We start from the raw sequence: 72,089 nt of genomic DNA, 5'->3' as shown, positions 1-72,089 counted from the left end.
CTCTGACCGCTGGGTCAGAGCGATATCAGCAGCGTGATCAGGTCATGTGATCACGCTGCTGACGTCACTCCCGGCGCCCAGAGCGAACGCTGGTGGTAAGTGTGCTCCTCTGTGGAGCTGAAGAACCACCGAAGATGGGAGATGGGGGGGTGCTCATGAGTGGAGATGGGGGTTAATGAGCGGAGATGGGGCTTAATGTGGGAATGGGGGTTAATGAGTGGAGATGGGGGTTAATGTGGGGATGGGGGTTAATGAGTGGAGATGGGGGTTAATGAGTCGAGATGGGGGTTAATGTGGGGATGGGGGGTTAATGTGTGGGGGTTAATGAGTGGAGATGGGCGTTAATGTGTGGGAGTTAATGTGTGGGGGTTAATGTGCGGGGGTTAATGAGTGGAGATGGGATTAATGTGGGGATGGGGGTTAATGAGTGGGGGGTTAATGTGTGGGGGTTAATGAGTGGAGATGGGGGTTAATGAGTGGAGATGGGATTAATGTGGGGATGGGGGTTAATGAGTGGGGGGTTAATGTGTGGAGATGGGGGTTAATGAGTGGGGGGTTAATGTGTGGAGATGGGGGTTAATGTGTGGGGGTTAATGAGTGGAGATGGGATTAATGTGGGGGGTTAATGTGGGGATTGGGGTTAATGAGTGTGGGGGTTAATGAGTGGAGATGGGGGATTAATGAGTGGAGATGGGGGATTAATGAGTGGAGATGGGGGATTAATGAGTGGAAATGGGGGTTAATGTGTGGAGGGGTTAATGAGTGGGGATGGGGGTTAATGTGTGGGGGGATTTGGAGTTGGGGTACATAATGTGTGGGGGGATTTGGGAGTAGGGACGAGGGGTTATTGAGTGGGGATGGGTGTACTTAATGTGTGTGGGGGATTGGGGATGGGGGGATTTGGAGTGGGGGGTACATAATGTGTGGGGGGATTTGGAGTGGGGGTACATAATGTGTGGGGGGATTTGGGAGTAGGGACGAGGGGTTATTGAGTGGGGATGGGGGGTACTTAATGTGTGTGGGGGATTGGGGATGGGGGGGATTTGGAGTGGGGATGGTATTTAATGTATGTGGGGAGATTTGCGGACACAAAATGAAGAGTATGTATGAGGAAACAGTATGGGGGATGGGTGCAGACAGTAAGGGGTGCGAACGGGTGAATGCATGTGGACACAGTATGGGGAGTCGGGCATATGTGTGAGCAGACAGTATAGAGAGTGAGGGGGTAAATATATGAGGAGACAGTATGGTGAACAGGAGGGATGTTAGAGGAGACAGTATGAGGAGGGAGGGGAATAGTGTGAGGTGACAGTATATTGCAGATATTTGTATTTAGGGGCATTATAATGACACTTCTATCTTTAAGGGCATCGTGTGGGGATTTGCTGCAGAAGACCGGAGAAGATGGAAGTCTGCAGAGACGGCTGTGGATGAGAAAACTCATCATGGGGTCTGGACAAGAAGAAGAAAAGGAGACCGACTGCAGAGACGACGTCATCTATAAGGTACCTGGATGTAAATATTTGTGATACTGACTAATTCTCATGTTTTTATTTGTTAGGAACATTAAAGAGTTTGTCCAGGTTTGTGCTGAGTCTACAGACATTCTATGTGACTGCAGACTTCTGAATTCTCACAGTGCTCACTGAATGCTGTCAGGATTCTCTCGTGCCGGTAATTTACATACATACGGTCACATGCTGACTAGACATGTGTGGCCTCACTCAATGAAAGTGAACGGAGCGAGACCGGGCACGTCTAGTTGGAATGTGGCCAGAAGTATACAAATCACATACTTGTGCTGACATGACTGTACATCGGCAAGGGAGAATCCTAAAAGTGTGCAGTGCATTCGTTGTGAGATTCAGAAGCTGCAATGTCAGGATTCAGCTCTGCAGGTTCCAGTACTCATCACATGGACACTTCACTCATATGCGATTTTCATAGTTATGGTCCTGTGACAACGAGCATCTCATCCTGCTTTCAGTTTTTTACTGAACATTGAGAGCATTAGGGAGGGCAGCTCGTGGGTACATGACTAACTGTGCAAGTCGCATATGTACTTGGGGGGGGCGCCGAACCAAATTCTTGCCCCGGGTGCCAGAAAGCCTAGATACGCCTCTGATTGAAAGTATCTGTTATAGGAGGCTGAGAGTGCGGTTTGTACGATATATAGGAGGCTGAGAGTGTGGTCTGTACAATATATAGGAGGCTGAGAGTGTGGTCTGTACGATATATAGGAGGCTGAGAGCATTCTCTTTTGCACACTGTACAGCTTGCTAAAAGGCACATGTTTTAGTGGGAGAGGCAAAAAAATGAACACGTAATAAAACCGTTTATGGTAACCATAGGGTGGGCCCCTAGAGACAATTCCCCTGGTGGGTCCTATGCACCCCAGTCCGACCCTGCTTGCCCTGTATAAACAGCCGGTCTTGGTCGCACCTGACTTCAATAAGGAGTTTGACTCTTGAAACTACACGGTAACGCAGATGTCCTGTCTAGACTTTTCTGTTTAGTGACTGAAGAGGCCAAAACCCCTGGCTTTAAGCAGAGTGGGGGATATGTGAGAAAGTCACTGGTAAAATACAGGAGGGGAGATATGTGTCACTCAGGATTTTAGCCTCAGTGCTATTGGGTCGCCCTCGCACACCCAGGGCAGCGGGGTACTCGGTACCAGGCCAGTGTCGAGGCGGGAATGTGTCACAGCAGCGGTGACCTGGTTCGTGGCCCTGGGCGCCCAATATCAATGGCGGTGATGTAGTTAATGGTAGAATAGTTCGTGACGCCACCCGTGGTGTTTGGCAAGTAAGGTGTTGAGCCAACGCTGCATGCAGATCTGCTGGGACTGATGGTGTGGTGCAGCAGAGATGGTATAGCTCCCCACAGGTGGAGCTGTAGTCCCAGGGCAGTGTAGGTGCAATGCATGAGGAGAGGCGCAGAATGGTATGGATGCTGGTACTCAGGTGTAACGGTGCGGGAATAACTGGAGGACACCAGAGTATGCGGTTCCAAAGCTTTACTCACTGTCTGCAGCTCACACAACCGCCTGCCTCCGCACCGTGTTCTCCTGGTCAGGGCTCCAGCCAACCTCCAGGCCGGATAGGATTCTCCCTTCCACACTCCGCCAACATGTACCTTACTGAACGACTCCTCCAATGCGCCTTTAGGTGCGAAGCACTCCAGTACTTTGTTACCCTGGAATGCCTCTCTCTAGGTGTTCCTAGTCTTTACTTGTATGACAGACAGCTGTAGCCTGCTTCGGGGACTCCACTCTGCGTCCCGGCTCTCTATTCGGTTGCTGTTGTGTTTCAAGTCTATGATGGGAGCAAGGCGTTAGCGGCTCACTACTCCTCCGGTGTCTTTTACCGGACATAAAGATCCAATCAACCTCGGGGACCGGGCCCTGGCCTTTGCGCTATCTGGACTGGAAGGGTTCTCTATCTTTCTTCAACCAGCTTCCCACCGTCCTTCTATTCTCCTTCGTTCCGATCTGTTCTATCTCTCTTATGGAAGGTGAGGTTATCAATCTTATCAGTCTCTTTCTCTGGTCTTTCTCACGCCAGCAGCCCAGATCACTGGGACCTGCTGCAGCATGTCCCTCAGACACCATCTTCTCTTTTCTCTCTCATCTAACCAACTGACTACTAACTTTCACTCTTCCCACTCTTTTGTATCATCTCACTCCACACGCCTCCCAGCACATCTCGTGTTACGAAGCAGGGTTCCACGAGGGGTGCTCTGCTAACCCCCAGCCTGAAGCTGTTAGGTGGCCCCACTGAACTATCCTGTGTGTGGAATGCAGGTATGGAGTGTGGTCAGGAGTTCCCACCTTACCTGGATGGTGGGGCACTACACCTTAGGAGAAGGTGCAGTACCTCTGTGGCGACTGAAGCCTCAGGGGTGCCACACTATGAACCTGGAAAACATTCTCCAGCATTCTAAGTGCTGAGAGTGGTTAATTGCCATATTAAGGGCTGGGTTTTTGTAAAAAAATCTACAGCGTGGGTGGGAGGCTGTTCGCCATATTTCCACCCCAAAGTGTGGTCCAGAAGGTAAATGTGAAGCTGTTGGACTCATTGAATGTTCGGTATGTCTGGAAATGAGATCTCCAGAGCTGTAATAGTGTTAAGTGTTAAAGAGAGCTGAATCTTGTTTATGCTTCCCTGAGCGGGTGGATCCCCACAGTCATACTTACTGTACTGTATGCTATTTTGTTTTTTGCCTTTTTGCCAGAAGGGCCGTGTTTGTTTATCTAGTTTTGGACTAGTTTATGCAGTACATTTTTAATAAGCCAGTTGAAAACTTAAACAGAAAGTGTTATTGTGACTACCTCTTTAAGCAGCCGAGTGAGTCAATCTACCATACTGGTTAACAGCCGTGGGTGGATCTGAGATCCACCCACGACTGTTAGAGGCACAGGACAGCTGATCAGATCAGCCATAATTGGCAGGGAGAGATGTGGGCTCAGAGCCGGAGCCCGCATCAAAGACAGGGGCATGACCTTCGACATATCTATACATCCAAGGTTGTTAAGAGGTTAATAAACTGTAGTATAAAAAGGCTATGTGCACACGATGCGTTTTTTATGCATTGTTGCTGTGTCTTTTTTCCGCGCAGAAATGGTCCAAAAACGCAATGGCATTGTAAGTATTCTGGACTTTCTTTTATGCCTGTCTTGCCCTGATCCAAGATGGAGTCTTGTATTTCACTCTGTCATGGAATTTCCTCTGTCCTGATTATTTAAATTTGGGTCATGTGCTCCTCTTTGCCTGAGTATTTTGTTGTTGTTGGCTCCTGAGCTTCTCCCTGGCTGCTGGTGGACTCCTTGCTGATGCTCATCACTCAGTGGTCTGCCTCTCCACGTTCTGCTGCCTACAGTCCTCTGTGCGTCTTCCTGATGCTGTCTGTGCTTAACTACTGTCTGGACTGCTAGTTGGAGCTATTTGCCCCTGGAACTGCTGTGGCCAGTAAGGAATCCTGACATCATCATCTCTTCTAGGTCTGTGTTAGTCTGGGCTGCGGTGCTGGACTTGTGCGGGACTTTCAGTCCAAAAGGTACACACAGTGACCTTTTCTGCTTGACTTCTGACCTGCCCATCCATCTTCAGTTCCTGTATTGGATTGTTCTGCTCTGACCTTTGGCGTGTTTATGGATGTGCTTTCCTCTCATCTTCTTGTTACCGCGCTCCCTACTGGCTTTTTGACCTCTTGCTTGCTTCAGACCTTGCTCCTGAGTTCTCCACTGACATTGCATTCATGGTTGTTGCTGACTTGGCTTTTACGACCTCTCTACTGCCCCCTAGCAGTGTTTGCTCAGCTCTACATGTCTTCGCTTGAGGTGAGCTCCTGTTACCTCTCTTCCTCGCCCTCTAGTGGTTGTCTTTGTATTGAACGACAATTTCAATATTTGCTGTGTTTTCGTTACAATTTCAGGAAGTGCTCTGTTAGTTTTGCTTTACTTGCATCATTCTATATTGTGCTGTGTTTTCGTTACTATTGCAGGAAGTGCTCTGTTAGCTTTGTCACACTTGTTAAATATACTTATTTGCACCAACTTTGGTCTCAGTTTCATGTTATCCCACGCAATCAGATTCCATAGTACCCATATAATTGTTACAGGATACTCAGGCCAATTAAAGAATCTGCTGGGATAATGTTAACTGAGACAAAGTTGGATCAGTTATTCTCTCTGATCCACTCTTTACAGGGAAAAATAGAGGCTCTGCAAAACAAGGTTCCTAACTGGGAGGCCCATTTTGGACAGACGCTTCAGAATTTAAGTTATCAGATAACAGCACGGGCACTTACTCCCCCGGGGCAGCTACTGCCAGTTAGTCCTCCCAAGTTACCACCATTTAGGTTCAGTGGAGACCACTACAAGTTTTGTGGATTTGTGAATCAATGCCTTTTGTATTTTGATATGCATGCCGCCCACTTCCTTACTGATCGAGCCAAGGTTTTATGTATAATCATGTTACTTACTTCCCGAGCTCTCGCATGGGCAAATCCGCTTATGGAGACTATTGACCCTCGTTTGAATAACCTTGATGATTTTCTTGCTGCAATCTCTATGATATTTGATGACCCTAATCGTCGCACTACAGCTGAAGCCGCCTTGTTATCTTTATGTCAGGGTAAGCGTTCTGTCATTGAATATGCTACTGAGTTTAGACAGCTGGCAGTGGATACGGTTTGGGACTGTTACGCCCAATTACCCATTTTTAAGAGGGGATTGTCTAGTGTGATGAAAGACGAGTAAGCTCATGCAGATGCCCTGCAAGAGTTAGATGCTTTTATACAGCATTGTGTACGCATTGTCATATGAATTACTGAGCGTGGACAGGAGAGATTTGCAGCCTCTAATCGTGTCTCTAACTCTTCCTTTTTTCCTAAAGAAACTACAGGCAGATCCTCTTGGCAAGCTGAACCAGTTCCCATGCAGGTGGATGCTTTACAGTGGCGTGAGAGTAACGAGCTCAGGAAGCATCGTTTTCGGGAAAGTCTGTGTTTTTACTGCGGTCAGTCAGATCACTTACTATCCCAAGCTGCCTCGCAAGGTACTGGCCACGGTAGGGGAATTTGAGAATCAGGATGCTGAATCTGTTACGGTGGAGTCTAGTTTTTCTGTGAATGTCATCTTTCAATCTCTGTCTGTGACTGCCTCTCCTAAAATACAGAGGGATAAAGAGACATATTGCTACCTTCCCATTAAGATCCGGTTGTCGGGACAATAGATTCTCTGTGCAGCTATGGTGGATTCAGGAGCAGGAAGTAATTTTATGGACTTAACCTTTGCCAAGGAACATGACATACAGACTCAGCAGAGAGCCACCCCGGTAACTTTGGAAAAGGTGGATGGTTCTCCTCTAGTTTCTGGACCAGTAGATCAGGAAACTACCTCTGGAAGTTTCCATGGAACCAGTTAATCAGGAAATACTATCCTTTATGTTTATCTCCTCACCACATTTCCCTTTAATTTTAGGAATTCCATGGCTACAGTTGCAAAATCCTATCATCAACTGGGAGAACAAGGAGATCACTTTCCCATCAAGAGAAACACCAGTAAGAAGCCAGGCAAGTCTTCGGGATGCAGAAAGTACCACTGAGGTATCTTTACTACCATCTATTTATAATGAATTTTGGAATATTTGTGAGAAGAAAATGGCAGACCAGCTTCCTCCTCACAGACCTTATGATTGTCCCATTGAACTGCTTCGGGGGGCAGCTATTGCAATCAAGAATGTCTATCCATTAGCAGCTCCGGAGCTGCAGGCTTTGAAGGAATACATTGATGAGAATTTGGCTACGGCCGGGATCACACTACCGTGTGTGATGCGAGAAACTCACACGAGTCTCTCGCATCAACACCCGACACTGCCACTGGCACTCAGGACTGGAGCTGCGGCTGCATGTATTTTCTATGCAACTCCGGGCCTGAGTGCCGGGTGTTGATGCAAGAGACTCGTGTGAGTTTCTCGCATCACATACGGCAGTGTGATCCCGGCCTTAGGGTTTCATTCGCCCCTCATTATCACCGGCAGGAGCACCCATCTTTTTTGTTAAAAAGAAGGATGGAACTCTTAGATCTTGTATTGATTATCGGGAGCTTAATAAGGTAACTATCCAGAATCGCTACCCTTTACCGCTGATTCCTGAACTGCTGGAAAGAGTACGACATGCTAAAATCTTCTCTAAATTAGATCTTTGAGGAGCGTATAATTTGATTCCGATCCACTCTGGAGATGAATGGAAGACTGCACTTAGATGTTGGTATGGGCATTTTTAATATCTGGTGATGCATTTCGGTCTCTGCAATGCTCCGGCAACCTTCCAACATCTGGCTAATGATATTTTTAGAGATCTCTTAGATCACGACAAAATTGTCTATCTGGATGATATTTTGATTTTTTTTCTGATTCATTGCAGGAACATCAGGAGCATGTTAAAACTGTTCTGAGACGTCTGAAAGAAAATCATCTCTACATGAAGCCTGAGAAATGCGAATTCCATCGCACAGAGATTCAATTTCTGGGTTATATCATCTCGCCACAGGGGCTTAACATGGAGGCAAGTCAGATCCAGGCTATTCTTGATTGGCCCGCACCTAAAAATGTCAAGGAGGTACAGCATTTCATCGGATTTGCAAACTTTTATAGGTGATTTATTTGTAATTTCTCTGAAATTATTTGACCCATTACGCAGCTAACCATGAAGGAAAAGACTTTCTTGTGGTCCTCACAGGCTTAGGAAGCTTTTGATTGTCTTAAGTCCTGGTTTACTTCTGCACCTGTACTGATTCACTCTCACCCAGCAAATCCTTTCATCGCGGAAGTGGATGCTTCAGACTGTGCTATGGGGGCATGGACGAGAATGGTCTGTTACATCCATGTGTTTTTTTTACTCGCAGACTTTCCGCTGCAGAGAAGAACTATGATGTGGGAGATAAAGAGCTTCTAGCCATTATCGCTGCATTTAAGGAATGGAGACACCATCTGCAGGGGGCAGCACAACAAGTTATTGTGCTCACGGATCATAGCAATCTGGAATTTCTTAGATCTGCTAGATGTCTTTCTAAACCGCAGGCTCGTTGGAGTCTATTTTTGAACCAATTTAATTTTTTCATTTCGTACCGCGAAGTGTCACATAATGGGAAAGCAGATGCTTTGTCCCAAATCCATGCCACGGATTCTGTACTTGGGACCCCGTCCAAGACTATCTTGTCTGATGCCAACTTTGTCAGAGTCATTCAGAATAAGCACTTATGGCACACCATTAAGGAGGCCTATGACGCAGACCCATTTCCTGCCAAATGGTATGTGGGTCCGGGATCAACGTTTATATGTTCCGGAGGCCGTAAAGCTGCAGGTCCACAAGTGTGTCCATGACTCCAAGATGGCTGGTCATTGGGGGGTACAGAAGATACAGGAGTTCCTCGGACATAGTTTTTATGGCCTACCTGTTTGAAAGACATGAAGAGCCACGTTCTCTCTTGTGAGTTATGTAAACGCTTTAAGATTCCTCGTGTATCACCTACTGGATTGCTACAATCACTACCTGTCCCCTCTTGCACTTGGGGGTCTAATTCGATGGATATTATAGTAGAATTGCCCACCTCTGGGGGAAAGAATTCTATTCTGGTGGTTATAGATCGCCTTACTAAAGCTGTCCACTTCATCCCTTGTACTGGTCTTCCCTCAGCCAAGGATACGGTAGATCTGGTCATCCAGAATGTGTTCCGGATGTATGGAGTTCCGGACGAAGTAATCTCTGATTGGGGAGTGCAGTTTACGTGCATGTTCTGGAAGGGATTCTGTTCTGCGCTTGGGGTTAATATTTGTCTATCTTCTGGGTATCAACCTCAAACTAATGGGCAGAAGGAGCGGACTAATCAGACTCTGGAACAATATCTTCAATGCTATATCAGCCATTTGCAGGATGACTGGTTGGAGTTGCTTCCGCTAGCAGAATTTTGTTACAACTCTCAGAGTTCCTCTACTCAGGTAACACCTTTTTTTCCAACTTGGGTTATCATCCCAGTATTCTTCCCAGATCCCGGGTTGAAGCACCGGTGCCTGCAGTTCATGAGAAGTTGGTGGCAATGAGACAGAATCTGGAAACTCTGAAGGAATCGCTATCTACTGCACAAGAGAGATATAAAAGATCTGCTGATAGGTTTCGGAAGCCTGCACCTATGTTCCGTCACAGAATCTGGGACAAAAATTCATAGGCCCATTCAAGATCTCTGGGATCTTGAGTTCCGTTGCCTGTCGTCTGAAGTTACCAAGGACCTTAAAGGTACATCCTGTGTTTCATGTCTCCCTATTAAAACCATTATCTCCAAATACTTCTCAGGGTCGTATCAGGCCTCCTCCTCAGCCTGTGTTGGTGGACAGACAAGAACAGTTTGTTATGGAGAAGATTCTGGACTCTAGGATCCGCAGGAATCAGCTGCAGTACCTCATCAAGTGGCAAGGATATCTGTCTGAGAACTCTTGGGAGTCGGAGAGCAATATTTATGATCCTCAAAAGATTACACTATTCCATCAGAAATATCCTGAAAAGACTGGTCCTGGATCGTCCTGAGGCCGCTTCTGAGGTGGGAGTAATGTAAGGATTGCAGATTTTCCTTTGTGCCTGCTTTGCCCTAATCCAAGAATTAGCCTTGTATCTCGCCCTGTCATGGAACTTCCTGTCTGTCCTGATTATTTAAGTACGGTTTGTGCGCTCCTCTTTGCCTGAGTATTTTGTTGCTGTTGGCTCCTGAGCTCCTCCCTGTCTGCTGGTGGACTCCTTGCTGGTGCTGATGCTCATTACTCGGTGCTTTGCCTTTCCACGTTCTGCTGCCTACAGTCCTCTGTGCATCTCCCTGATGCTGTCGGTGCTTAACTACTGTCTGGACTGCTAGTTGGAGCTACTCACCCCTGGAACTGCTGTGGCCAATTCTGACATCATCTCCTCTAGGTCTGTGTTAGTCTGGGCTGCGGTGCTGGACTTGTGTGGGACTTTCAGCCCAAAAGGTACACACAGTGACTTTCTCTGGTTAATGCTACTTCTATATAATGCTGGGCTTCTACGTTTAAGTGCCATGTGCATTTCCACCCTTATGATTGCTGGACTTCTACACTTTAGTGCTGTGTGTGTGCTCATTCTTATATATCGCTGGACTTCCTCATTAAATGTGGTGTGCTTACTCACATACTTTCTGCTGGACTTCTACAGTATGTTTAGTGCCTTGTACACACCTGCGTTATATTACTGTTGGACTTGTTATATCAGCGGTCGCGCCCCACTCTTCAGTTATTCTGACATTTCTGTATTGAGCTGTGCATTTGTTACTATTGCAGGAAGTGCTCTATTAGTTTTACTTTACTTGCATCATTCTATATTGTGCTGTGTTTTCATTACAATTGCAGGAAGTGCTCTTTTAGTTTTGTCACATTTGTTAAGTATACTTATTTGCACCAACTTTGGTCTTAGTTTCATATTATCCCACACAATCAGATTCCGTAGTACCCATATAATTGTTACAGGCATCTTTGTGCAAAATAATTCAATGACAATCCTGAACTGTTGTGCACATGATGAGTAAATTTCAATCCATATTTGCAGTGCGTTTTTTTCTGCAGCATGTCAATTCTTTGTGTTTTTGCAGTGTTTCAGCACCCATTGACTTCAATTGAGTCAGTGAAATCGGCAGCAAAAACGCAGGTTTAAAAATGTTTGCGGTTTTGCTGAGTTTTTGTTTTGCATTTTACCGGATTGCTATGATGTTTCCCACGCTGTCATCTGTGTGACAGCGTGGGAAACACCGGCGCCGTAGTTCTTGGCAGTGAGATTGTTGGTCACAGTGCTGTGGGATCATGCTGACAGATGTCAGCGTGACTGCGCAGCTGTGACTGCGACCTGTGGTAACGCTACCGCAGACTTCGGTCAGAGTTCTACGGGATCATGCTGTCAGATGTCTACTTGACCCCGCAGCTGTTACTGTGACCCGCAGGCATGGGCTGATGAGACTAATGCTCCCTTCGGGCTATGTGTGCTGTTACTGATAACAAGGACAGCAGGTGCCACTGATAGGAGACGTAGTCTCCTATTCCAGAGCCTGTGCTCACAGAAAAAAAAGTAAAATTACATACCTATTCACATAAAAAAACCCTTTATACTCACCTAACACCAAGTCCCTGATACCCTCGTCTCCTAGAAATAATGTAAAATAATAAACCAAAATATGCTCACCTGTCCACCGTAGTCCAGGTAATCCAGAGTGTCCCACGGCGATCTCACGTATAGAACAGTCACATCTCCGGCCGCTGGCAATACACTGACAGGAGGTAATCGCTCCGCAGTGTATCACTGAGTTTCCATGAGAGTTCACCGGAGTTCATCAACTCCGGTGCTCTCACTTATGGCACCGCTGCATGAGAACTTTCCCACGCAGCAATGGTGCCATAAGGGAGATCACTAGAGCTGATTAGCTGATGAACTCCGGTGAACTCTCACGGCAGCACAGTGATACACTGCAGGAGCGATTACCTCCTGTCAGTGTATCGCTGGCTGTCTTTGAGAGCAGTCACATCACTGATGTGACTGCTCTCAAAGTGATCAGTATCGTCGTGGGACATTATGGATTATCTTCTCGGCAGACATGTGAGGAATATTGTGGTTTATTATTTTATTTTTGTTGCAGGAGACAGTGTCGGTGGATTTGGTGTTTGGTGAGATATTAAAAGAGTCTGTGTCATTATTTCAAATAAAGGACTTTATTCTGGGTGTCTGTGTTTTTATACAATAGCAATGTGGGGTTATTAATGGATATGTGGCACCCCCAGGAGTATGGTCACCACAGTGGCATTGCCTTCCTCCAGGGAGGGTGATGTCAGGCTTGGAGGCAATGAAGGGTCTCTCTAACAGTTAACCATGTCATGCAACACAGTTCCCACTCCAGGCCAGCAGAGGGAGCTCTGAACCAGAACTGAGGGGAGGAGCTGTCTCTGGGGGCCAGGAAGGAGTGAGTCAGTGTGAGGAGGGCAACGTATGTAGACATGTGGAGAGAAGCTGGAGGTTGAGCTGAGGATAGAGAGCTCCCTCCCAGGGATAGAGCATGATCTGGAGCCTGGTCTCCACGGTTCTATGGATACTGAAGGTCCTGCAACAAAAACCAGAGGAATAGGAAGCTGTAAATGCTCAATTCCCAACTAAGACTCGGAGGCACAACAGCGACGGGTGAGCCAAGAGAGATAGAAGGCTACAGCTGTCTGCCATACGAGGTAGTTCTAAGAGAAGATAAGAAGGAGGAACTTCAGTGTAACACTGTACTGCATGTACCTCAAGCCAGCGCTAGGAAGGAGACTACACAACCCATCTGATAGAGAGATCGCTGAGTTGCTTCCAGGCTAGCCTGCTCCTGTGCCATCTGTAATCAGGACCCTGGACTGCGTTTGCCAAGTAAAGGTAAAGAAACTGCACCCTGTTGAGTCCTTGCCTCCTTCCTGTAACATCCTCAGCACTGCTACATCTCTGAGCCAAACACTGCACCCTCTTCCTAAACATTCCGCTACATTGCCCTGGGACCAACAGCCCTACCTGTGGAGGGCTACAACATCATTGCTGCACTACACCATCAGTCCCAGAGGATCTGTCTGCAGCGCCGGCTTACATCTACATTGCCGAACACCACAGGTGGCGTCACGAATCATTTATAATCTTTACTCCCAACTCAACCCCTTTTACATGGGCGCCCAGGGCCACGGACTGGGTCACCGATGCTGTGACAATCCCCTCTGAGAGGCCAGCCCGGTACCGAGTACCCCACAGCCCTGGGAGGGCGACCCATTTTGGCGTCACAAACAGGATTTACGGAGCCCGGTGTCCCCGAGTCCTGTGTGCCAGAGACTGTGTTGTGTGCTATAGACTGTGTGTGAAATTGGCGCCATTGCCGCCATTATCCCGCTGATTGGCGCACGCGGGAAGAAAAGGGGGCAGGCCTTCGTGGGCGGAGCCAGCCGAGAAGCGCGAAAGGAGAAGAGCGCGCGGGAATTGAGAAGCTGAGGCCTGCAGTTCCGGCGTCCACCGATCCCGTCGAGGAGCAGCATCCGGTAAGCCAGCGCAACCCCGCGGCCTGACCCACGTTAACTAGGGGAGAAGAGAAAATGTCTGAGGACAATGCCAATGTAGCAGCGGATGCTCCCACTAACCTCCCAGCGCTGCCAGATGCAGGGTCCAGCGCAGCTGCGGCTCCAACAGCGCCACTGAATCCGGCAGCCAGCGCTGCCTCCAGGGCACCGCAAGAATCAGTGCCCACCGCAGCGGTCCCCATAACCCCGCTGTCTATGCCCTATATACCGGGAGCGGCCTGGCTACCGCAGTACTCGGGTGAGTCACATACCGTGAGTGAATTCAAAGAGAGACTGTGCAGTTTGTTTGAAGTGTATCCTCTATTTGAATGTCAGAAAGTGAACATTCTTATTGGGCAGCTAACAGGTGCAGCACACAGAGAAGTAAAAGCCTGGCAGAACACTGACAAAGAGACTGTTAAAAAGATCCTGGCTAAGCTCAGAAGCACCTTTGACACCCGCACTGCAGATGAAATAAAGATGAGATTCTTTGGATGTAAGCAGAGAGTGCAGGACAGTATACGGGACTATGCTCTTAACCTGCAGGAGGCACTGCGAGCCATAAAGCAGATGGATCCAGACAGTGTGCAGGACAGTGACAGACTGTTAAAGGAGCAGTTTATTGAAGGACTCCGATCCATTACCCACAGAGCACAGCTGCGCATTATAGCCCTGCAGAACCCTGACCTGGACTTTGCATACTTCAAGGACAGGGCTATCCGGGTGCTGCATGAACCAACTGTCAGCCATCCAGTGCCCCCTAGGCGCCCAGCGATCACCTACCACCAATAAACAATATCCTTCCCCCTCAGCCCTGTGGAGGCTGATGCACAAACTCTGGACAATGACCCATCTTCAGAACTGCGTCTTCAGGTCCAGGAGTTGACCAAAGGTATGGCTACACTTGCCAAAACCATGCAGTCCCTGCAGGAGTCCTCCAAGGAGAAGATCCAGTTGGCCTCCAGTCCAGATGTCCCGTGGATGCGGAGGAAGAGGATCCCGCCACTCCGAGGGAGGAACAGCGATCGCTATGACCAGAACGGACGTCCCATCTATCGACACTGCCACAAAGCAGGCCACCTTGCAAGATTCTGTCCTTTAAACGAGTAACCCCTGGGGCAGAGGGCCAACCCTCAGGAGTAGGACCACAAGGCCCAAGGAACTGGCGAGCCAAGTATGTTGGAGGGCGACCGATCCTTCCAGTGGTGATTGACGGAATCCCCATGAACGCTTTGCTGGACACTGGCTCCCAGGTGACCACTATGCCCTATATCCTCTACAAGCGGTATTGGGCTGACTCTGAACTTACCCGTTGCCCAACTGATGAACTGACAGTAGTTGCTAGTAATGGTCAGTCTTTACCGCAGATAGGATGTAAAGAAATTACTGTTAAAGTGGGGAGGGTAGACTAAAAATCTCAAGGTCTGATAGTTGTGGATATTGATCGACGAGAATGTAATCCCATGATGACTCTTTGTACAAATGTAATTGAAAATTGTCTTTCCGAGGTTATTGTCTTGTTGCAACAGGTGGCTGAGACTGCTGGTTCCAGTGAACAATGAGTCCTGCAGAAGGAGATCAAGGCCCTAATGCAAAGACAGCAGGTAGAACTCTCTGGTGGAGAAATTGGCAGTGTCAGAGTGAGTGATGCTTTCCCCATTGCAATACCCCCCAGGTGTGAAATGTTGATTTGGTGTCGGGCAGCCATAGGCCTCAGAGGAAAAGATTACCAGGCAATGGTACAGTAGAACCAGTGTACTCTGATAGCAGGCCCACTGTCCTGACAGCCAGAGGGGTAGTTGATGTACGGAAAGGGAGAGTACCTTTTGAATTGTGGGGAGGAGGAGGCCACAATACCTCGGTATGCCACAGTTGCTAAGCTGTTCACTGTCAGTAACAATGCAATGCAGGCAGCAGAGCCCTTGGTCTCATCCGACCAGGTGGAGGACAATGGCTCTGTCAAGCAGCTGGAGGAGTGGAGTCAGCAACTGCAGGTGGGGACTGACTCTACACCTTCATACCAGAAAAATGGGGTTTACAGGGTGACCCAGGAATATGAGCGGGTATTCAGAAAACACCCCCTATATTTTGGGAAGGCAAAAGGGGTTCAACACCATATCCCCACTGGAGATCATCCACCCTTTAAAGAAAGGTACCGGCCTATACCCCCAACACAATATCAATGTGCTAAGAGTATGTTGAGAGAGATGAAGGAAGCAGGGGTTATCAGAGACAGTTGTAGCCCCTGGGCAGCTCCAATAGTTTTTGTAAAGAAAAAGGATGGTACCATGAGAATGTGTGTTGATTACAGGAAAATTAACAGAATTACACATAAGTATGCCTGCCCATTACCCAGAATTGAGGAGTCATTAGCTGCACATAAAAATGCTAACTACTGTATTTTTCCACCTTAGATCTCACTAGTGGGTATTGGCAGGTTCCCGTGGCAGAGGCAGACAAGGAGAAAACAGCTTTTACCACCCCAATGGGTCTCTGTGAGTTAGACTTTATGCCATTCGGGCTCTGCACCGGCCCAGAAACATTTAAACGGCTGATGGAGTGCTGCCTGGGACACAAGAACTTTGAGACAGTCCTGTTGTACCTTGATGATGTCATTGTTTTCTGCAAGACTTATGAAGAACATCTGAAGCACCTGGCTGAAGTGTTTGAAGCCTTGTCCAACTTTGGCCTGAAGGTGAAGCCTTCCAAATGCCACCTCCTGAAGCCCAAGGTTCAGTACCTTGGTCATGTAGTGAGTGCAGAAGGTGTGGCACCAGACCCTGACAAAGTCACAGTCATCCGGGACTGGCCGAAACCCAGCAACCTCCATGAACTAAGCCAATTCCTCTGGTTGGTAGGCTACTACCGAAGGTTCATCAAAGGCTTCACTGAAATAGCCACTCCTATGCAAAATCTTCTGGTTGGACAGTCCAAGAAAGCCAAACAGAAGAATTCCACATTTGAATGGACTGACGAGTTGGAGAGGTCCTTCACCCTACTGAAGATGGCTCTCACAGGAGATGAAGTTCTGGCCTACCCAGATTATGACCAACCCTTTGTGTTGTATACTGATGTCAGCAATGTGGGACTTGGAGCAGTACTGTCACAGGTACAGAATGGCAAAGGAAAGATGATCTCCTACGCCAGCAGGAAGCTTCGTCCCACTGAAAGGAACCCTGACAACTACAGTTCCTTCAAGCTGGAGTTCCAGGCCATAGTCTGGGCTGTGACTGAAAGATTCAAGCATTACCTAGCTTCAGCCAAGTTTACCATCTTCACGGACAACAACCCGTTGACTCACTTGGAAACTGCAAAACTAGGCGCACTGGAGCAGCGATGGATGGCTCGGCTGTCTAACTATGAGTTTACCATCAAGTACTGGGCAGAGCATAAGAATGCCAATGCTGATGCGCTGTTCAGAATGCCTAATCTGCCAGATGCAGGAGAAGACCCTGAGGCTCTTGAAGGAATAGAGTTACCTCCCTTCCACCGGCTAATTGCAGCCCAACGTGCTCAAGGAGTGAGAAACAGGCGGTCTGGCTTGAAAGAGGTCACCCTAAATCCATTGCCCTATCATGACTGGGCAGAAATGCAGGATAGCGACCTCGCAGTCTGCCTGGTGAAGGAGCTACTGTCACAAGCTGACTCACGCCCAGAGTCGGATGCTCCAGAAGAAACCCAGCAGTTGTGGAAGGAGAGAGGCCGGCTGTTCATCTATGAAGGAAAGCTGTGTCGGAGGAGTATCAATGTCCGCACTCATGAGTTGGTCTGGCAGGTAGTAGTCCCAATGAGAGAGGCATCAACGGTCCTGGAAGCATACCACAATGGAGCTGGCCACTTCGGATGGAAGAAGTTGGAAGCCTTGCTCCGGGAGAGTTTCTACTGGGCTGGTATGAGGAAAGCCATTGAAAAGTGGTGCCGAGAGTGTGGACAATGTAACCTGCGCAGAAAGGATCGAAACAGCCAGAGAGCCACTCTCCAGCCAATAATAACCAAACAGCCACTTGAGTTGGTTGCCCTAGACCATGTAAAGTTGGTCCCAACCGCTCAGGCTACATCTATGCTCTTACCATCGTGGACCACTACTCAAGATTCCTGGTAGTTGTGCCTGTAAAAGATCAAACAGCCAGGACAGCAGCCAGAGCCTTTCAACAACACTTCTGTAGGCCACACGGTTACCCTGAGAGAGTGCTTACAGATCAAGGTCCAGCTTTCGAGGCAGAAGTGTTCCAGGAATTCTGTAACTTGTACGGTTGCAAGAAGATCAGGACAACCCCGTACCATCCACAGACCAATGGCATGTGTGAAAAGATGAACCAGGTAGTGATTGACCTACTGAAGACCTTGCCTTTGGAGGAGAGGAATCTGTGGCCAGAAAAGTTGCCAGATCTTGTAGACCTCTATAACCACATTTCTGTGAATTCCACCAATTGCACTCCAGCCTACCTAATGAGAGCGAGGCCTGGTAAACTGCCTATTTATCTGTACATGGGAGTCCTTACCCCTGAAGTGACATCACCAGATGCTGATTGGGATACAGAGAGGCAGCAACAGTACAGAAGAGTACAAGAGTGTGTGGAAAAGAGTCTAGCTCAGGCAAGACAAAAACAAGAGAGGAACTACAATCAGCATGCACCTGCAGTCCCCTTGTCACCAGGTGAACAAGTCCTCAAGAGGAAAAGAAGACTGCATAAATTGGATGACCAAGGGGAAACTGAACCCTACACCATTCTACCCTCAAATTTTGACAATACCAAGGTGTGCCTTATTAGTGAAGATGGAGGAGAAACCTCAACAGCAGTATCAAGGGATCATTTGAAATTATGCCCTGACCAGTTAAGAGAAAGAATGGAGTAACAAAATAACATCCTCCCTATAGAAGAAGAAAAGGTCAGCACTATGCTTGGAGAATTCCCTGCAAATTGGACTAAAGTAAATGATGCCATAGTGGTGCCAGTGTTGACATTTCCCCAACTGGTAGTACAAGAAGAAGTGACTCATAAGCACTCTGAAAATTGGGAAGTTCAGGTAGCAGATGCCACACTAGCAGTGGAGCTAGAGAACCCTCGCCCTGCCAGTGGTGAATCTGTCATACCCAGGGTGAGACTAAGAGTCGGTAGGAGAATACTACCCAGTTTACCCACTCTAGAGTTACACAGGTCTACCCGTACTACACAAGGTATACCGCCCATCAGATATCGTGTATAGATAAGTTTATGTGAATGTTGAAATTGTGTATATATGTAACTGTTCTCAAGCTTTGTGCCTACAGATAACCTGTAAGAAGCCTTTTTGAAGTTCTTGTTTCATGTTTTGATGGACATTGGACCACAGGACTTGTGTGGTCAAAACCAACTTGTAAATAGTTCACCATTTGCCCAGGAATGGACCATGGACATTGATGCTTGGACTTATCATAGGACTATTTTTGGAGCATGTGGTTTTTGTAAATTTTTCATTTTCTTAAATCTTTTAACCTTCATATTGTTTACATGTTTATATGTTTTTCATGTTTTTCTCTTATCAGTCCAGGAGTACTGACTTTCACTAGGGGGGAATATGGTGCCCCCAGGAGTATGGTTGCCACAGTGGCATTGCCATCCTCCAGGGAGGGTGATGTCAGGCTTGGAGGCAATGAAGGGTCTCTCTAACGGTTAACCATGTCATGCAACACAGTTCCCACTCCAGGCCAGCAGAGGGAGCTCTGAACCAGAACTGAGGGGAGGAGTTGTCTCTGGGGGCCAGGAAGGAGTGAGTCAGTTAGTGTGAGGAGGGCAACGTGTGTAGACATGTGGAGAGAAGCTGGAGGTTGAGCTGAGGATAGAGAGCTCCCTCCCAGGGAAAGCGCATGATCTGGAGCCTGGTCTCCACGGTTGTATGGATATTGAAGGTCCTGCAACGGAAACCAGAGGAATAGGAAGCTGTAAATGCTTGATTACCAACTAAGATTCGGAGGCACAACAGCGACGGGTGAGCCAAGAGAGATAGAAGGCTACAGCTGTCTGCCATACGAGGTAGTGCTAAGAGAAGATAAGAAGGAGGAACTTCAGTGTAACACTGTACTGCATGTACCTCAAGCCAGCGCTAGGAAGGAGACTACACAACCCATCTGATAGAGAGATCCCCGAGTTGCTTCCAGGCTAGCCTGCTCCTGTGCCATCTGTAATCAGGACCCTGGACTGCGTTTGCCAAGTAAAGGTAAAGATACTGCACCCTGTTGTGTCCTTGCCTCTTTCCTGTAACATCCTCAGCACTTCTACATCTCTGTGCCAAACACTGCACCCTCTTCCTAAACATTCCGCTACACTGCCCTGGGACCAACAGCCCTACCTATGGAGGACTACAACATCATTGCTGCACTACACCTTCTGTCCCAGAGGATCTATCTGAAGCTTACATCTACATTGCCGAACACCACAGGTGGTGTCACGAATCATTTATAAACTTTATTCCCAACTCTACCCCTTTTACATGGGTGCCCAGGGCCATGGACCGGGTCACCGCTGCTGTGACAATGCCCTCTGAGAGGCCGGCCCAGTACCGAACACCCCACAGCCCTGGGAGGGCTACCCAGATATGTGTCTTATAGATGCCTCTCCATTACTAACTTGTGGGCTTGATGTCACCTGACAATACAAAGGTGACATCAACCCCACAAATATGAGTCCCACTTGCCACAGCTACAAGGCAAGTGGGAAGAGTGAGGCTAAGTGCCATATTTGGCGCTTCTTATACAGTAGATGCGCCATTTCTGGGGCGGCTGAGAGCTGATGATTTTAGTCTAGAAGGGGTCAATATCCATGGCCCCTTCCTAGTCTATTAATATCAGCCCGCAGCTGTCTGCTTAGCCTTTGCTGGTTAGATTTTATAGGGGGACTGTTGTGAACTCATTTTCTGCTCCACCAGTTGAGAGTTTTCCTTCCGTTCTCCCTTTGGTGGTGACAGGAGGTAGTGAGGTTGGTTTAATTGGTAGTGATCTGCCACCTGATGAGGAGGATAACGATTGGATCTCTGGAGTATCAGACTGGATATAAGACAGCCGACGCCCTATCCTGGTGCTGGTGATTCAGTCTGCTTCTCAGGTCTTGGACTTCAGCTCTGTTCCAGTCTTCTCAAGTTAAGTTTGTTTTTGCTATTGTTCACACTTGCTCTTGTTGGTCAATTCATTTTTTTGTGGTCAGCCAGCCCCTGCTGGGGTTGTGCTGAATTTCCACTCCTATTTATCTGTATTTGCCTTTTGGTCCCTTATTAGATTGGCCTCTTTTTGATCTGTCTCAGAATATTTCAGAGTGCTGATATAGTGGGAGAAGTCTAGTGACTTCAGGGTTAATTTTGCTATCAGAAGTGTTGGACATTATATTGGTAGGGTTTTTGGCAGATTGCAGACAGTGTCTTTCCTTTCCTGTCCTTTCTAGTTAGTCGGGCCCCATCGTTTGCTCAGCCTATTTTTCTGCCTTTGTTTGTGTTTTCATCTTGTTTCACCATCAATCTATGTGGCGGGCTGCCTTTCCTTTGTAGTCTGCTCTGGAGCAGTTAGTTTTCCTCTTTTCCTGCTTTAGGCTTATGTAGCTCTCCGGTTGTAGCGAGGCGTCTAGGATCATCGCATGTATGCTCCACGACTGCTGCTAGTTGTGTGGTAAGATCAGGGATCCGCAATCTGCATAGTTACCAACCTCTCTGGTTTTCTGAGACTTGGCTTGTGTTGTTTTTTCCTCCTCGGTGACCCATTCATAACAGGGGTGTCATGATCCAGTGTTGGATCTGGCGGGTTTAAAAGCACAGAGTGAACTTTTTTTTACTTTGGTTAAGTTCAAAGGTGTTTTGACTGTCCCCGGTGGTGGTTAATGGTATCGCACCTTAGGTTTAGGTTAATGTTCACTTAATTATGGATCAGGTGTGACACCCTATAAAGGTGTGCTAAGGGTGTTTACTCACTGCCTGTGATATTGTGAGTTTGTGTTCACTCTGTTTTTGGAGAGCCTGGATGAAGGATGGAGCTGGTGAGGAGTCCTGCGCAGCTTAGCCAGGGGGGATGTGTTTCAGCTATGGTGTCTGGACGAAGGGCTGGCATGGCGTGGTGGAGTCGCAGTGATGGTGTCAGCGGGAAGTGTCTGCATGGGCTGGTGGAGTGGCGACTATGGAGAGTGGCACTCACCATGTGGGACTTGGCCGCTGAGCTGGACTCAAGCATGCTCGACTTCGTGTCAGCAGCTGAACTCATCCTTGGGACTCTGGTTCTAAGCAGCTGCAACTGGTGGTGGACTCTGCTCCAAGACTGCACTAAGGTGAAGGATCCTGTTATGGTGATGGATCCGGGTGGAGGAGAAGATGCACTCAGGTGGAGGGCTCTGTTGCTGGGAGCGCACGCAACAGAGAAAAGCTAAGTGGTGTTTCCCCTGTATTGTCTCTTTCCTCATGTGTGTTATTAGTGCAGTGGTGGGATTAGTCTCCGCACCGACCCATTCCCTAGTGAGGGTTTAGGGTCAGGGTGAGCAAGGGCGTTAAGGTACACGTGCGGCGACAGGTGCGGAGCCTGTTTAGGGAATGTAAGGAGTGCAGGGACACTGGCTCAGGGGAGCTTAGGAGGTCTCCATTTCCCCATTCCCTATCACAGGGCCCACCATTGTTATAGTTTCCCAGGTTCCCCCTTTATTATTTGATTATTGTATGTATAACGTGTAATACCCAAATTCGCCAGGTGGAGGCGGCGTATCCACCTGCACGTTTTATTATTTAAATTCGCCCCACTGGAGGCGGTGTATCCAGGGTCACGTGTGTCACATGGGTTCGCCTTGCGGAAACATCTGCGTCCTGACACACGTGACCATGACAAGGGGACCCTATGTCAACTTTTTCTGGGGTGCCCCTGTAAACTAGCCAGTAAAGGCTAAGCAAATCACTTTGAGCTGATATTAATAGCCTGGGAACCTTTATGGCTATTGGCTCCTTCCCAGAATATTAACAACAGCCCTCAACTGTTGGCTTTCCCTCTGCTGGCTATTAAAATTACGCAGAAGCCCACGCAATTTTTTGGGTTTTCTTTTTTTTTCTTTAAAATGAACAGTTGCTGTCTGGTTACAGCCTAAGTACGTTCGTTCTGCTAACACTCCTTCATAGGCTGGTGACAATGTTTGTGTTTACTTATCGGCTTAGTAATGAGGGTGTCGGGCTGACACCTATTTATAAAGCCCCTGTCACACACAGCTATCTCGCTAATGAGATCGCTGCTGCGTCACAAGTTTTGTGACGCAACAGCGATCTCACCAGCGAGATCGCTGTGTGTGACACTTATCAGCGACCGCCCCCCCTGCCGGGTATCGCTGATCGTGCTCGAATGGCCTGGACATTTGTTTGATCGTTGGTCTCCCGCTGGCCAGCACGCATCGCTGCGTGTGGCAGGCGGGAGACCAGCGATCAGCGAGCTGGAACTGGTAACCAAGGTAAACATCGGGTTTCTAAATGCCGCGCGGCGCTTAGAAACCCGATGTTTACCTTGGTTACCGGCTCCCTGCACCAGCGCGCTGGTATCTTAACATACACTGCGGGCAACTAAGCGACGTGCGTCGCTTGTTACCCGCGTGTCGCTGTCCTGATCGCTGCTGAGATCTGCCTGTTTGGCAGCTCACCAGCGATCATGTAGTGACACATCCGCGATCCTGACAAGTTCATATCGTTGTCGGGATCGCTGGTGAGTCGCTATGTGTGACAGGGCCCTAAGCCTACAGCTAGGTGTCAATGACAACTGCTGACACCAAGTCCTAGTCTCATTTTTCTAATGCTACTGCATCAGCATGAAAAAGGTGGTGCTGAACCAATAAATTACATCACAAAATGTTTTTTTTTAAATATATTTATGTAACTCAACAAAGCATTCATTGCTGTACAAAAGCACATACAAAAAATGTGGCAAAAATGCAAGTTTTTTCCGCAATGTTTTTCCTGCCAAGAGATGCAGAAATCTTGCAGAAATTTCTTCCAGCAAACACTCAACGTGCGCAGATTGCTCTAATAGTCAATAGGGGGTAGTCACTAAAGCTATTGCTGTTTTCAAAGTTAATGTCGTGTACATAGTATAAGTATACTGTACATACTTTAGAAATCTTTTGCTTCATTAAAATAAAAAAACCCTTTGTACTAATAGTTTCAAGTTTTAACATAGTTAATAGACACATCGTTTATAGATTTGTCAGTGGTAGGAGGAAAATGACGGTAATCCATTCTCTCCTCTTGATCTATCTCAGCTTGTAATGTTTATTCTTTCATAATATTACACCACCATCTGCATGCAAGATGCTCTTGTGTTTCTTTCATGTAGAAATATTTCCTAGTTCTAATCGTCAGTTACAGTCAAGACTAAACCGACTGTTAACGCTGGAATACACAGCAGTTATGTATGGGAAAATGGTTCCACAGTCACAACAACACATCATTCTTCCCTCTCCATTATATATGCATAACTGGAAGCGCTTGCAATTGTAGCACAATAGATGCAGGACTGTCAAGTCACCCTTTTTTCAGACCCAGTGCTGTCTGTAAAAAAATGACTTCATGTGAACATTATTATAATCAATATTATTGAATTCAGTTTTTCAACTGAGCGTTTTTGTTTCATTAATCGAATCTGTACATGAAAAAAATCACAGCATGCACTAGTTTCTTCCATTTGTTGATGAGATTCGCCTAATCAAGTCAAATGGGTACATGCAAAAAATTTAATCCCATACAGATCAAAAGTATAGCATCTGATTTTTACAAATAGATTGCAATTATTTAGCATAAAAAACTTTACTTTTTCTTGTACTTTTTAATAACTGCTGATATATTAATTGAGATGAAAACCGCCTGTATTTTCTGGATTAAGCTAAGGCAATTTTTTATACGCTCGTGTAAATTTAGCATTGCTGTGATACCCAGGTGGGAGATACAATTCTGAAAAAATGTATATTTAAATTCTGATTCTAAAGTTACTACTATGCCTTTTTATGAATTTGGCACATTTTAGTTGTGGTAACTCTTTATCAAGAACGGCATACAAAATGAATTGAGGCAAGTGTTTTTGCATAAGAGGTTGTCCACAGCTTTAACATGGATGGCCTATTCTAAGCATAGGTCATCAACGTCTGATCAGTGGGGGTACTGCACAACACATCTCCATCTGCTATATGGTGGCTGCGGCCAGGTACTGCACATCTACTCCTTATTGATTTGAATAGGGGGCAGATGTACACTGTACAGTAGACAGAGTTATGCTGTGCAGCACCATAACTGATCTGTTCCGGCCATCACCAACAACGAGACGAGCTGATCGGTGGGGGTGTCACACTCCCACCGATTAGACATTGATGACCTATTCTAAGGGTAGGACATCAATGCTAAAGTAGTGGATTACTTTTTAATTTGCTCTAAAAGTCCATTTACAGTAGCTGACTTGGGTTAACAAACTTGCTTGTTGGCCAGTAAGCGGTCTTTCAGTTTATAAAGACTGACCCAGTTTCAAATGCACTCTGGATGATCTATATGTTCAGTGCACATAGGCTGCTATTGTTATCACCAGGTTCAGGACAAAAAATTCTATCATCCAATGGAAAATCTTTTTGCTCATTTGTAAGGTTATCGGCAGCCTGTTTACACTGCTAGATTATCATGAAAAAAGCATTCCCACATTCACAATAAATTTAGCATTTTATCTAGTTATTTAACTTTGCAGAATAAATCGAATACAAGACAGAAAAGTAATGTAATCTTCTTACTCAGGTATCTGTTTCTTTCACAGCACTACACCAACATTGATTTTTTTTTTAAACTTTGATTTTATTGAGTGCAAATTTTTTTTTTTTCATACATACATATATCAATGAAGGTAATGTTTGAGGCATATATAGCAAAACATCGTCATTGGAGATTGCATTGGTACACAGAACAATAGATCAAGACAAACACGAAAAACTGGGGAGAGGAAGTAAAAGGTAGGGGGAAGAGGGCGGGACGGAAACATATCAGAAACAAGTATAGTATTTATCCATTAGACACTCAGCAAATATGTCCAACTTTAAGTTCAGGACCCACCGACACCAAAGTACACCCCAAACACCCAGAAATGTCGCTCCGCAGCGGTTCGCCCAGAGACATCATTGTACAGGTGTCTCCCCCCCCAGCAGTAGCTGCTCCTGGTACCAGATTGTCGGCTGAAAACAGGTCTTAATGTCGCTCTGGATGCGTTGTGGAAGCAGAGAGATGAAGCTTATCCAAGTTTCGAAAAAGGCCTGGAACCCTCCTTCTTTATGTAAAGATGTAAAGAGGCCTCAACCCTATCCATCTGAAGCAGAAACGACAGTTTTGCTAGAAAGATTTTGTAAGGAGGGGCATGGTCGTGGATTCATGTCAGTAAAACGGCCTTAGTAGAATTATTTGAAAATCTTATCTCGTTGGTTCTATACACCTGTCAGATTAAAGAAGATTTTTGAGGACGGATCGGACTTATGCTGGAGGAACTGTACTCAAAAAGCTAACATATTACATATTTTCTGGTCATGTCCTAAAATAATCGATCTGTGGAAAGATGTAGCTAATTTATTGAGCAATATTAACAACTCTGTAGTTGAATTGTCTCCTCAATTGGTTTTGTTCTCGCTTGATTCAAATCGACTTCCCCCCCAAATTAAATATCTCGCAATTCATCTATAGTATCTAAGTGGAAATCAATAGATGTTCCCTACATTTCAGAAATAATGAAAAGAATGTCTACCCATAATTCTTTTGAACATTCTTATGCTCTAAGAAACAATTCTTTAAAAAAATACTATTCTTCATGGTCATCTTGGAACCTATTTCTTTCCTCAAGTCGGAATGCCTCCTTTTAGGTTAAAAGCTTTATTATATGCCAAGAAGTACAGGTACAATTACATATTTAATGAAGCAAATTGAAAATTGTTTTATTATAAATATTGTTTTAATAAGGATGATCTTTTAGCCTGTCTCTACTCTCCACGTTTATCTGATTCAACCTTCTCCTATGCCCTTTTCTTTCCTTCCCCTTCCCCTCTACCTTTCCTAAGTTTCCTTCCACATTCTTTTAATCTTGCATTAAACTTTTTTTTCTCTGTTGATTCTTCTTTGAATATATCTCCTTACTTACTTGTTTAACAGAACAAGTTTTAGATCACTCTGTTATGTTTTATTACTCACTTTATTGGCTATGTCACGTGGACCCGTCCTGTGTGACGCGACCAGCAGGCCGGTAACTAGAACAACAAGACGCGGCACGTAATACTGTCCTGTGTGACGGCTTGCAGGCCGGTAGCTAAAACGACAAGACAAGGGGTAGGGAAACAGTTACAACGGTGGGCCCTGCGACTAATGTCATGGTCACACGCGACTGGAAACACCGCCTCCAGCAGGGCGAATTTATATGACACGTGTGACCCTGAATACACCGCCTCCAGCAGGGCGAATTTAAATAATAGCACATGCAGCCGGATACACCGCCTCCAGCAGGTGAATTTCAGTGGTACACGTATGTCTGGATACACCGCCTCCTGGAGGGCGAATTTCAGAATAAAGGGGAAAACCAGGGAAACAATTACAATGGTGGCCCTGCGATAGGGAACGGGGATGTGGAGACCTCCTGCACTGAGTCAGTGTCTCTACACTCCTAACGATCCCTAGGCCGGTTCCGCACCAGGCGCCGATCAGGATACCTAATATCCCTATCTCGCCCTGCACCTAGCCCTTTCTAGTGAAGTGGACGGTGCAGACACTAATCCCACCACTGCACTGAAACACACATAAGGGAAAGTGACAAACAGGGAAAACCACTTAGCTTTGCTCTGTTGCTAATGCTCCCAGCAACAGAGTCCAACACCTGAGTGCATCTTCCTCCGACCGTGTCCAACACCTCAGTGCAGCTTTACAGCAACAGCATCCAGCACCCGAGTGCCGCCTTGGAGCAACAGAGTCTAGCACCTGAGTGCAGCTGTCCAGCAACAGAGTCCAGCACCTGAGTGCAGCTTTCCAGCAACAGAGTCCAGCAACTGAGTGCAGCTCTACACCATAGCTGCCACTCCACCAAGCTTTGCAGGAACTCCTCACTGACACCATAGCTGCCACTCCACCAAGCTATGCAAGACCTCCTCTCTGACACCATAGCTGCCACTCCAGGACTCTGACTGAGCTGCCCGGGACTCTCCTCCAGCTCCCTCCTTCTCCAAGGATGGTTGGTGATATTATTGGTCTTTTTCCCCGCATGCCTCATGTTATCTGCCTGTCCTTTATTGTGTGACCTTTAATGGTTGAATAAAGAAACACTGCACTGCAAATCTGGGTTAGTGCCGCATCTTTTTCCTTCTTTTATAAATTTAGCATGTTTTTTCTGATGCTTAGCTCCGTTATTCCCAGCAGTGTTTTACACACTGTGTGCCTATGATTGATCCTCGACTTGTTGCTAGTGGATTAGAGCCTTGGTGCCTTTCATCTGGGCTTTCTTTGAATTAAAACATTTTTAAGTTGTGTACAGGCCCATTCTATGACCCTTTTGCGGAGTTAGGTAGCAGCCATGACAGATGTTCAGTTTCATTTCTAGGAAACTGGCTGAGGGGAGGAATTTATAGACTACCAACATTGATTTACTCACACTATATCACACCATTGTAAAAAAAATGACTTCTAAATCTTCAATTTATTAATCCTCATCCTTAATTTAGAAGCTGTCTTCCACATATGCTCTGTCAAAAGTTACTGACCAGTAGGCAGTTTCACCCGGGACAGTCGGGTAAAAGTTCAAGCCCGATCCACATTCACTCACACAGACTGTAAGGTAGCCTATCTCACATTGAATCTCAATGACTGTTACTATGTAACCTCTCACACTGTCTTCCAGCCAAGTTTAGTTCAGGACTGTGGACAATACCTGTAGCTGTCCTCCAGTTCATGGGATCTTCCTCAATTTCCATCAATACCACTCCAACCATTATTGCTTTCTTCAACTGGCTAACTTTCGCCACATTCCCACAACCCCAGCATTCTTCACAGCTACCCACTCTGGCTGGCGGTAAACAGTTAATTTAGTTAATCCCATTTCATCAGTATACCACACTGTTCACCTGTAGACTAACCCTTCCATGGCTAGACTCTATCAGGTTAAAAACCATTAGTGGTCATCATCCTTGTCGTAAAACGCTCCAAGACTTACTCACTTTATGGCTGGTGACTCTTATTCTCAGCTGTACACAGGGCCTCACAGTCATAATCTTTTGTCCTTCCTGCCTTTCAAAAGCACAGGCTTTCAACATACATGACTGTATGTGAGAAGTCTTTACTCTCTAACTCCAAACCTCCATCTTTTATAGTCATTTCTCTGTGCTTACCTGATAGTGCCCTGATGCAACATATCACTGTCATCTCACCCAGTCCTTGACCAGCTTTGATGCCTTCACAGTACATAAACTGCAAATGGTGTGGAGGGTGACACAGTACACCATTCTTGCAGCAGTATCTTATCATAATAGTGTAAAAATCTGGTTTTATTTCCAGGCCAACTAAAACAAAGTAGTAAGGCCAGTTACACACTAGCGTTTGTGTCTGCAGCGTAGGGCTGCATACTTCTTCCTTTAAGATTCGCATACTTCCGCCTAACATGTTGCATTTGGAGGGCACGTCAAAATGACGCACGGGAACGCATCCACATACAACGCATGTCTCTATGTACACAATGTTAAATATAGGTACGCAGGACATATGCGGAAGTAGGCGGATCTTCAGGGAGGAAGTACGCAGCCCTATGCTGCGGACACAAAGGCTAGTGTGTAACCGGTCTAACATCACGAAGCTTATGAATGCTGCACAAGAAAAGATAACTACCAATAAGGTTGTCATTTAGGCGTGGAGAGAAGACCATTTTTGACTTGCAAAAGACATAGAGTGGTAGTTAGTCCTTGTAATAACATCCAGTTTTAGAACAAAATTTTGATTTGCAGTATTTGCAAAAGAAAAAAACCCTCCATTTTGCAAACACTAGCAATATGTATTTCAACGTTTGCTTTTTTCATGCTACATTTATATCCTAAAGTTCACTTAAACCCAGTCTAATTTATGAAAATCTGTCTTATTATGACAATGTGTGATTCAAATGTGTAGGGTACTGACAATGAATGATGTTATTGTATAAAATATTTAATTTTGTGTTGTCGTCGGTTTGCCAGTGCATGAAAGAACACCCACCGCTCTTGTATGCTGTCAAATAATCTTTTTGTTTCTATATAATTAGGATTGAGTATGTATTTGTTCACAATCATTTTGCCGGAGCTAGAGACTCACTTGACAAGTGTTTAATGTTCTCTTTTACAGTACAAATACTTGTTTTCAAACTGCTCTTGTGATGAGGGGGTGTTTGATAATGTCACTACAGTACATTTTTATTGCTTTTATGCATACATCATTTACTTATGCATGATACACACTGTTCCTTTAGTAAATTAATATTCAATATACCAAACAAAACATCAATTTTTAAATACCTGTGTTTAGTTGAAGGAGGCAAAGGAGATGCGGAATTAAAGTAGTGTTCTACTACTTTCCTGTGTGTTACAAATGGCCCAAATATTCTATACTCATAATAGAAAGGACATAATCATCTATCAATCCCCTGCCACTTCTCTGTACCATTGGCCGGGTCCCCTGAGGGTTTCCTCTACTACTCTTTAGCTATTTTTCACTCATGATCGTTTCAACCAATCTGTTTTTTAGCACACGTGGCATTTATGTTAAATATATGAGAAGGCTAGGATCCGCATTAATGTTGTTAACATGGAAAACTCCCATAGCAATAATCAAAAGAGTCTTTCCTTCATCTTGCTGGTTTATGACATTACAGCCATCTATTTTGGTATTTTACAGGGTTATACTCATTATTAAAATTTACATTGCTACATAGAAACAGTATGTAAACTGTTTGTAGACCATATAAGTATAGTCATGGCCAAAAGTATTGTCACCCTTGAAATTCTTCCAAAAAAATGAAATATTTCTCCCAGAAAATAACTGCAATTACACGTTTTCTTATATATCTTTATTTCCTTTGTGTGTATTGGAACAACACAAAAAAAAGAGATAAAAAGGCAAATTGAACATAATTTCACACAAAACCCCTAAAAGGGGCCGGATAAAATTGTTGGCATCCTCAACTTAATATTTGGTTGGATACCTTTTGTAATAAATAACTGCAATCAATCGCTTTCTGTAACCATCAACAAGCTTCTTACACTTCTCAACTGTAATTTTGGACTCTTCCTTTGAAAGCTGCTTCGGTTCTCTCATATTTGAAGGGTACCTTCTTCCAATAGCAATCATAAGATATCTCCACAGGTGTTCAGTGGGATTTAGATCTGGGCTCATTGCTGGCCACTTCAGAACTCTCCAACACTTTGTTTATATCTATTTCTGGGTGTTTAATGTAGTATTTTTGGGGTCATTCTCCTGCTTAAAGTCCAATGACTTAGGATGCAAACCCAGCTTTCTGACACTGGGCACTACATTGTGACTCAAAATCCTTTTGTAATCTTCAGATTTCATGATACTTTGCACACAGTGAAGGCACCCAGTGCTAGAGGCAGCAAAACAACCCCAAAACGTCTTTGAACCTCCAATAGTTCAATCAAAATACGAAAAAAACATTCTTTACCCTGAACAAATTCCAAGAAAGCGTTTTATTGTTTTTTTTGGTAGTATTACATGTAGGAAAAAACATACTAAAAGTTTACCAAGATAGGGTTACCACAAAGGGTCCAAATGTGACGTCAAAGAACATGGCCGCCTAAGCTGTAAAATGTTAAATGCGACTCGCCTTTCAGTATCTATCATATTTCTTTTACAATTACTACTATTATTATATTTATTATTTAACGATTTATTTATCTTCTTTTACAGAGCTGAGAATGATGGAAAGTCAAGAAACTTGCCCCTTATGCAGCCATGAAGTAGAAGACGATGGAGAAAGAGTGGTGATTGGTGCGAAAGGAGCTGAAGGGATCAATAAAGCCAGTACTGAGAGGGGCGTTAGCACTGTGGTAGCTGCTGGAGCAGTGGTGCACAAGAGATGTCGTATGAACTACATAAACAAGAAGCAAATAGACTTGCAGACTCAGTCTGCCTTAGATTATCTCCCCCTGAGTTTGCTTTGCTTGCTTGAAACCCTCTTCGTTGGAAAGGACTTTCACAGGAAGGTCGCAAGCATTGGACAATCAGTTGTTCAGGCTGTACATCCCAGGGCTGTAGTAGCTCCATTGCAGCTTGGGTTAGCAGTCCAGCTCCATCATCATTTCAGGTCTCGATTTCTTGTAGACAGTCTCTCAGCCATGGGATATTGTTCATCATATTCGGAAGTTCAGCGATTCGAGGAAAACGCTGCCGCTTCTGTTGGCCAGGATGTACTCGGTGGTACCATAGACAGACTGGATGTGGCACTGCTGTTCACTGCGGACAACATCGATCATAATATCATCACGTTAGATGGGAAGGGGACTTTCCAAGGCATGGGGATGGTAACTACTGTGACTCTAGGAAGGAAGATCAATCGCACTGTTTTCAGATGGAAGACTGCGGACTTGGCGATAGTTGAACAAAGCAGAGTTGATGTAAGGGAATACCATTTCGCAAAACACTCTCGCCAAAACATAAAATTCAAGCCCTTGCCATTTCTCGACGCCATTGACCATCGTGTTGATGTATTGTGGGAGATGTCTTTACGCTTCAAACAGCCTGCACCGAGCTGGAATGGAATGATGCACATGCTACATAAAGACTGTGATCATCCGGGGTCGTCTTCGGTAATCTTCCTGCCCATCATTGACATGTATTCCGGAGACAAGTCAAGTCATGTATCTTCTCTACTCTTGAGTATCTGTGCAACCTTGCTGATAAACACCGATCCGCTGCAGTTGTTACATTCGATCAGCCACTCTACTGGAAAGCGTCAGAAATCAAACACGAGGTGCCTGAAGACAGCCCGGTTCCAGATGTTGTCCTGATGCTTGGGAGCTTCCACACATTGATGAATCTTATGGGTGCTATAGGAACGTTGATGGATGGGAGTGGAATCAAAGAGATCTTGGGAACAATTTACGGTGACAATGCTGTGCAACACATCATGACTGGAAAGGCAGTTCAGCGTGCAGTTCGTGGCCATCTCCTCCTTGATCAGTGTCTTACTCAGCAATTTGCAGACAAAGTACTTTGCGACCATCCCGGTTTTGCAGACTTGTTGCAAGAACTTGAGCAGTTGTATGCTCAGACACTGCTGACAGGGGAGAGTGACTTGATTTCGGTCATCACTTCTACGTGCCTTAGTGAAATTGTCCACCTCAAGAAACGGATTATTCGCTCACTCTCGCACCAGTAAACTATGACTGAATTGCCAACAGATGGTTGGAATTGCAAGGGAGCTTATCGAGGCCGATCGTACAGGATCCTGGCTGATGCACCTTCATGCTGTAGTCGAATGTTTGCCCATTCTTACAGCTGCGGGGCATGGGAACTATGTGAAGGCTGCCTACCTTTACCTCCAGTCTATGACCACTCTGAAAGATGATATGCCATCAGTCTTCCATAGATTTATGAATGGCTTGCATGTTGTAAGGCGGACTAATCAGTACTGAGCAAGCTCTGATGTGCTCCTTAAAAACTGCAGGAGGACTCACCAGAGGAAGTGGAATGTCCGAACATCAGAGGGCCTTGTGGAGGACTCTGTCTGTGCCAATGTCCTCTTCCTACAGTGATGCAATGCAGGGTTTCACTCGCCAGAGCTTTGTCACCAGTGAACAACACAGGGAGGCAAGAACGTCAAGGACGAGAAGAGATCGTGAAGACCTGGAGAAAATTGCAGATAAACTCGAGACCTTTTCACCTTTCTCTGATGAAGTGTCTCTTCGCAACATTATCACCGGTGTCAATGCAAATAAGGATGTGAATGTCCATAACCTGTTCACCATTGGCAAAGAAATAGTGGCAACAATGGAGGGTCAATCACTGTTTTCAGTTAAGTACAAGCGGTCAATGAAAGTCAAGACCCTGGCATCCAGTGAGGCTATTGATGTTGCTAAGGACAAAACAATAGACCCCGCTCTTTTGTTCCAAAGGTTTCTTGTGGTGTCTCAAACTGCTGATCTTTCCCTTGATGAGGTGATGGCCTATGGACTTTCACCATACCCACCATCCCTCTTTGAGGCAAAACATCTCTTACGCAAACCAAACAAAGCACAACTGATGGCTGCTATAAAATAACAGAGTTCAGATGACGCAGTACTCAAGGATGTACCAGAAGTGGAACATTATGTTCTTGACGGAGGTTCTCTTCTCCATCGACTGAAGTGAGTGGCCCCAGTTTTGCTGCACAGTGAGTGGCCCCAGATAATGCTGCACAGTGAGTGGCCCCAGAAAATGAGGACATTGAGTGGCCCCAGATAATGCTTCACAGTGTGTGTGGTGGCCCCAGATAATGCTGTGTAGGTACGTGTGCCGACTTGGGGGTGGGCCACTTTCCACCACGCACATACTTGAGACAGAGACAGATGTGCATCCAACAGGTCCTCTTTATTGGCCGTCCTCTGGATGACCGCAGCACCACACAACAGCTGCGTGACACCTATCGCACACAGGCCCGGGTACCTTCACTTTCTTCCTTTTCCTAATTGACATCCCTCGTGGCTCTATCACTGTGGCTGCCCTAGGCCTACCACCACAGCGCTTCACCAGTCCGAGTCCATCCATCTGGTACCCCCGGACTTCCTCTGTTCTGCGGCTTCTCCCGTCAGGGCCACCCCCCTGACCGTCTCTCTTCTTCTCAGTCCCTTCCGGAGCTTCTTTTCGGTCTGTCTCTCCCTTCAGTCTTCTTCTCTCCTGAGCTCCTCTCCCTGGACTGACTCCTTCTGGAACTCTCTAACCCTTCTTAAATCCCTCTCTCTGGGAATTCCCCTCTAGAGCTCCTGTAACTCCGCCCCCCATGACTCTGCGGTTTAGTAGCCTTAAGCTGATGTTAAGCCCTTTCCTCACTGCTCTCTGCTGCCATCTTGTGGCCAAACTACAGTATTACACTGTCTTCTGTTTATGCTGTCCTTGGTCTCCCCCTAGTGGCCAAACCAAGTACTTCACTATCCTTTACTATCTCCAGCTGTCTCCCACTTTCATATACAGCAGTCCATGTCAAGCACATTTACTCTCCTGCTTCAGGCAGGTCCATAGGTCAGTCCACTTCCCCTACAGATGCACAGTGTGTGGCCCCAGATTATGCTGCACAGTGAGTGGCACCAGATAATGAGGACAGTGAGTGGCCCCAGATAATGCTGCACAGTGTGTTGTGGCCTGTGACGAGGTCAGCTTACGCTGAGTCAACTTTTTCTTTAGAGTGGACCCACTGGGTCATGGCACCCACCCACCTAGGGCAAGCTGACCTCGTGAGGAATCACCCCCTATACAGGGAGTGTCAGGGGCAAGATCAAGGGGGTGAGCCACCACGACTGCTGGCACCAGACGGCCGGCTCATGTAGACACTAGGTACGAGTGTGTGACAACAAGGACGTGCAGGAACCAAGACAAGACGTAAGTTCAAGGTATCTTCATTAAGACAAGTTCAGGATAACATTCAGTGCAAAATGTGATAACAAGCAAACACGGCAAGGTGCGTGCGTGGCACGTTAAGGTCCATGGAATGGTGCGTGCTAGAAGGCAAGCCTGGTTACCGGCAAGGACACGATGGCATCGGACTCCAGACAGCTGGCAGGGATCAGGGCATCAGGCTGTAGACTTCATGCTTACGATCTCTGGCAGTGATGGCAGGTTCTGGGAATCCAGCAGCCAAACCAGGGTATAGCCAAGGAGGCACAACAGATCTCCAGGCATGGTGCGTGTTAGGGAACACGCCGAGGTCCAAGGCAGGATTCCAGGCAGGGTGCGTGCTAGGGGCACACTAGGGTCCAGGGCAAGGAGCAAGGCAAGGTGCGTGTGTAGGGGACACGCCAGATTCAAAGTGCGAAACACGGTGTGTGTGTGTAGGTAATAACGTGCAGGAGGAGTATATGTCACCACGGAACAGGCAGACCAACAGTAAAAGGGGAGGTTTATTTACAGGGAGTAAAACAGGTAAACATATAATATAACAGAGAAAATACTGTAACAGATAATATCAGAGATTGAAGAAATATCAGAAGTGCACAACACTAGGCAGTTATTCTCTTATGGGGTGGCAACTTATCAGTTCCTGGAGAACTTGATTGTAGAAATCACTCTTCTCCCACGTAGGCACCCAGGCACAAGGGATGCTTGATGTTGTCCGTCTCTGGGATCCTAGGTATAGTCCAACTGGCGTATGGGGGGTTAACGTAGAGGCTCAAGGGGTATGATGATGGCGGTATCCCCCTGTATGCAATATCCTTCCCTCTGCTGCGGTATCAGGGTTCTGACAGCACCGGCGTGCAGCCTCCGCTAAGCAGGGACTCACCCGCACCGTAGGGACCCCTGGGGACAAGAACAGCTGGAAAGTAAAGATGCACAGGACCTGAATGTAGAAGTTTAGCAAGCTGGCACAGGACCTACGGTCATGTGAACGGTCATGTGACTGCAAGGGGGCGGGGCTTAATGTCCTGCTTTCAAAGAAGGTAGAAACTCAAAGTCGGGCAAAGCAGGGGTCATGCACAGTACAGGCAAGCGAGGTACAGGAGGTATAAAAAGACGGGATGTCAGACAAAGCCAAAGGTCATACACGAGATATCAGTAAAGCACCAGGGATGAGACAGAACGGATAGTCAGGGCCAAGCAGAGATCAAAACCAAACAGACGTAGAAGGTACCAGGCAGAATCCAAAGCAGTATCCAGAGAACAGACCGAGACATACACAGAGAATCATGCAACCAGAGCACAGCACTAACACACTCAGGGGTCACCACACAATGCCAAAGGCGAAAGGATAACTGATGGGGGATGGGAGCTTCCTGAGGCTATAAGAAGCCTCCCCAGAACCAATGAGAGGCCACCATAATAGGTCCCAGGTGTGCAGGTGAGAGTCTGCACTGAGGACAGAACATTAACCCCAGCAGTGCCGGTCACCCAGCACTGGTATCATGACACGCGGCAGCGGAGTTCCCTCACCAGGGTCAGGGGATCTGCCTGTGCCAGTCTATCTTGGCAGGTCAGTGTCACATTACAGTCTGTTCCTTGGTCACAGGGAAGCGTCTCAGCCACTCAACACAGCCTGTCTGCAAGGAAGAGTCTTGCCACTCTCACACTCTCTCTGAGAAGATTCACAGGGAAGTCTCTAGTCACAACATACAGCCCTTGCTCTGCACACACAGACTTCACAGGGGGATCAGGACACAACTTATCTGTCACTGCAGACTCCAACTGTTAGTAGTCACAGGATACCATCTCTGCTTCTCTGCAGGTCTCTGTCTGTCCACGGGGTAAGGACGCAGCTCCACTGACTCCACAGTACGCAGGCTCACGTACTAACATTCTGCTGTCCCTTTGCAATGATACCCCAGACTCTCTCTGTGGCTAGGAGCTCTGTCTCTTCTGCAGTCTCTATCAGCGTCCTTTCCCTTCAGCTCCCCAGGCTGCACTCAGAGAAAAGCCCGGGAAGATTCCCGCTCTCTGCTCTCCTCTCCTGGCCCCCCGTGCTCAGCCCCTCTTCTGTCTCCTGGGGAACCTGCTGCTCTGTTTAACTGTTTGGGGCATTGAGCAGAGAGGGCAGCCTTCTCATGGCTCTTCTTGCACTTCACCCCCTTACATTCCCCCTCTTTTTTAGCTCACCATTCCACGGGCGAGGGGTCTTCATGCTTCTCATTACTCTGTTGCGGGTAGACAGATACCTGTGAACCTTGCATCTGCTTCTGTCTTTCTTCTGCCCAATACTCCCGAGCCAACTGATTTAGGAGTTGCTCATTGGTTAGGTTTGGATGCTCTTCCTCTACTTCATCGTCAGCCGTAGAAGGCAATTCCTCTGATGCCTTCTGTGTTATCGAATTAACTCTTCTGACGGCTTCTACTGTCTTCTTTTTCTTCTTCTTCTTGGCTTTGCCGCTAACTGCCGTTTCGCACTTTACTTCATCATCAACGGGAAACGTAGGGACTTCTTGCCTGGGCTCCTCAGTTTAGAGACTTAGTCCTGGCAATTCTTCACCACAGCTCACCCCCTCTTTGACAGGAGTACTTTCGTCCAAACTAGAACCGGAGGGATCAGGGTCATTCAAGCGGGAATCTTCAACATCCACATCGGGCGTCACTTTCCAGGACTTTTCAGCCACACTCCCTGTTTCACACCGCTGTTCTATCTTATTTGCCCAGTTGGAATCTTGTGAGCTGGCAGACGGCACAGGCCCCACCTCAGGGGACGACACTAGTGACTCTTTTTCCTCATGGACTGGAACCGCAGGAACGGATATTTCAGAAACTCTTGTCTCATTCTCTCCTTGGCTGGTAGCTTGTGGCGGGTGTGATAGTAACTCATCTCGATGGACCATTCGGGCAATAGGTTCCTCCTCCTCTATGGGTCGAACTTAACCGTCGGGGTCTCCAGACCCAGGTTGGGGTTCTTCCAATCCTGCCTCCATGTGCCGGGACAGTACAGACATGTGTTTGTGGACAGTCGACATCCTCTCCGCCTCTTCATGGCGTCTGACACCAGAACACTGTCTTACTCGACATGGGGCTCTCCTGCCTTACCTTTCCTTGCAGGGGTGACGCTCTTTCCAATTAGCAGGACCCTCAGAGGGGTGTGCGGGTCTCTGCCACCGCCATTCTCGGGTAGGGCAATTTCTGGACAGGTGTCCCACTCTTCGGCACGCCCAACACTCACGGCCGCATCTACCTGGTGGGCAGTTTGGTCTGTATTGCTGACCTCGGTGGGAAACGTCACTCATCGGTGGTTGCTCTTCACTCCTGGACACATGATTACGCTCTGGAGCCGCTGCTGAAGTCTTCTTCATGCTCCGCACTTCTCTATCTTTCTTTGTGTACTTCCACACGTTCCCTCGGGACATGCTGCTGGTTCCCAAGACAGCAGTGAGGGCTTCTCCCAGACTCTCAATCTCCTTCCAGATTCTTCTTATCTTCAGCCGGGATCCATGCCGTCTCTTCTTCATTAGGGCTGAGTACTCCACAGTTGCAGCATGTAGACGGTCTTCTTCGCTGAGCAGCACTAGTCTCACGTTGGGGGGAAGTTTCTATAGCAGGGGCCCTCTTATATTTGTCCATTTCCTCACGGATCCACTTAATTTCTTCTTTCAGGGCTTCCACCCATTGAGGGGCAGCTACCTCCCTGCTCCATACCTTCCCCACTGGTGCTAACACTCCCTGCTCCTGCGTGCGCGCCTCACTCACAACCTGAGAGAAAGTCATGTCTGGTTTCTTCCGCATGTGCTCTCGCAAGGCCTGCTTCATCAACATGTCTCCCAAGCCCGTCACCAGCTGGTCTCGCAGCACAACGTCAATGGACCCTACGCCTACACCGTCCTTCCGTTTATTAGCAGTGTGGAGCTCCTGTAGGGCGTTCATAAACTGGGTCACGGTCTCCCCCTCTCTTTGCACCCGATGAAACAGTCGCATCCGTAGTTCCCCTACGTCAGTGGGGTCCCCATGTGTCTGCTCTAGGATACGTAACACTTTCTGCAGAGTATTTCTTTCTAGGGGGGTCTATGCATAACAGAGTCCCGTGCCTCCCCCTCTAGGGCTATCAAGGCTATTTCTGCCTCTAGGGCTGGTGTCAAGGAGTGCATCCACAGTAACCCCTGAATTCTCTCTGTCCAGGTCCATAACATCACATTACTCCCACTAAACCTCGGCATCTTATTCAACATGGCTCCCAGTGGAATGCTAGTCCTGGGGCCTTCCCTGACTGCTTCGTCCGCCTAATCCGTGCCTGCGTGTGACATCCTGCCGACTACGCCAAATGTAATAACGGGCAGGAGGAGTATATGTCACCACAGAACAGGCAGACCAACAGTAAAAGGGGAGGTTTATTTACAGGGAGTAAAACAGGTAAACATATAATATAACAGAGAAAATACTGTAACAGATAATATCAGAGATTGAAGAAATATCAGAAGTGCACAACACTAGGCAGTTATTCTCTTATGGGGTGGCAACTTATCAGTTCCTGGAGAACTTGATTGTAGAAATCACTCTTCTCCCACGTAGGCACCCAGGCACAAGGGATGCTTGATGTTGTCCGTTTCTGGGATCCTAGGTATAGTCCAACTGGCGTATGGGGGGTTAACGTAGAGGCTCAAGGGGTATGATGATGGCGGTATCCCCCTGTATGCAATATCCTTCCCTCTGCCGTAGCAGCGGCGTTCCCTCACCAGGGTCAGGGGATCTGCCTGTGCCAGTCTCTCTTGGCAGGTCAGTGTCACATTACAGTCTGTTCCTTGGTCACAGGGAAGCGTCTCAGCCACTGAATACAGCCTGTCTGCAAGGAAGAGTCTTGCCACTATCACACTCTCTCTGAGAAGATTCACAGGGAAGTCTCTAGTCACAGCATACAGCCCTTGCTCTGCACACACAGACTTCACAGGGGGATCAGGACACAACTTATCTGTCACTGCAGACACCAACTGTTAGTAGTCACAGGATACCATCTCTGCTTCTCTGCAGGTCTCAGTCTGTCCACTGGGTCAGGATGCAGCTCCACTGTCTCCACAGTACACAGGCTTACGTACTAACATTCTGCTGTTCCTTTGCAACGATACCCCAGACTCTCTCTGTGACTAGGAGCTCTGTCTCTTCTGCAGTCTCTATCAGCATCCTTTCCCTTCAGCTCACCAGGCTGCACTCAGAGAAAAGCCCGGGAAGATTCCCGCTCTCTGCTCTCCTCTCCTGGCCCCCGTGCTCAGCCCCTCCTCTGTCTCCTGGGGAACCTGCTGCCCTGTTTAACTGTTTGAGGCATGGAGCAGAGAGGGCAGCCTTCTCATGGCTCTTCTTGCACTTCACCCCCTTACATGTAGGGGACACGCCAGGGTTCAAAGTTCAACATACAAGACAGGATGCATGTGTAGAGACATGCCAAAGCACAAGGGACAAGACAGAGTCCTGCGCGTGTAGAGGGCATGCCAGGATCATAGTTCAAGGCAGAGTCCTGCGCGTGCAGAGGAGCACGCCAGGGTCAGGGTTCAAGGCAGAGTCCTGCGCATGCAGAGGGGCAAGCCAGGGTCAGGGCTCAAGGCAGAGTCCTGCGCGTGCAGAGAGACACGCCAGAGTCAGGGTTCAAGGCAGAGTCCTACGTGTGCAGAGGGCATACCACGGTCAGGGTTAAAAGCAGAGTCCTGCCCGTGCAAAGGGCACGCCAGGGACAGTTCAAGCTAGGACCTGTGCGTGCGAGAGGGCACGACAGGGTACAGGGCAAGACCTGCGTGTACTTTTACAGAAGCATGGGGAGGTATGCCACGGGGCAGGCGAGGGCCTGCACGTGCTAAGAGAAGCACGGAGAGCACAGTGCATAGACAGCGTAGGTGCAAGAAAGACAGAGAGCACTGCAGGGCACTGGCTAGCTGGTCGGGCTGCAGCACAAACAGGCGGGCAAGACTCCAGCGAACCCGGCTGGGGCATAGCAGGCGACACAGCTGTCACTGACCGACGAGCTGAGGCACAAGCAGGCGGGCACGGCTAGGGTGGGCACGGCTGAGGCACAAGCAGGAGGCTAGGAAGGCCAGGCGCATGCAAAGGGCACACGAAGAAACAAGGCGAGGCAAAGCGAGAAACAAGGCAAAGCTAGACAGAGTACGGAACATGGAGCGGAACATAAGCAGAAACACAGAGTCAGGTCAGAGCGGAACAGAGCTAGCAGTGGAGCGTAGGCCGAAGCCCAGAGCTGGGTCAAGGAAGAACCTTGAGACTAGCCTGGAAATGTGCAAGAAAGCACCATAGGTCAGAGAGCAGAGGAATGGTGCGTGTGCCAGGAGGCACTACCGAGCACCATAGGTAAGAGCAAGGGAGAGCAAGCAAAGACAGAGAACATAGGAAGGACCACAAGGCAAAGCATACCAAAGACAAGACATAGCAAGCAGGCAAGGCAGAGAACACCGGAAGGACTACAAGGCAAAGCATAGCAAGGACAAAACATGGCACAAGGACAAACACAAGACAAGGCACGGGACCAGAGACAGAGTACAAGCACATAGCGTGTGCAGAGATGAACTACAGAGCAGAGTGCAGGGGCACAGAATATAGGGAGTGACCGAGCAGACCAAGCAGCCATGCCGAGAATCAACACGATACTCAGGCCCCGACCATAGGAAGGGGCGGTCTGATATAGCACCATAGCACCTGCACTTCCGGGTGAGGATCAGGGAAGGACTTCCGGTTCAGATCCTCCAGGATCATAGAGAGCATTGCTAGAACAGACTAGGCTGAACTATAGAGAAGGGCACATGATCAGGGGCTCCAGGAATACAGAGGATTGCAGAATCCGAGTAGAGACTGATGGTTACCTAGCAACGGCGTGCAGCCATGAGGTAAGGCACGCATGCACACCGCTCCAGGCATCTTGCAGCACGAGACATAACGGGCATGACAATTCAGTACACGTGCACACTGCTCCAGGAGTCATGCGACATACCAGACATAGTGGGCATGATAGTTCGGTGCACGTGCACACTGCTCCAGGGGTCATGCGGCATAACAGACATGGCGGGCATGACAGGCATAACGGACATGACAGGCATAACGGACATGGCGGGCATGACATGGCCCCAGATATTGCTGCACAGTGTGTGGCCCCAGATAATGCTGCACAGTGAGTGGCCCCAGATAATGAGGACAGTGAGTGGCCCCAGATAATGCTGCACAGTGTGTTGAGGCCCCAGATAATGCTGCACAGTGTGTTGTGGCCCCAGTTTTGCTGCACAGTGTGTGGCCCCAGATAATGCACATTGAGTGGCCCCAGATAATGCTGCACAGTGAGTGGCCCCAGATAATGCTGCACAGTGTGTGGCCCCAGATAATGCTGCACAGTGTGTGGCCCCAGATAATGCTGCACAGTGAGTGGCCCCAGATAATGAGGACAGTGAGTGGCCCCAGATAATGCTGCACAGTGTGTTGTGGCCCCAGATAATACTGCACAGTGTGTTGTGGCCCCAGTTTTGCTGCACAGTATGTGGCCCCAGATAATGCACATTGAGTGGCCCCAGATAATGCTGCACAGTGTATTGCCCCAGATAATGCTGCACAGTGCGTTGTGGCCCCAGTTTTGCTGCACAGTGTGTGACCCCAGATAATGAGGACAGTGAGTGGCCCCATCATGTTGCTGCTGCTGCCGCTGCCTCCGCTACAAAAAACAAAACAAAAAAAAACTGTATACTCACCTCCTGCTGCCCGCTGCTCATCAGCGTTGTCAGCTCTGGAACGGGGACAGGTGAATATGGCTCCCCCCATTCATACTCACCCCCTCCTGGCACTCGTCTCTGCAGCGTAGCCCCTGCTTGCTCCATGTTCTCGGTGCCACTGTGCTCTTCCTGCTTCAGTGGTCATGTGGTACCGCTCATTAAAGTAATAAATATGCGCATATTCATGAGTTTAATGAGCGGTACCACGTGACCACTGAAGCAGCAAGAGCAGGGGCGCTGAGAACATGGAACAAGCAGGGGGGCTGCAGAGAAGAGCTAGGAGGGGGTGAGTATAATCTCTGACACCCCCGATCCCCCTCCACGCCGACCCCCTGGTATATAACTTGTGTATAAGCTGAGAGGAGGACTTTCAGCCCAAAAAGTGGGCTGAAAATCTCGGCTTATACACAAGTATAAACGGTAACTGTGAAGACGTTTAAATAATTTTGCTAAAGTAGAAAAAAATAATTGCTATACTATAATTTAGTGAAAGCTCTTTGCAGCCAGTTTCTAGCAGTTTATTTGGGAGTAGCACTATTTTATATAGTAGGTATGTTTTATTCCCAAACATCGAACATCAAATTAACATTACATGTGAGATTTGTCACCACAAAATATACAGATGGTATGATTTAAGGATCTATAGCTCTGGGAAAAATTAAGAGACCACTCCAAAATTTTCAGTTTGTCTGATTTTTCTCTTTATAGGTATATTTTTGAGTAAAATGTAAATTGCTCTTTTTTTCTATAAACTACTGACAACATGTCTTCGAATTTCCAAGCACTAAATTTTGTATTTATTTATAGAAAAAGAGAAATGGTCAAAATAACAAAAAAAATGCAGTGCTTGCAAACCTCAAATAATGCTAAGAAAACAAGTTCATAATCATTTAGAAACAACAATACTAATGTTTTAACTCAGGAAGAGTAGATAGTAGAGATGGTTAGCACTCGACTAAATGATTTGAGTATACGGTGCTAGTGAGAAGGAACCAAAGGTCCCATAAGTATAGATTTGATATAGAGTCACTGCACACGTTGATTTTGCTCAAAGAGAAATATTTTTATTTTTATTTGACAGTGAGGAAGCGACAGCTGAAGTTTCGGCCTGACAATGGCCTTTATCACATAGTCGCTGAAAAAATAAAATATATACAGTAAAAATCAAGGAAATATGTACATAATATATACAGTATACAAAATACAGAACAAATATCTCCAAAAGGTGCATTCACGATAAACAAAACGCCATATGATCACTTGGGAACATAGAGATACTTTCAAAAAAGAAAAGAGGAAAAGGACATGGCGGTGTCATGATCTGACAGTTTTAAATTGCACTGGGTGAACTTTTTTTACTTTGGAAAGTTCCAAGGTGTCTTGACTGTCCCCGGTGGTGGTTAGTGGTATTGCACTTTAGGTTTTTGTGCACTTAATTATGTATCAGGTGTGACACCCTATAAAGGTGTGCTAGGGGTGTGCAGTCACTGCCTGTGAGATTGTTTTCACTCTGGGGGAGAGCCTGGAGGAAGGATGGAGCTGGTGAGGAGTCCTGCGCAGCTTAGCCAGGGGGGACGTGTTTCAGCTATGGTGTCTGGACGAAGGGCTGGCATGGCGTGGTGGGGTTGCAGTGATGGTGTCAGCGGGAAGTGTCTGCATGGACTGGTGGAGTGGCGACTATGGAGAGTGGCACTCACCATGTGGGACTTGGCTGCTGAGCTGGACTCAAGCATGCTTGACTTCGTGTCAGAAGCTGAACTCATCCTTGGGACTCTGGTACTAAGCAGCTGCAACCTGTGGTGGACTCTGCTCCGAGGCTGCACTAAGGTGAAGGATCCTGTTATGGTGATGGATCCAGGTGGAGGAGAAGATGCACGCAGGTGGTGGGCTCTGTTGCTAGGAGCGTACGCAACAGAGCAAAGCTAAGTGGTGTTTCCCCTGTATTGTCTCTTTCCCTCATGTGTGTTATTAGTGCAGTGGTGGGATTAGTTTCCGCACCGACCTATTCCCTAGTGAGGGTTTAGGTTCATGGCGAGCTAGGGCGTTGAGGTACGCGTGCGGCGCCCGGTGCGAAACCGGCATAGGGAACGTTAGGAGTGCAGGGACACTGGCTCAGGGGAGCTTAGGAGGTCTCCACGTCCCCCATTCCCTATTGCAGGGCCCACCATTGTTGATGTTTTGCAGGTCCCCCTTATTATTTAAATTCGCCGTACTGGAGGCGGGGTTTCCAGATTTTATGTATAACGTGTAATTCCCAAATTCGCCAGGTGGAGGCGGCGTATCCACCTGCACGTTTTATTATTTAAATGCGCCCCACTGGAGGCGGTGTTTCCAGGGTCACGTGTGTTATGGGTTCGCCTTGCGGTAACCGCTGCGTCCAGAGACACGTGACCATGACAGGCGGCAGACAAAACACTGCTACATAATGGAAAAATTGAGATGAGGTCATACGCCTTTCGAGAAGAGAGTTTGTGGCCACTGGGTAAATATTGTCACTGCTAGGCAATATCTCTAACATTTGTGGATCATCCTGTAAGTGAGGGTAAATGAAGGCATAGTTAGATAGGAACCAAAAATGTGTACCCTCTTAAGGGAGTATATACTGTAATTCTAGCTAAATTGTCAGAAAACATGTATCCCTATATTGCCAAATTAGAATTAGATATGGTTGTAATTGCTGAAAAGTAGAATACCGTATAAGCCATATAGTGTAAAGAGTACAGCATAACTTATCAATCTGTTTCTGTTATTATTATGGCTATAGCGATTGCTTAAAACAATGTGGACAGTGGTGAAGTGTTTGGTATTGTACATTGGATTAAATACCTCTTTGGCCAGTGGTCCTGGTTCCTGAGAAGCCAAAATTTGAGGAAGTGAGCCCAAGCTACATTCAGGCTATGTGCCCACGTAGCGTTTTTCAACCGTTTTTTTCCTGAGCAGAAACGCATGCCCTTTCCAGGGAAAACACATGCGCTTTTTGACATGCGTTTTTGATGCGATTGTAAAGCGTTTTGACATGCGTTTTCCTATGCGTTTTTGCAATTACAGTGTATGTATGCGGAATCGCACGCGATTCCGCACAATTAATGAACATGCTGCGTTTTTTTCCGCTAAGTATTTCCGCCGCGGAAAAAAACGCACCATTAGCACAACATGTGCGTTTTCCATTCTATTACATTAGATGCTTTTCTTAAGCATTTCCGCAGCAGAAACGCTTGTCTAAAAGCGCTGTGGAAACGCTTAAAAAATGCAACGTGGGCACACAGCCTAAATGGAAAAAATGTCCCCATAAGTATGTACAAAAAACCAGCTTCATTGGTGGTATAGCGGTGGTCCCTTAGAGGGATAGTACTTACGATCATAGGTGGTGCAGTGGGGGGATGCAGGCACCGCCGTGCCTATGCAGTGAATGAGCGCTGTCTATGGTGGCGCTCTTACCAATGCCCGGGCCGATCACATGACCGGAAGTGATGTAGGACGCCGGCGAGTGCGCAGTTGGTCGCAGCCTTGTCGCCCTATCTGGTAAACCACCAAAGACATGGCGCACGGTGCGTGCGCATGCGCAGTAACACATGATCGGGATTCTTAGATATAAGGGAGCCGCCAAGGGCGGAAACCAAAATCTAACAGTTGCATTATAAGCAGGGAGATCTCAAAAGAGTACTGAGAGGACAGGTTCTGTGGGAAAAAAGACACCTTATGATACACACAATATTAAGGCACATGGGGTTTAATCAAATAATGTAGTTACAGCGGTATAATACATAGTGCAGACAAATCATAGAGGCGACACTAATATGCTGTAGGAGTCCAAACTGTGATACATAAAAAGAAAAGGGGGTGAAAAGAAATAGAAGTTTTTTATTATTGATTAGCAAAAGGTGAGGAAGGAAGAAAGTAGGGTGAACAAAGTGGGAAAAGGAATGGAATTGAGGGATAAAATAACGAGAGACCTATAACTTGACCTGAAGGGAAAGGTTGTAAAAACCAAAATGAATGGAGAAAAAATAAAATAAATAATAAATAAAAAATAAAAATTAAAAATGAAAAAATAAAAATAATAAAGAATAAATAAAACAAAACAAAAAGTGGTAAACGCTGGAAAAGAGGGTACACATTTTTGGTTCCTATCTAACTATGCCTTCATTTACCCTCACTTACAGGATGATCCACAAATTTTAGAGATATTGCCTAGCAGTGACACTATTTACCAGGTGACCACAAACTCTCTTCTCGAAAGGCGTATGACCTCATCTCAATTTTTCCTTTATGTAGTAGTGTTTTGTCTGCCGCCATGTCCTTTTCCTCTTTTCTTGTTTCAATGTATCTCTATGTTCCCAAGTGATCATACGGCATTTTGTTTATCGTGAATGCACCTTTTGGAGATATTTGTTCTGTATTTTGTATACTGTATATATTATGTACATATTTCCTTGATTTTTATTGTATATATTTTATTTTTTCAGCGACTAAGTGATAAAGGCCATTGTCAGGCCAAAACGTCAGCTGTCGCTTCCTCACCGTCAAGTAAAAATAAAAATATTTCACTTTGAGCAAAATCAACGTGTGCAGTGACTCTATATTAAATCTTAACTCAGGAAGAGTTCAGAAATCAATATTTTGCGTAATAACCATGATTTTTAATCACAGCTTTCATGCATCTTGGCATGCTTTCCACCAATCTTTCACACTGGTTTTGGGTGACCTTATGCCACTCCTGGCACAAAAATTTAAACAGTTCTTCTTTGATGGCTTGTGACTATCCATCTCTCTCACCTCTTAATTACATTCCAGAGGTTTTCAATGGGGTTTAGGTCTGGAGATTGGGCTGGCCACAACAGGGATTTGATGTGGAGTTCCTTCATCCACACATTGATTGACCTAGCTGTGTGGTATGGCGGATTGTCCTGCTGGAAACAAGTTGGAGAATATTGCCTGAGCAGAAGGAATCAACTGTTTTTCCAGGATGACCTTGTATGCAGCTTGATTCATTCGTCCTTTGCAAAGACTAACCTGCCCAATTCCAGCCTTGCTGAAGCATCCCCAGATCTTCACCAATATTCCACCAAATTTCACAGTGGGTGCAAGACACTGTGACTTGTACGCCTCTCTAGGTCTCCGTCTAACCATTAGACGACCAGGTGTTGGGCAAAGCTGAAAATTAGACTCATCAGAGAAGATTACCTTACTCCAGTCCTCTATGGTCCAATCCTTATGGTCTTTGGCAAACTTCAGCCTGGCTCTCCTTTGCTTCTCATTGATTAAAGGCTTTTTAGTAACTAGTGCCTCTAGGACCCTGTTACAAACTTTTCTTGCCGTACACTTCACCCTAGCTGCCATTTGCCATTCCTTTTGTAAGTCACTTGATGTCATCCTGCGGTTGCTGAGTGACATTCGTCTAAGATGATTGTCATCCCGGTCAGTGGAGAGTCATTTTCGCCCTCTGCCGGTCTGTAGCTTTGTTGACCCCAATGTGTGCTGCTTGACCTTGTTGTAATGGACTGCTATTTTAGAAATTTTAAGGATGGAGGCAGCATGATGCTCACTGTATCCTTCTGCTAGTAAAGTCAGAATTGAGCCCTTCTTTTCCTCACTCAAGACTTTTCAACTCCTTTGGCATGGTTAAAAGTTATTTTTTCATTTCTATTACTTTTGGGATATTACTAGAACTTGTTTTGCCATCTAGCTTGTCCTATTGCTAGAAGATTGTGAACACCACAGCAGGGTTTTTTATACTTTCCTTCATTAAATAATATTTGGTTCAGGTGATCACCTAATCAGAAGCACATTAAGTAGAATGAGTTGTACTCTGGAATTCAACTGACACAGGAATGGAATGGCATGTAGAGAAGCTGATTTTTATAAAACTGTGCAGTGGTCTCCTAATTTTTGCCAGCGCTGTATATCTGTATAACTAACTCGTTAATGTACAATGTACATATAATATAATTCAATACAAATGCCTTGTGCCAGATGTAGGAATAGCATTCAAATTTACTAGGATGAGCAGATTAGAGAGTGGAGCTCTCTGAAGGCTTTGCTTGTGATTGATGAATGTGCGACTGGGATTACAGCTACATATGTGGGACCCTCAAATTTGGTTGTTGTGCAAATAAATTGCATTATAAGGCACCAAGTAATAGCGTGGGTCATTCTTTAATTGACATATTGGAAGAAGTAGCAATTCTAAGGAGAGGACATATGGTTTTGTTTTACTAGGTTCTAGATTATTTCACTTGCTTATTGAGACCAACCACTTCTCTAGCAAGAACTATCTTGTACAGAATATGTGATTCATATTTAGGGATTTTTCCAATTGCCATTAAGATTTTCTGTTACTCTGATTCTTGTGAAAGTTATAATTCAGTAGATCTTGGCAATAACAAATGAGACTCTCTCTAAGGGTACAGTTACACCTAGCGATGCACCAGCGATCCTGACTAGCGATATGACGCAGTCAGGATCGCTGGTGCATCGCTAGGTGGTCGCTGGTGAGCTGCCACACAGGCAGATCTCACCAGCGACATTGCAGGGGTCGGGAATCGCTACTTACCTGTCAGACGCGGCGATCCTGCGTCCTCCCGCCTGGCTCCACGCGTCGCTCGTCGGCACCACAGGAAGCCCAGCAGGAAGTGACCGACGAGGAATGGTCCAGGAGCTTCTCGCGCGATCAGCGATAACCAGCGGGGGAGCCGGTCGGAGGTAAGTATCACATGCAGCGATATCGCTAGCAATATCGCTATAACGTCACAAAATCGGTGACTTTACAGCGATATTGCTAGCGATATCGCAGTGTGTAACGGGGGCTTAAGACAACCTTGTGTGTACGTCTTTGTTTTCCGATCGAAGATCTGGGTATAGCTTATTCCAATTTACATGATGGATTACAGTCTCTCACAGCTGCAGACGAGTTGTGGCTAGACATGATAAAAAAGTGAACAACTCCATCAGAAAGATCATCACCTGTTACCCATTACAAATGACTACTGTAATCAATTATATTGTCTGCAGGACTTGTATCTACCACTATGTGAGGCTTCTACAGTGGTTATATTGGTCTTGTTGTTGCATAGAAAATCTTATTCAGTAACAGCATGGTCATCTCCTGAGGTACCCACTATAATTAGGGAGCACCTCCATGGTTGTAAATATGGTTACTTAGGTGAGAGGTTTACACAGACATGTTTTACGTACCACTCATTCCACTCCTGCCATCCCTTTGCGCTATGAAAACATAGCTATGCCTCTTCTCACACCCTAAAATGGGACTAAGATTTTTTTGTGATCAGTAGCCTAATGTTCAGTGGTTTTGGTGTGTATTTTGGTTACACAATGCAAGTTTGTTTTTTGTTGTTGCTGTGGGAAGCCCATTTAAATCTGTTAGTGTAGCAGAGGATAAAAAAGATGTTATGATGGCTTAGTGAAGCATCAGAGTACAGAGAATCAGCTGTTCTAAAATCTTGTCACATTCCTTTCTTCTTTAGTTGACTGTATAACGTCTAAAAACAGCCACAAAGATTGCCAAAAAATCCTTGAAGACATGAAAAATCATTTTACGCACAACAGAATACTATAAAAATACTGCTGCTAATCATTATTGATGTGTAAGGAGGAAGACCGGGCTGCGGGTACCTGTGTCAGGCCCGGCCCGGAACTGTAGAGGCTGCGTCCAGTGTTGCCGGGGGAAAGAATGGGAGACCGGACAGCTCCCATGACCCAGGAAGAGAAGGTGTGGCTAAGCCGAGAAGTGAATAGGAAGCGCAGGAAAGAAAGTTCAGTTGCCCTACAGCAGCGAGAGCAGAGGCAAGCGTGCAGCACACTCCGCTGCGTGAGAAACAGCGCGAAGTTGAGCTGCGGCAGGACTTTTGCGTACGCGCCACTAAGCCAGTGAGTGTGCAGAGCGCTGCGCGCCTGGCTAAGCAAAGTACAGTGCTCGCGCAGACGAGCGGGTGATACATGCAGACCCTGAGGTGCATTCCCCATTGCTGACAGACGCGCGACAGCACACCTTTTGTACAAAGACTCCTGCAGCGCTCCCCACTTTGGCTGCACAGATTTATGGACTAGGGGCTCAGCGGGCAGAACCGGTGACCGTCCGTTGCCGCCAGAAGCTGTACCATGCTTTGATGGAATTCATCTGAGGACACCACGCCGGCCATTGCCGGTACTCCAACTCCCATCAGACTATATGTGGATAAGGACCAGAGCAAGCTGCGATAAGTGTCATTTAAATATCAGACTGTTGAGTCAACCCTTTAGCCCCCTTGTTTATTGTTCATAGCTCATTGTTTACTAATTCCCTGCGAGGAGGCCATTGCCATCCCTTTTGTTAAAAAAATTATATAATATTGTTATAAAGCCTTGTTCTGCAATCTCTGCGTTACTGCATTCCCGCACCTGCTTACAGATGTATAATATAATTAGGATAAGGAAAGAGGACCATCAAATACGTTGGTATAACGCTGCTTGTTCTCAAGACTGATAGTATAATTAATATGTTGTATAGTTACATAATCTCTGTATAATAACATTGACAGAAAGTGTTGTCATGGGGAATGGTGACACTGAAAAAGAGAAGCTACAGGCATCTGTCATTCAACTCCTTCTCTGTCATTGGCAAAAGCCAAGCCTAGCCGCAAAAGGCAAGCTCTGCAGCGCTGAATGGCAGCACAAATGAGTATGTTTATACTTAATGCACTGAATTTTAGGATATACAATATATGGTATTGCTATTTCACAGGTGCCAGAGGGGGCTTTCAGAGCCATGTCTGTGGGCACACACGCAGCACTACGGAGTCCATGCACTCCAGCACGGGGGTTACAATCACGGTTGCAGAAGGTGCGACTGTAACTGGGCCTGGGCGGGAGGGGAGCCTGCTGCCAACAGTGCCTGTTTTAGCTGGATGTGCATCTGAGGACGTACATTCAGCTTTAATGTATTACGGGGCTGAGATACGCCAGGTCCTTGCATCACAATAAACTCCACCGGCCAATCAGAGGCTGGCAGCTGACGTTGCATGGCAGTGACATCATACATTGCCCACAGTAGGCTCGCCAATTTTATCGACCTGCCTTTGTGCCTGCGATGGACGCCGTATACCATGGGAGGAGAAGATAAATAGAATGTTTTTTTTCAATGTATTAAAGAACAGTGGCAGAATGGGGACTTATATACCAGGATGGGGGACATATACACCAATAAAGGGACATTTATACCAGGATAGGGTGGACATATGTATCAGGATGGGGGACATATATACCAGGAAGCAACTCAGGATGGGGACATATATACCTGGAAGGAGCTTAGGAAGGGGATGCACATACCAGGAAGGGGCCCAGGATGGGGGACGTATATTGTATACCAGGAAACGCACAGGATGGGGGACATATAAACCCAGAAATTGCCCAGGATGGGGGACATTACTATATAATGGAGCTGTAACACTCATCTCCTTCTAGAATTTAGGCTTGTGGAGAGATTAAACTCAGAGAGAACTGATGAGCTGCATATTGGAGCTATGTTCTTTTAATACTAGGACTAAGTGTGAGTGATCTGAGACATTGTTTTGGGGGCACAGATAAGTGACTGTTCTTACATGGGGGTATTATTTTGAAGGGTTCCACAAGGAAGCGGCTACATATTGATGGGCTGAACAGGGAAGGGGTAATGTTACATGCATGAAGCTGCATGGGGAAATGGGTGATTTTGTGGGGCTGATGTTATACATGTGGGGTGATATCATGCATGGGTGGCTGCATGAGGAGGAATGGTTAGGGTTACTTGCATGGAGCTGTGTACTGTGGAGGGCTGCGTGGGGAAGCGGGTGATGTTGCATGCATAGAGCTACATGCTGTGGGGGCTACATGAGGAGGGGCTGATTTCAGAGGCATGGGGAAAGGGGTGATGTTATGCTTATGGAGCTGTGTGGGAAAGTGGTTGATGTTACGTATGTGGATCTGCGTTGTAAGACTGTGTGGGGAATGGGGTGATGTTACTCGCGTGAGACTATATGCTGGAAGGGCTGCATGGAGAAGGGGTTGATGTTAATGTATGAGATGTTTTTTCTAAACTAAAACGTCAGTAATCAAATCGAATTGCTGTGTTGGTGTGGCACCTCAGGAGTTTGGTTGCCACAGTGGCTTTGCCTCCCTCCAGGGGGGAGTGATTTCATGCCTGGAAGCAAAGAAGGAATCTCCTTACCAGGTGGTTCCAGCATACAACACAGTTCCTGTTCCAGGCCAGCAGAGGGAGCTCTAAACCCGACTTCAGGGGAGCTGCTCTCTCTGGTCAGGAGGAGGAAGTTAGTGGGAGTTAGTGCCTGAACAGGGTTGAGACAGGATGTGTGGAGAGAAGCTGGGGACAGGAGCTATAGCTGAGCTCCCCCCAGGTTTGAGCGTCAGAGACCGGACCCCAGAGTCCGAGGCTGTTTGGGTACTAAAGCCCCAGCAGCAGAATCCGGAGGACAGAAGATCACAGATCCTCTGTCCCCAACTGATACTCAATGACACAGCATCACATGGGAGCTGGAGACACTAGATTGGAACGATCCCTGAAGCAGGCTACAGCTGCCTGTCATGCGAGTGGAGTTCTACCTAAGCATCAGACAGATAGAGGAACTTGAATAGAGTTCACAGCAGCAAGTACCTCAGAGAATAGCGCTAGAAAGGAGGCCTTACAACCCACCTGAATGGGGAGATTCCCAAATTGCTACCAGGCTGACCGGCTCCAGAACCATCTGTAACCTGAGCCTCGGACTGTACCTGCACAGCTTAGTGAAAGGTAAATTAAACTGCACTCTGTTGTGACGTCTAATTATTCCTGCACCACCTATCCTACTTTGCTTCATCTATCATCATCAAATACAACATCTCTATCACAACTGCCCTGGGACAAAGCTCTGCCTGTGGAGAGCTGTATCAACTCGGCTGCATTACCACCAGTCCCAGAGGATCTGCCCTGCAGTGCTGGTCACCTCTGACCAGAAACCACAGATGGCGTCACAAACACTTTATCACAAACTTCATTAAAACTTCATCATCCCTTGTAAATATCCCCTTTTATTGGACACTCAGGGCGACGGACTGGGTCACTGCTGCCATGACACATCCCCTTTAAGAACCGGCTCGATACTGAGGATATCCACTGCCCTGGCGGGCGCTCCAACTTGGCTTCACGAACAGGATCCGTACCCCGGTATTGCCGGGTACTGTGTGCCATAGACTGTATTAAACTGTGTGATTGCCGCCATTACAGTGCCATGAGGTGTGCAGGAGAAGAAGGGGCGTGCCATCATGGGCGGAGCCAGAGAGAAAGTGCAAAAAAGAGAAGTGCTGCGCACGTAGACAGCATCTGGCAGAGAACAGGGAGCTGAGGCCTGGAATCCTGGCATGCACCGTTCATCCACCCGACGGAGCAACAGCCTGGTAAGCCAGTGGAAACTCAGAGCCTGGCTAAGATTCACGAGGGGGGGAAGAAAATGTCCAGCGCAGATGGAGATCTAGCGGTGGCCATACTCATCACCCTGAGGCTGAAGCATGTTGTCAAATCTGTGATCTGAAATCGAGAAGCAGCCCCCAGGGTGCCGCAAGATTCAGAGGTGGTTACTAGAGTTGAGCGACTTTTGGTTTTTTAGGGTCGCGTTTCGTTTCGTGAAACCCGACTTTTCTAAAAGTCGGGTCGAGCAAGATCGTCTGATTATAGGGAAAAGTCGGGGTCGTCCCGAAACACGAAACCCAATGTAAGTCAATGGGGAATAAAAGTCGGCAGTGAGAGGAGCACAGGAAACACACCTACAGTGCCCATTTGAATGCCAAAAGCATCAATTCTTCTTACTTAAGCTTGTCAACCTTAATTAACTTCATAATACAAGTTACGCACTGAAAAATGGGGGTTATTTGGCTAAAGTTGTGGGGGGGGAGGGCTGGCTGCAGGTTTTCATGTGCCCTGGGCGAAAGAGCGCCCCTTTAACACATACCACAACTCATCATGCTCCGATACGGCAGAGAAATAGCGGTATAGTACAATGAAAAATACCTCACTTTTTACATCTCATGACGAGGCCCATCTATTTCTCCATACAGAATCATAGGTCCCATATAATGTTTGAAACAGTATATGATGGGCTCCACATAATGCTACAGTATATGTTGGTCCCCATGGATGAAGCTCCACTGTCTTATGGGCCCAAATAATGCTCCAAACATAATGGGCCCCATTTCTAATGCTCTAGTGTATAATGGGCCCTGTAAATGCTGCACCAGTGTCTGATGTCCACCTTTGGAATGTTCCAGTGTATGGTGGGCCCCATCTATCATTCTCCAGAGTATAGTGCTCCCCAAAAATTGCTGTCCCAACATTGAAAACAATCAAATAAGTCTCCTCGCTAGGGAATCCCTGTACTTCTCTGGATTCCTCGTCGTCCCCATCTTCCATCTCACTGCACAGTATTTCAACTTTGCAAGTGCTGTGATCCTGGGCAAGCAGGGGGGGCCCACTCGTTGGCGACGGCACTGGCACAGGGCCCATGATAGTACGGTGGGGTGTCTGATGGCGGGTGGGACGAACCTGCACTTTCATCTGCAGCTTCCTCTTTGTCACCGTGTAAGATGGAACTGTATATGGGAAGGGTAACCTGAGTTTCATCAGGGTCAGATTCAGGTCGTGTAGCGTGCGAGGGGAATGTAGTGGTCTGGGTCAATGTACCAGCAGATTCATCGAGCAGTGGCTGGGCATCAGTGCACTTGTGTCGCCCCCAGGAGTACGGTCGCCACAGTGGCATTACCTTCTTCCTAGGGAGTGTGATGTCATGCTTGGGAGCAACGAAGGATCTCTCTAGCAGGTTAACTGATTGGGCGGCGTTATTCCCACGAGTCATGACCCTCCAAACAGCGTTCATGAAGGCAAAGTGTTTGTTTTACGTGGGCAGTATGGTTGCAAAGCTGAACCTTAAAGGAATGTCCAGAAGGGCACCACCAGGAGTGGAGCCTACGGTTAAATTCGACTCCACCTGGGAAACCTCAACCATGCCAGCTACAGAACAGATGCACACATTGCAAGCTTAATTCCGTTAACGAACGAGACTCCGTCATGCCCCGCGGTCCGAGTCCGGCTTACTAGAGGGACACGTGAGGCTCTGGCACATGAGATTGGCCAATAACTGGTGTGTCATGCCCTTACATGTCCGTGGCTGCATGTGCGCTACACTGAAAAGGCCAGCGTTTGTCGCTTACGGGTGCAGATAACCCGCTGAACAACATTAGTGATGGGGATCACTGATTACAATCATTACCCGCGAACGATGATTTCCCAGTAAGTGCAGGTCAACCGCAGTTCCGGAATTAGGCCTAACCGTCATTCCTGAAAAAATTAAAAACTTACGTGTGCAAACCACAGGTGCTGTAGCTTGCTTAACAGCTCGCCAGCCGTTCTCACGCCCAGTATGGATTACACGTGATTGCACAAAGGTGAGAAAGGGTACCGTATCCCCAGATAACATGTATGGATAGCGTACACATTCAAAATATATGTCTATACATCAGGAGGCAGGCTCAGACGGTGTTAGGCCCAGTATGGATTGCACGTGATTGCACAAAGGTTAGAAAGGGTACCGTATCCCCAGATAACATGTATGGATAGCGTACACATTCAAAATATATGTCTCAGGAGGCAGGCTCAGACGGTGTTAGGCCCAGTATGGATTGCACGTGATTGCACAAAGGTTAGAAAGGGTACCGTATCCCCGGATAACATGTATGGATAGCGTACACATTCAAAATCTATGTCTATACATCAGGAGGCAGGCTCAGACGGTGTTAGGCCCAGTATGGATTGCACGTGATTGCACAAAGGTTAGAAAGGGTACCGTATCCCCAGATAACATGTATGGATAGCGTACACATTCAAAATATATGTCTCAGGAGGCAGGCTCAGACGGTGTTAGGCCCAGTATGGATTGCACGTGATTGCACAAAGGTTAGAAAGGGTACCGTATCCCCAGATAACATGTATGGATAGCGTACACATTCAAAATATATGTCTCAGGAGGCAGGCTCAGACGGTGTTAGGCCCAGTATGGATTGCACGTGATTGCACAAAGGTTAGAAAGGGTACCGTATCCCCAGATAACATGTATGGATAGCGTACACATTCAAAATATATGTCTCAGGAGGCAGGCTCAGACGGTGTCAGGCCCAGTATGGATTGCACGTGATTGCACAAAGGTTTGAAAGGGTACCGTTTCCCCTGATAACATGTATGGATAGCGTACACATTCAAAATATATGTCTCAGGAGGCAGGCTCAGACGGTGTCAGGCACAGTATGGATTTGACGGCCCAGATTACACAGCGGAGGAGCAGGGAGAGGTAAAGATTGCAAATGCTGGGGCCCTGCCCAAGCAAGGGGGGCCCACTCGTGGGCGTCGGTACTGGCACTGGGCCCCTCATAGTACAGCGGTGTGTCTGACGGCGGGTGTGCACCACCACCGTCAGAGACACTTGATTGCACTATGAGGGACCCTGTGCCAGTGCCCGCGCCCAAGAGTCGGCCTACCCACCTGTCCAGGGCAACGGCACTCGCACGGTGTCGTGCGCTAGGTGGTGACCCCGGCCATGGGGGGGGAGGCAGCACAGTTAGGGAGTTTTAGAAAGTGGCATATGTTGATGTTGGACATTCAGCTGATGCAAAAGGCGAAATAGGTGAAGTCCCAGGAAGAGGTGGACCAAAGCAAGCCATTTTTCTGTCACCCTATGTGTCATCAGGGGAAGGTGGGACAAAATCCTTGGAAACCCATGCATGGTTCATTTTAATGAAGGTTAGATCATCCACATTTTGGGTTGACAGACGGGTCCTTTTTTCTGTCAGGATTGATCCAGCTGCACTGAAGACTCTTTCCGATAGCACACTTGCAGCTGGGCAAGCGAGCTCCTGTAAGGCATATTGGGCCAATTCAGGCCAGGTTTCCAGTTTAGCGGCCCAATAGTCAAAGAGGAATGACCTGTGTGGGAGAACATCGATATGGGAGGAAAAGTAGTTTGTTACCAGTTGTCATGCAACATAGTTGACAACATGTCAACATAGTTGACAACTGCTGTCTCCTGTCACTTTCCATCGATGCAGTATTACCAGTTGTGTGAGCGGTATTTGAAAAATCAGTCCACAACATTGTCATGAAACCCCTGTCTCCAACGCCACTTCTGCTGTGTGCACCACAAACACCTCTGCCAAGCTGCCCCCGGCCCGTACGGCTCGTGTGAGAACCATCACCGCTGCTGTGTGCTGGGAATGCCTCAAGCAACCGATTTACCAGAGTTGCTTGTTTATTAGCCAATATTAGGTCAAGGTTCTCCTGTGGCATGATGTTTTGTAATTTGCCTTTATAGCGTGGATCCAGGATGCTGGCCAACCAGTAGTCGTCATCGTTCATCATTTTGGCAATGCGGGGGTCCCTTTTTAGGATCTGCAATGCATAATCTGACATGTGGGCCAATGTTCCCGGTGTCAATGATGCACTGCGAGTGCTGGGTGGAGGAGCACTTTCTGGCAAATCCACATCCCTCCAGTCACGCACAAACCCTGTACCACGCCAACATTTTCACTTGCCCCACGAGATGCATCCTCCTCCCCTAAGTAATCATCCCCATCATCATCCTCCTCCTCCTCTTCTTCCTCCACCTCGTCCAGGAGAGGTCCCTGAGCAGACAATGGCTGAATGTCATCAAGGATTCCCTCCTCCTCTTCCTCCTCATCAACATTGGCTGCAGACGCCTGCTCCTTAAGGTGCGTCAAAGTTTGCATGAGCAGACGCATAAGTGGGATGCTCATGCTTAGGATGGCGTCGTCTGCGCTTACCAGCCGTGTGCATTCCTCAAAACACTGAAGGACTTTACAGAGGTCTTTCAGCTTCGACCACTGCACACCTGTCAACTCCATGTCTGCTCTCAAAGTGCCTGGCCGTGTATCCTCCCACAAATGCATTATGGCCTGCCTCTGCTCGCACAGCCGCTCCACCATGTGCAGGGTGGAGTTCCACCTTGTTGCAATGTCGATAATGAGGCGGTGGTTGGGAAGGTGGAGCAATCGCTGCAGCTTCTGCATACGAACGGAGTGTACAGGCGACCGGCGGATGTGCGCGCACAGTCTTCGCACCTTCTGGAGCAGGGCTGTTAACTCCGGATAATTTTTGAGGAAGCACTGCACCACCAGGTTCAAGGTGTGAGCCAAGCAAGGTATGTGGCTGAGTTTTGAAAGGGCTATGGCTGCCACAAAATTACGGCCGTTATCACTAACTACCTTGCCTGCCTCAAGATGTACACTGCCCAGCCATGACTCAGTTTGTCGCTTCAAGTACTCGGCCAGCACCTCGGCGGTGTGTCTGTCGCCCAAACACATCATCTGCAACACAGCCTGCTGACGCTTTCCACTAGCTGCTCGATAGGGGGACACATTGTGTGCAACAGTGGCAGCTGCAGATGGAGTGCTCGTACGACTGCGCTCTGTGGACGAGCTTTCGCTTCTGGAGGAGGAGGAGGAGGAGGAGGGTCGAACGCCTACAGCCAACTGTTTCCTATACCGTGGGCTAGGCAGCACTGTCCCACCACCGCTGTCCCCTGTGGACCCTGCATCCACCACATTAACCCAGTGCGCAGTGATGGACACGTAACGGCCCTGGCCATGCCGACTGGACCATGCATCAGTTGTGAGGTGCACCTTTCCGCTCACTGACTGCTTGAGTGCATGGACAATGTGGTCTTTCACATGATGGTGGAGGGCTGGGATGGCTTTGCGAGAGAAGAAGTGGCGACTGGGTAGGTCATAGCGTGGTACTGCATAGGCCATGAGTTCGCGGAAAGCTACGCTTTCCACCAACCGAAAGGGCATCATCTCAAACGAGATTAGTTTGGCAATGTGGGCGTTCAAACCCAGTGTACGCGGATGAGAGACTGAGTACTTTCTTGACCTACTCATAGTGTCTGGGAGGGTGAGCTGGACTTGAGAGCTGCATATGGTGGAAGTAGCGGTGGACAGGGCGGACTGAGAGAGGGTTGATGATGGTGATGGAGTTGGTGTTCTTTCTGATGGCCTAGAATCAGTCTTTCGTTGATATAACAGTGGGATTCCCTGACTGCTGTGGCCTTGCAACGACACCTCAACATTTGCTGCTGTGCTAACCGGTGGGCTTACAGTGGGGGAAACAATGTAGCGTTGCTGACTACCTTCGTTGTGATCAGTTGCACATGTGGCACTTGAGGTCTGGTGTTGTGTCCACGCTTGCAAGTGCATGCTGGTTAAATGTCTAAGCATGCAACTGGTATTCAAATTTTTCAGATTTTTCCCTCGGCTAAAGGTCTTTGCGCACTTCTTACAGATAACCTTAGCCTGATCATGAGGATTTTGTTCAAAAAAGTGCCACACTGCACTCTTCCTACTTTGGCAGACATTTTGCGGCCTAGCACGCTGTGATCTTTTGACCCTCTGGACAAGCTGTCCAGCAACTCTTTTGATGTTTGGAACCTGTCTTTGGAGTGCTACGGGCCTGCCAGATAACAGCTATTGCGATGTCGATGTCTGCTGTGGATGCTCCTCATCTGAGCTATTGGAAGCAGCACCCTCTTCCCCCAATGGATGCCAATCTGGGTCAACAACTGGGTCATCCATCACCTCCTCTTCTATGTCATGTGCACCTTCCTCTGTGTCACCGTGTATGGTGGTATAGTGTGCGGGAAGGGGCACCTGAGTCTCATCAGGGTCAGAATCTGGCTCTGTAGACTGCGAGGACAATGTAGTGCTCTGAGTGAATGTACCAGCAGAATCATCCATCAGCGGCTGTGCATCAGTGCACTCCATGTCAGATTCATCTTGGCCTGGGTAATTCACCATTTGACTTGATAATCCAGGCATGGTATGTGAAAACAGCTCCATGGAGTAATCAGTAGTATGGCCTGCGTCATCCTTCAATCTTGGTTGGGGTGAAGGACACAAGGAAAGGTGTGGTTCATGAACATGAGCCTCCAATGACGACTCAGTGCTTTTACTTTTTACAACTGAAGAAGAGGAGGCGATAGAGCTGGAGGCTGAGTCAGCAATGTAAGACAAAACTTTTTCCTGATGCTCTGGCTTTAAAAGCGGTTTGCCAACTCCTAGAAAACTAAGCGTTCGAGGCCTTATGTAGCCAGACGATGACGCAGGCTCAACACCTCCTGCATTCGGTCCTATTTTGCTCTTGCCACTACCATCAGATCCACCACCAACACCATCATTACCAGCTGCCAACCCCCGCCCAATTCCACGGCCTCTTCCACCAGCCTTCCTCATTTTTGGTAGAAATGTAGACAAAATCCAACAAACTATATAGTAATGTAAAACAAGGTACAAGGTGTCTATAGGACAGGGGAGATTTTGAATTTCTGCAGACACTTGTGGACACTGGACACTTTTGGATTGTGTGAGGCCCAATGAATATCTGAGCGCTATGTGACAGGCTCGATGGCACAGCTGTGACCAAAGTGATGAGAGGATAAGGGAGATTTTGAATCTCTGCACACACTTTTGGACACTGGACACTTGTGGATTGTGTGAGGCCCAATGAATATCTGAGCGCTATGTGACAGGCTCGATGGCACAGCTGTGACCAAAGTGACGAGAGGATAAGGGAGATTTTGAATCTCTGCACACACTTTTGGACACTGGACACTTGTGGATTGTGTGAGGCCCAATGAATATCTGAGCGCTATGTGACAGGCTCGATGGCACAGCTGTGACCAAAGTGACGAGAGGATAAGGGAGATTTTGAATCTCTGCACACACTTTTGGACACTGGACACTTGTGGATTGTGTGAGGCCCAATGAATATCTGAGCGCTATGTGACAGGCTCGATGGCACAGCTGTGACCAAAGTGACGAGAGGATAAGGGAGATTTTGAATCTCTGCGCACACTTTTGGACACTGGACACTTGTGGATTGTGTGAGGCCCAATGAATATCTGAGCGCTATGTGACAGGCTCGATGGCACAGCTGTGACCAAAGTGACGAGAGGATAAGGGAGATTTTGAATCTCTGCACACACTTTTGGACACTGGACACTTGTGGATTGTGTGAGGCCCAATGAATATCTGAGCGCTATGTGACAGGCTCGATGGCACAGCTGTGACCAAAGTGACGAGAGGATAAGGGAGATTTTGAATCTCTGCACACACTTTTGGACACTGGACACTTGTGGATTGTGTGAGGCCCAATGAATATCTGAGCGCTATGTGACAGGCTCGATGGCACAGCTGTGACCAAAGTGACGAGAGGATAAGGGAGATTTTGAATCTCTGCGCACACTTTTGGACACTGGACACTTGTGGATTGTGTGAGGCCCAATGAATATCTGAGCGCTATGTGACAGGCTCGATGGCACAGCTGTGACAAAAGTGACGAGAGGATAAGGGAGATTTTGAATCTCTGCACACACTTTTGGACACTGGACACTTGTGGATTGTGTGAGGCCCAATGAATATCTGAGCGCTATGTGACAGGCTCGATGGCACAACTGTGACCAAAGTGACGAGAGGATAAGGGAGATTTTGAATCTCTGCACACACTTTTGGACACTGGACACTTGTGGATTGTGTGAGGCCCAATGAATATCTGAGCGCTATGTGACAGGCTCGATGGCACAGCTGTGACCAAAGTGACGAGAGGATAAGGGAGATTTTGAATCTCTGCGCGCACTTTTGGACACTGGACACTTGTGGATTGTGTGAGGCCCAATGAATATCTGAGCGCTATGTGACAGGCTCGATGGCACAGCTGTGACCAAAGTGACGAGAGGATAAGGGAGATTTTGAATCTCTGCACACACTTTTGGACACTGGACACTTGTGGATTGTGTGAGGCCCAATGAATATCTGAGCGCTATGTGACAGGCTCGATGGCACAGCTGTGACCAAAGTGACGAGAGGATAAGGGAGATTTTGAATCTCTGCGCACACTTTTGGACACTGGACACTTGTGGATTGTGTGAGGCCCAATGAATATCTGAGCGCTATGTGACAGGCTCGATGGCACAGCTGTGACAAAAGTGACGAGAGGATAAGGGAGATTTTGAATCTCTGCACACACTTTTGGACACTGGACACTTGTGGATTGTGTGAGGCCCAATGAATATCTGAGCGCTATGTGACAGGCTCGATGGCACAGCTGTGACCAAAGTGACGAGAGGATAAGGGAGATTTTGAATCTCTGCACACACTTTTGGACACTGGACACTTGTGGATTGTGTGAGGCCCAATGAATATCTGAGCGCTATGTGACAGGCTCGATGGCACAGCTGTGACCAAAGTGACGAGAGGATAAGGGAGATTTTGAATCTCTGCGCGCACTTTTGGACACTGGACACTTGTGGATTGTGTGAGGCCCAATGAATATCTGAGCGCTATGTGACAGACTCGATGGCACAGCTGTGACCAAAGTGACGAGAGGATAAGGGAGATTTTGAATCTCTGCACACACTTTTGGACACTGGACACTTGTGGATTGTGTGAGGCCCAATGAATATCTGAGCGCTATGTGACAGGCTCGATGGCACAGCTGTGACCAAAGTGACGAGAGGATAAGGGAGATTTTGAATCTCTGCACACACTTTTGGACACTGGACACTTGTGGATTGTGTGAGGCCCAATGAATATCTGAGCGCTATGTGACAGGCTCGATGGCACAGCTGTGACCAAAGTGACAAGAGGATAAGGGAGATTTTGAATCTCAGCACACACTTTTGGACACTGGACACTTGTGGATTGTGTGAGGCCCAATGAATATCTGAGCGCTATGTGACAGGCTCGATGGCACAGCTGTGACCAAAGTGATGAGAGGATAAGGGAGATTTTGAATCTCTGCACACACTTTTGGACACTGGACACTTGTGGATTGTGTGAGGCCCAATGAATATCTGAGCGCTATGTGACAGGCTCGATGGCACAGCTGTGACCAAAGTGACGAGAGGATAAGGGAGATTTTGAATCTCTGCACACACTTTTGGACACTGGACACTTGTGGATTGTGTGAGGCCCAATGAATATCTGAGCGCTATGTGACAGGCTCGATGGCACAGCTGTGACCAAAGTGACGAGAGGATAAGGGAGATTTTGAATCTCTGCACACACTTTTGGACACTGGACACTTGTGGATTGTGTGAGGCCCAATGAATATCTGAGCGCTATGTGACAGGCTCGATGGCACAGCTGTGACCAAAGTGACGAGAGGATAAGGGAGATTTTGAATCTCTGCACACACTTTTGGACACTGGACACTTGTGGATTGTGTGAGGCCCAATGAATATCTGAGCGCTATGTGACAGGCTCGATGGCACAGCTGTGACCAAAGTGACGAGAGGATAAGGGAGATTTTGAATCTCTGCACACACTTTTGGACACTGGACACTTGTGGATTGTGTGAGGCCCAATGAATATCTGAGCGCTATGTGACAGGCTCGATGGCACAGCTGTGACCAAAGTGACGAGAGGATAAGGGAGATTTTGAATCTCTGCACACACTTTTGGACACTGGACACTTGTGGATTGTGTGAGGCCCAATGAATATCTGAGCGCTATGTGACAGGCTCGATGGCACAGCTGTGACCAAAGTGACTACAGGATAAGGGAGATTGGATTGCTTTTAAAAAAGCAGTTTGCGGAGCAGTGGGTAAACAGCAATTCCAGCCTGTCAGGAAGCCTTAAAAGGCAGCCAAACAACCAACACCACTGATACACCACTATATAGCCTCCCCTTGCACTGCACACACAGTGACTGGTGTGTTGTGCAGGCCAAATTGCTAGCAGCAGAAGCAGTTTTTTTTTCTTCTCAGCAGGACAAAAAAAAAAAATTGGGATTGCTTTTAAAAAAGCAGTTTGCGGAGCAGTGGGTAAACAGCAATGCCAGCCTGTCAGGAAGCCTTAAAAGGCAGCCCAACAACCAACACCACTGATACACCACAATATAGCCTCCCCTTGCACTGCACACACAGTGACTTGTGTGTTGTGCAGGCCAAATCGCTAGCAGCAGAAGCAGTTTTTTTGTCTTCTTCCCTGCCTAACGCTCTCCCTACAGAATCAGCAGCAACCTCTCCCTATACTGAGATCGGCAGAAGTAAGATGGCGGTCGGCGTGCACGCCCTTTTATACCCCCTGTGACGCCCACCAAAGCAAGCCAATCACTTGCATGCCCTTCTGAAAGATGGTGGTGACCCCTGCCTATGTCATCACGTTGCCCACAGTGTCCGTGGATCCTGATTGGCTGTAAAAGAGCGCAAAACAAACTTTTGAAACGCGACTTTGGCGCGTAAGTCGCCGACCTCGTGGCCGACCTCATCCTAGGGTCGGGTTTCGTTTCATGAAACCCGACTTTGACAAAAGTCGGCGACTTTTGAAATTTTTCGACCTGTTTCGCTCAACTCTAGTGGTTACAGCTGCAGCCCTCATAGCACAGCAGAATCTAGCGGCCGGCGCAGCCACAGCCCCCAGAGCGCAGCAAGATCTGGCAACCGCCGCTGCAGCCCCTATAATGCCGCTATCAATGACTTATATACCGTGAGCGGCCTGGCTACCGCAATACTCAGGGGAGTCACATACCCTGAGAGATTTCAAGGAGAGACTGTGCAGTTTATTTGAAGTGTAGCCCCTGTCTGAAAGCCAAAAATTAAACATTCTCATTGGACAGTTAACTGGTGCAGCTCAAAGAGAAGTAAAGTCCTGGCAGGACACTGATTAAGAGACTGTTAAGCAAGTTCTGGCTAAGCTGAGGAGCACCTTTGACACCCACCCTGCAGCAGAAATAAAAATGAGGTTCTTTGGGGGCAAACAAAGGGAGCAGGACAGTATACGGGACTATGCTCTTAACCTTCAGGAGGCGCTGCAGGCCATAAAGCAGATTGACCCAGACAGCATGCAGGATAGAGACAGATTGTTAAAGGAGCAATTTTTTGAGGGACTCCTGTCCAGCACCCACAGGACACCGCTGCACAGCATGGCCCTACAAAACCCTGACCTGAACTTTGCAGACTTTAAAGATAAGGCTATCCGGGTGATGCACTAACCAAAAGTCAGCCACCCAGCTCCCCCTAGGTGCCCACCAATTACATACCACCAGGAGGTGGCATCATTTCCTCAGGCCCCTGTTGAGGCCGACGCACAGACCATGGATAATGATCCATCTGCAGAACTATGCCTTCAGGTCCAGGAGCTGACCAAAAGTGTGGCTGCACTAGCCAAAACGGTGCAGTCCATGCAAGTGCCCCCGAAGGAGAAGATCCAGTTGGCTTCCAGTCCAGATGATGTCCCATGGCGACGGCGGAAGAGGATCCCACCAATCAGAGGGAGAGACAACGAGCGCTACGACCAGGACGAATGACTCATTTGCCGCCGCTGCAGCAAAGCGGGGCACATCTCAAGATTCTGCCATTTAAACAAGCAACCCCTGGGGCAGAGGGCCAACCACCAGGAGTAAGACGACCAGGCCCACAGTACTAGCGAGCCAAGTACATCAGAGGATGACCAGTACTCCCAGTTGTGATTGACAACATCCCAATGAACGCTTTACTGGACACCGGCTCTCAGGTGATGACTATGCCATATATTCTTTACAAATGGTAGTGGGCTGACTCTGATATTACTCATAGCCCAGATGATGAGCTGACAGTAGTCGCCAGCAATGGTCAGCCATTGCCACAGGTGGGTTTTAAGGAGGTGACCATTAAGATGGGGCGAGTAGAATTAAAAGCCCAAGGCCTGATAATTGTAGACATTGATCGACGAGAATGTAACCCAATAGTGACCTTAGGTACAAATGTGATAGAAAATTGTCTTGTCGAGGCTATTGTTTTGTTGCAACAGGTAGCCGAAACTGCTGGTTCCAGTAAGCAACAGGTCCTGTAAAAGGAGATCAAGGCCCTGATGCAAAGACATCAGGTAGAGCTATCTGGCGGAGAAGTCGGCAGTGTCAGAGTGAGTGATTCGTTCCCCATTGCAATACTCCCAAGGATTCAAATGTTAATTTGGTGTCGGGCAGCCATACGCCTCAAGGGAAGAGATTACCAAGCCCTGGTAGAACCAATGTACTCTGATAGTAGGCCCACTGTTCTGACAGCCAGGGGGAGTCAGTGTCCGTAAGGTGCCAGTACGCATCTTAAATTGTGGGGAGCAGGAGGCCAAACTACCTTGGTATGCCACCGTTGCTAAGCTGTTCACTGTCAATCACAACGCAATTCAGACAGCAGAACCCTTGGTCTCGTCCGACCAGGCAGAGGACAATGGCTCTGCAAAACAGCTGGAGGATTGGTGTCAGCAGCTGCACGTAGGCACTGACTCCACCCTTCCACCCCAAAAGAATAGGGTTCACCAAGTAGTCCAAGAGTTTGAACGGGTATTCAGCAAACACCCTTTAGACTTTGGGCAGGTAAAAGGGGTCCAACATCATATCCCTACTGGAAATCATCCGCCCATTAAAGAGAGGTACCGGTCTGTACCCCCAGCTCACTATCAATGTGCCAAGAGTATGGTACGAGAGATGAAGGAGGCTGGGGTGATCAGAGACAGTTGTAGCCCCTGGGCAGCTCCGCTAGTCCTCGTTAGAAAGAAAGATGGTACAATGAGGATGTGTGTTGACTACAGGCAAATTAACAGCATTACCCACAAGGACGCCTATCCGTTACCTAGGATAGAGAAATCACTAGCTGCATTGAAAACCGCTAACTATTTCTCTACTTTGGAACTCACCAGTGGGTATTGGCAGGTTCCCGTGGCAGATGCAGACAAAGAGAAGATCACCTTCACAACACCAATAGGACTCTCAGAATTTAACTACATGCCGTTCGGGCTTTGCAATGCACCAGGAACGTTTCAGAGGTTGATGGAGTGCTTCCTTGGGCACAAGAACTTCTAGACAGTTCTGTTGTACCTAGATGACGTCATTGTCTTCTCCAAGACCTTCGAAGACCATTTGGAGCACCTGGCCGAGGTGTTTGAATCCCTGTCCAACTTTGGCCTGAAAGTGAAACCATCCAAATGCCACCTCCTGAAGCCCAAAGTGCAGTACCTGGGCCACGCAGTGAGCGCGGAAGGTGTTGCACCAGACCATGACAAAGTCACTGTTATCCGAGAATGGCAGAGACCCAGCAACATTCATGAAATACATCAGTTCCTCGGGTTGGTAGGCTACTACCGAAGGTTCATCAAGGGCTTCACTGAAATAGCCGCACCCCTGCAAAACCTTCTCATGGGCCAGCCCAAGAAGGCCAGGAAGAAGAGTCCTACGTTTTACTGGAATGACGAACTGGAAAGATCCTTCATTCGGTTGAAGTTGGCTCTCATGGGGAATTAAGTTCTTGCCTACCCAGACTATGACCAACCATTCATCCTCTATACTGATGCCAGCAACGTGGGACTGGGAGCAGTACCGTCGCAGGTACAGAAAGGCAAAGAAAGAGTAATCTACGCCAGCAGGAAGCTTCATCCCACTGAAAGGAATCCTGACAACTACAGCTCCATTAAACTGGAGTTCCTTGCCATAGTCTGGGCTGTCACCAGGCAATTCAAACACTACCTAGCTGTGGCAAAGTTTACTATCTTCAAGGACAACAACCCGCTGACTCACTTAGAAACCGCAAAGCTAGGTGCGCTGGAGCAGCGATGGATGGCCTGGCTGTCCAACTATGAGTTTACCATCAAGTACCGAACGGGACATAAGAACGCCAATGCTGATGTGCTGTCCAGAATGCCCAACTTACCAGATGGGGAAAAAGATCCGGAAGCACTCAAAGAAATCGAGTTACCTGCCTTTCAACGGCCAGTTGAACGCACCCAAGGGGTGAAAAATAAGCACTACATCCTGAAAGAGGCCACGTTAAACCCATTGCCCCACCATGAGTGGGCAGTGATGCAGGACAGCGACCCAGCAGTCCGTCTGGTGAAGGAGTTACTGATGCAAGCTGACTCTCTTCCCGGTCCAGATGCTCCACAAGAGACCCAACAGTTGTGAAAGGAAAAGGGCAGGCTATTAATCTGTGAGGTAAAGCTGTGTCAGAGGAGTGTCAACGCCCGAACTCCCGAACTGGTCTGGCAGGTGGTAGTCCCGAAGCGAGATGCGTCAATGGTCCTGGAAGCATACCACGATGGAGCAGGACACTTCGGATGGAAGAAGTTGGAGGTCCTACTTCGAGAGAGATTCTACTGGACTGGTATGAGGAAGGCCATTGAAGATTGGTGCCGAGAGTGTGGACTATGCAACCAGCACTGGAAGGACCGTTACAGCCAGCGAGCCCCGTTACAGCCAGTAATCACCAAAGCGCTGCTTGAACTGGTAGCTTTGGACCACATGAAGCTGACCCCAAGCCGTTCAGGCTATGTCTACTCCCTCACCATAATTGACCATTACTCAAGGTTCCTGGTAGTCATTCCTGTCAAGGACCAAACAGCAAAGACAGCGGCCAAAGCATTTCAACAACACTTTTGTCGATTGCATGGTTACCCTGAACGAGTGCTTACCGACCAAGGCCCAGCCTTTGAAGCAGAAGTGTTCCAGGAGTTCTGTTATCTGTGCGGCTGCAAGAAAATCAGGACAACGCAATACCATCCGCCAGACAAATGGTATGTGCGAAAAGATGAACCAGGTGGTAATTGACCTATTGAAGACCTTGCCTCTGGAAGAGCGAAACCTATGGCCAGAGAAATTGCCAGATCTGGTAGATCTATACAATCATATTCCAATGCACTCTACCAACTGTACACCAGCCTACTTGATGAGAACAAGACCTGTCAAGTTACCCATTGACTTGGACATGGGAGTCTTAACACCTGAAGTAACATCACCAGATGCAGAATGGGATACAGAGCGGCAGCAGCAGTACCGCAAATTGCAAAAATGCGTAGAGAAGAGTCTGGCCCAGGCAAGACAAAAGCAAGAAAGAAATTATAATCAGCACGCCCCCGCAGTTCCCTTGTCACCTGGAGAATGGGAACTCAAAAGGAAGAGATGAGTGCACAAACTAGATGACCAATGGGAGGCTGAGCCCTATATTGTTTTATCTTCAGACTTCAATAACACCAAGGTGTGCCTCATCAGCAAAGATGGAGGCGAAACCTCAGCAGCAGTGTCAAGAGATCATCTAAAGCCATGCCCTGACCAACTGAAGGAAAAGATTGGAAATAAGGACATTCTTCAGCCAGTAAAAGAAGAAGAAGAAAAGATCAGCACTGTACTCGACGTGTTCCCTTCAAATAGGACAAGAGTGAACCAAGCCATAGTAGTGCCCGTCTTAACCTTTCCTCTGCTGGAAGTGCCAGAAAGAGAAGCAATTTAAGACCAGCCTGAAGATCCGCAAGCTCAAGTTACAGAAGCCACATCTGCAGTGGAACATGAAAATCTGCTAGCGGTGAATCTGTCACTCCCACGGTGAGTCTAAGAAGTCGCAGACGGCTACTGCCCAGCTTACCAATAAACGCACTAGACCAGGCTAGATCACTACAGACACCTGTACTGTGTAGATCTACACGTAGTACCAGAGGTCAGATTCCAGCCAGGTATAAGGACTAAAATATAAGTGTAATGCTAATGTAAATAAGTTAAAAATGTTCATAATTGCAACCGTCAAGTATATGAGCCTACAGAGACTTACTGTATGAACTTTTCACCATTCTTGTTTTCTTGATTATATGGACGATTGGGTCACTGGACTCATAGTGACCAGGACAATGATTGTAAATAGTTAGCACCGATGGCTACAGAACAAAAACCGTCTGGCGTGACTGAAGAAGTAGTCCAACTTGGTGACCTCTAATGCCCTGTAGTCAGGCCCAGGGCCTACGTTGGGGGTTTGAGACGGGTTCCCTAATATTGTGCTTTGTTAATTGAAAAGGACACCCCATTTCAGGACTTCACCAAAATTGATATATCTGTTGTTAAAATCCTGTTAAAAAGTTATGTTTTGTTTCTTTTATGTTTCCTCAGTCCAGGCGTGCGGAATTGTACTAGGGGGGAATGTGGCACCCCGGGAGTTCGGATGCCACAGTGGCCTTGCCTCCCTCCAGAGGGAAGTGATGTCATGCCTGGAAGCAAAGAAGGAATCTCCTTGCCAGGTAGTTCCAGCATACAACACAGTACCTGCTCCAGGCCAGCAGAGGGCGCTCTAAATCTGACTTCAGGGGAGCTGCTCTCTCTGGTCAGGAGAAGGAAGTTAGTGGGAGTTAGTGCCTGAACAGGGTTGAGACAAGACGTGTGGAGAGAAGCTGGGGACAGGAGCTATAGCTGAGCTCACCCCAGGCTTGAGCGCCAGAGACCGGACCCCAGAGTCCGAAGCTGTGTGGGTACTACAGCCCCAGCAGCAGAATCCGGATGACAGAAGACCACAGATCCTCTGTCCCAATTGATACTCGATGACACAGCAGCACGTGTGAGCTGGAGATGCCAGATAGGAGCAATCCCTGAAGCAGGCTACAGCTGCCTGCCATGCGAGTGGAGTTCTACCTAAGCATCAGACAGAGAGAGGAACTTGAATAGAATTTACAGCAGCAAGTACCTCAGAGAATAGCGCTAGAAAGGAGGCCTGACAACTCATCTGAATAAGGAGATTCCCAAATTGCTTCCAGGCTGACCGACTCCAGAACCATCTGTAACCTGAACCCTGGACTGTACCTGCATTGCTCAGTAAAAGGTAAAGGAACTTCACTCTGTTGTGTCTTCTGAATCTTTCTTGCATCACCTCTAACATCCTAACTGCCCTGGGACATAGCTCTGCCTGTGGAGAACTGAACCAACTCTGCTGCATCAACACCTGTCCCAGTGGACTGAATCTGCAGCGTTGGCTAATATCTTTATTGCCAATTACCACAGGTGGTGTCAAGAACACTTTATTACAAACACTTTATTTTTCCCTTTTTCACTATTCCCCCTTTATTGGACGCCCAGGGCCACGGACCGGGTCACCGCTGCTGTGACACTGCCCCTTTAAGAAGTGGCCCAGTACCGAGTATTCCCACTACCATGGCGAGCGCTCCAGATACACACCATGTCACCAAACAGCACAGTGAGTATCTGTAGCCCTCTGTACAGGCCCACTCACTGATTCCAAGATTGTTGACACCTGTGATG

Source organism: Dendrobates tinctorius, unplaced genomic scaffold (assembly GCF_039654945.1).
Source record: "Dendrobates tinctorius isolate UK_male_01 unplaced genomic scaffold, ASM3965494v1 ptg000162l, whole genome shotgun sequence".
In the NCBI taxonomy this organism is placed as follows: Eukaryota; Metazoa; Chordata; class Amphibia; order Anura; family Dendrobatidae; genus Dendrobates; species Dendrobates tinctorius.
This window is presented reverse-complemented; position numbering follows the sequence as displayed.